The sequence below is a fragment of the Schistocerca cancellata genome, chromosome 10 (genome assembly GCF_023864275.1).
Source record: "Schistocerca cancellata isolate TAMUIC-IGC-003103 chromosome 10, iqSchCanc2.1, whole genome shotgun sequence".
Classification (NCBI taxonomy): domain Eukaryota; kingdom Metazoa; phylum Arthropoda; class Insecta; order Orthoptera; family Acrididae; genus Schistocerca; species Schistocerca cancellata.
This window is the reverse complement of record NC_064635.1, coordinates 111,540,502-111,612,590: the sequence shown is the minus strand read 5'-3', so window position 1 is coordinate 111,612,590 and position 72,089 is coordinate 111,540,502.

Sequence of the window (72,089 nt, the reverse complement as noted above, 5' to 3'; positions counted from 1 at the left end):
AGAGTTATGGTAATATGTGTGCATCTGCACAGAAGAAGAAGGTCATGACCGGTATTGCCAGAACTATATACTTATATGGATATGGTGTCTGTTCTTTCGGACATGTGTCACATATCGAGCAGTCTACAATGATTCAACACAACTGACTATTACTAATACGTGATAATTATAATAAGTCTGTCACAACCACATATCAGGCAGCCTACAATGATACAGTACAGTCCCTAATTATTACTAACAAGTGATAACTAAACAGGCCTGCCACGATAACATATTGGTCAATCTACAATGATTCAATAGAATGATTCTCTTTCCAGGTAGTAATTCCGACGGTACGGGGTCTGCTGTTATGGTTAAACGGACGTGGCGTGTTAATTTTAAGGGGTGGCTGGATGCCCTTCCTGTCGCCATCCTGTACCTGTGGGACGGAATAAGTGTACCCTAGCTGTCTGCATCTAGTGTAAGCCATGAAATAGTGTGGGCATCTGTAAATATCTGCAAGTCGTTTAACTGAGGCAGAGCGTGGGAAGTAGCCGGGTATTCACCTAGTGGGATGTGGAAAACCGCCTAAAAACCACATCCAGGCTGGCTGGCACACCGGCCCTCGTTGTTAGTCCGCCATGTGGATTCGATCTGGGGACGGCGCGCCTACCAGAGTCCAGACAGCAGCGTGATAGTGCTCTTGGCTACCCTGGCGGGTATACAATACAATGACTAACTGTTACTAACAAGGGAAAAGGGCAATCCGACATGTCGATACCTGCCCTGAAATTTTCTATGGAAGAAGAATATACAGAAAAAAATCACAATGTCAGAATTGTACCGGCTATTTTCTTTTTTATTCTGTCTTTGCAACATTCATCGTCCATTTGCACATCTGTTCTCCAAACAGTAGGTAGGTGCGCAGGCAATAGACACGGTGCAAGTATTCAGAGCCGCACTTCTGTTGTACGTCTGCACGATATGTGAGCTATGGTCGCAGTATACTGCCTGTTACGAAACGTCGTAGTTCGCTACACGGCCACCGTGGCGCGTCGGCTACTACCATGTTCGACGCTTCAGAGGAAAGCAAATCTGCGAATGAGTTTTCTACTTAGAGGTTATGAGATACTGGACCTCACAAACTGTGATATGGCCGCGAATTAAAAAGTAAACAGAATATAGAATAAATTTCCTTTACTTCATGTCAATCGTTACAGTTTTGTCTTAATAATTTGGCTACCTGTTTCGGTCTATAATGACCATCTTCAGCTCTGTTTTATAAAAAAAAGCATGTCGTAATACACTGGATCCATAGCATCGTCAAATGCTAAACGCAAAATCAGCGCTAGCATCTTCAAATATATATATATATAACAGTATTTACAAGAGTCGTCTTGTCAGTAGCAGCAGATTCAGGAATCATACAGAGACGGAACTCACAAAATTACGAAGCTTACTTTAACTAAACATCTAAAAGAAACGTCACTAACAGGTAGTACTACAGAGAAAAATTGTTATAGCTCATGCAAAGACGAAGTTTCTTGCAATCCCTTAAAACGCATAGTTTAAAGCCATTCAGTTACGTTTTGTGCCAGAACTGTGCCACACCACACTTTATCATTTCGAGCAAAAAGAAAGCACAATCGTTTTTGCAGTTGATGGATCCCATTAAACTTTTATATACAACAAGTAACAGAGAACTACTGTTTCTGCTGCTGTATGTGTGTCTTCAGGAAAATGAAGGCAGTTTAGGAGCAAAAATTAAAAAGTGATTCTATCCTTGCAAAAATCTTGTAATCGACGTAGCCGAATCTGGAAAAATTGAAGAGAATAATTTTCAGTCTTACATCCAATGGTCTTCTTACCATATGTAGAAAATAATTTCTTTCTTTCGTTGGATTTTTGGCCTGGGCCTAACATCTCCTCTGTCTTTAGGACGATGAAAATAATGTTAATATAATACACGTTTCACCCAAGACTGATAGTGTAATTCAGCAGTGTAAAGAATTTTCGGAAAAGATTTTGGATGTAATTTCTGGTAGCTCTTTGGCATTTCAGGTTTATCACTGAAAGAGAATTATTAAACTTCACCCATTTTTGCAAAAAAAATTTTCAGAAAATAGTTGGAATGTAATTTCTGGTAGTTCTTTGGCATTCCAGGTTATCAGTGAAAGAGAATTCTTAAACTTCAGTCATTTCTGCATTGTCAATTTGCATCACCACATTTTACGTATTTGATCAAGTATGCCTGGTATGCAGTGCGATATGCAGAACAACAGGCACGACCATTCGTTACTCAATTCCAGTTCTCTTTAAATAAAACTACTAACTAATGTGCAGTTTCTGAATGCATAAATTTCTGTTTTCTCAGGTGTGCCTGGTATAAGGAAATTTTTTTTTTGTCATCCAATTGACAATTGGCATTTTTGTCATGGTTACAGGAAATAAACAAGAAACTGTTTTATTGTTGGCAAAATATATATTATTATAAAAAATTGTCATAAGAACTGCGTTACAGTAATTATTATTTAGTATTTAATATCTGTAAATGAAAGCCCCGATTAATGTAAGTCAATTGTAATGTACACAATGTGATCAAAAGTATCCGGACACCCCAGCAAAAATATAAGTTTTTCATATTTGTTGCATTGTGCTGCCACCTACTACCAGGTACTCCATATCAGCGACCTCAGTAGCCATTAGACATCGTGAGAGAGCAGTATGGGGTGCTACGCGGAACGCACGGACTTCGAACGTGGTGAGGAGATTGGGTATCACTTGTCTCATACGCCTGTACGCGAGATTTCCGCACTCCTAAAGGTAGCTAGGTCCACTGTTTCCGATGTGATAGCAGTGAAGTGGAAACGTGAGGGGACACGTACAGCATGAAAGCGTACAGGTGACCTCGTATGTTGACTGACAGAGACCACCGACAGTTGAAGTGGGTCGCAATGTGTAATACGCAGACATCTATCCAGACCGTCACAGAAGAATTTCTGAGAATTTGCATACAGAGCACAGTTAAATGGAAGCGAATCACGCACTGTGGGAAAGCTGATCACTAAGATATTCACTTCCAGACATGTCCCTATTCCCATGGCTTAATACGCAGAGGACAGAATCAATGCGTCCGCTGCGTGATAGCAATTGGAATACAATCTATGACAGTGTTGCCATGCAGAGTTACTAAACACAGCATTCCGAAAGTCCTTCACCAAAGTAGAAGTAAATATTCCAGCCGTCGAATCAAGAACAGCTGTCAACATCAGATATCCTCAAAGTACTCAGAGAAATAAACAACTTAATAAAAGCATGTCTTGTGGTCTAGACTGAACACCAGATACACTCCTGGAAATTGAAATAAGAACACCGTGAATTCATTGTCCCAGGAAGGGGAAACTTTATTGACACATTCCTGGGGTCAGCTACATCACATGATCACACTGACAGAACCACAGGCACATAGACACAGGCAACAGAGCATGCACAATGTCGGCACTAGTACAGTGTATATCCACCTTTCGCAGCAATGCAGGCTGCTATTCTCCCATGGAGACGATCGTAGAGATGCTGGATGTAGTCCTGTGGAACGGCTTGCCATGCCATTTCCACCTGGCGCCTCAGTTGGACCAGCGTTCGTACTGGACGTGCAGACCGCGTGAGACGACGCTTCATCCAGTCCCAAACATGCTCAATGGGGGACAGATCCGGAGATCTTGCTGGCCAGGGTAGTTGACTTACACCTTCTAGAGCACGTTGGGTGGCACGGGATACATGCGGACGTGCATTGTCCTGTTGGAACAGCAAGTTCCCTTGCCGGCCTAGGAATGGTAGAACGATGGGTTCGATGACGGTTTGGATGTACCGTGCACTATTCAGTGTCCCTCGACGATCACCAGTGGTGTACTGCCAGTGTAGGAGATCGCTCCCCACACCATGATGCCGGGTGTTGGCCCTGTGTGCCTCGGTCGTATGCAGTCCTGATGGTGGCGCTCACCTGCACGGCGCCAAACACGCTTACGACCATCATTGGCACCAAGGCAGAAGCGACTCTCATCGCTGAAGACGACACGTCTCCATTCGTCCCTCCATTCACGCCTGTCGCGACACCACTGGAGGCGGGCTGCACGATGTTGGGGCGTGAGCGGAAGACGGCCTAACGGTGTGCGGGACCGTAGCCCAGCTTCATGGAGACGCTTGCGAATGGTCCTCGCCGATACCCCAGGAGCAACAGTGTCCCTAATTTGCTGGGAAGTGGCGGTGCGGTCCCCTACGGCACTGCGTAGGATCCTACGGTCTTGGCGTGCATCCGTGCGTCGCTGCGGTCCGGTCCCAGGTCGACGGGCACGTGCACCTTCCGCCGACCACTGGCGACAACATCGATGTACTGTGGAGACCTCACGCCCCACGTGTTGAGCAATTCGGCGGTACGTCCACCCGGCCTCCCGCATGCCCACTATACGCCCTCGCTCAAAGTCCGTCAACTGCACATATGGTTCACGTCCACGCTGTCGCGGCATGCTACCAGTGTTAAAGACTGCGATGGAGCTCCGTATGCCACGGAAAACTGGCTGACACTGACGGCGGCGGTGCACAAATGCTGCGCAGCTAGCGCCATTCGATGGCCAACACCGCGGTTCCTGGTGTGTCCGCTGTGCCGTGCGTGTGATCATTGCTTGTACAGCCCTCTCGCAGTGTCCGGAGCAAGTATGGTGGGTCTGACACACCGGTGTCAATGTGTTCTTTTTTCCATTTCCAGGAGTGTAGATTACCGAGCGAGGTGGCGCAGTGGTTAGCCCACTGGACTCTCATCGTTTCAGGCAAATGCCGGGATGGTTCCTTTTTAAAGGGCACGGCTAATTTCCTTCCTCACCTTCCCTAATCCGAGCTTGTGCTCCGTCTCTAATGACCTCGATGACGACGGGACGCTAAACACTAATTTTGTCCTCCTCCTGAATACCAGGTAGGTTCTTTTCAGAATACGCTGATGCAATAGCTCCATATTTACCAATGATATGCAAGCGCTAGCTCGACAAAAGATCCTTACTTGAAGAGAGGGAAGCAGCACAGGTCACACCAATATGTAAGAAAGGTAACAGGAATAAGCATCTAAATTTCAGGCCCATATCATTAACGTCGATAGGAGGCAGGATTTTGGAACATATATTGTGTTCGATCAATGTGAATTACCTCTAAAAGAAAGGACTACTGACACATGGTCAAAACGGATTTATAAAAAATCATTCTTGTAAAATACAACTAGCTCTATACTCACATGGTTATGTGTTATGGACAAGGGATCTCAAATTGATTCCGAATTCCCAGAGGCTTTTGACACTATATCACACAAGCGGCTTGTAGTGCAACTGCGTGCTTATAGAATGCCGTCTCAATTATGCGACTGGATTTGTCATTTCCTGTGAGAGAGTTCACACGTCGTAGTAACTGATGGAAAGCGATTGAGTAAAACGGATGTGATTTCTGGCCTTCCTCAAGGTAATGTTATAGGCTCTCTGTTGTTCCTTATCTGTATAAACCATTTAGGAGACAACCTGAGGAATCGTCTTAAATTTATAGTGCATTCAAGTAATTAGAAAATCAAAACCAACTAAGAAACGATTTAGATTTGATATCTGCACGGTGCAGAAATTCAGATGGCCTTAAATAATGAAAACTATGAGTGCTAAAAGGAATCCTTTAAATTAAGGCCGCTAATTCAACTAAATACCAAGAAACTACAAATACAAACAACTTAAATTGAAAAGAAGACCAGAAAAAATTGTTGCGAAGTTAAACCAAAGACTGCGTTTCATTGACAGAAAACTTACAAGATGCAACAGATCTTCTAAGAAAACTGCCTACACTACACTTGTCCCTCCTGTTTTGGAGTACGTCTGCGCCATGTGAGATTTTTACCGGGAAGGATTAACGAAGTATATCGAGAAAGTTCAAAGAATGGCAGCACGTTTTGCATTATCGAGATATTTGGTAGAGAGTGTAACGGATACGATACAGGATTTGGGTTTTACACGATTAAACAAAGAACGTAAGTGTGATTTGCAGGGTAGCTATTTAGGTGTAGATGATACATATGTCTGAATAAAATATCAGGCCAAAACAGACTACTTTTGCGTGTAAATGGTACACGTTATTTTTTCTACTCAGCACGATTGGTCTTCACCTAGATCCAATTGGAACGAGGCACAGACAAAGAGCGAGAGCAAGGCAATGAGTTCACAGTTTCAGTAGTTCGGTTTCCAAAAACCATATGGCCAGCCAAGATCACGTAACCAACTTATAAGTGCAAATGGTGTCAGCACCGCCGGACGGGATTAGCCGAGCGGTCTAGGGCGCTGCAGTCATGGACTGTGCGGCTGGTCCCGGCGGAGGTTCGAGTCCTCCATCGGGCATGGGTGTGTGTGTTTGTCCTTAGGATAACTTAGGTTAAGTAGTGTGTAACCTTAGGGATTGATGACCTTAGTAGTTAAGTCCCATAATATCTCACTCACATTTGAGCACTCTAACAGAATTAGAGTGCCATCCTAGGTGTCTTTAATTTTCCTGTAGGCAGTATCTATCTTACCTCTAGTGAGATAAGCCTCTACATCCTTACATTTGTCCTCTAACCATGCCTGCTTAGCCATTTTGCACTTCCTGTCGATCTCATTTTTGAAACATTTGTATTCCTTTTTGCCTGCTTCATGTACTGCATTTTTATATTTTCTCCTTTCGTCAATTAAATTCAATATTTCTTCTATTACCCAAGGATTTCTACTAGCCCTCGTCTTTTTACTTACTTGATCCTCTGCTGCCTTCACTACTTCAACCCCCAAAGCTGCCCATTCTTCTTCTACTGTATTTCTTTCCTCCATTCCTGTCAATTGTTCCCTTATGCTATCCCTGAAACTCTGTACAACCTCTGGTTCTTTCAGTTTATCCAGGTCCCATCACCTTAAATGCCCACCTTTTTGCAGTTTCCTCAGTTTTAATCTACAGTTCATAACCAATAGATAGTGGTCAGAGTCCACATCTGCCCCTCGAAATGTCTTACAATATAAAACCTGGTTCCTAAATCTCTGTCTTACCATTACATAATCTATCTGATACCTTTTAGTATCTCCAGGGTTCTTCCATGTATACAACTTTCGTTTATGATTCTTGAACCAAGTGTTAGCTATGATTAAGTTGTGCTCTGTGCAAAATTCCACCAGGCGACTTCCTCTTTCTTCTTGCCCCCAATCCATATTCTCCTACTACGTTTTCTTCTCTCCCTTTTCCTACTACCGAATTCCAGTCACCCATGACTATTAAATTTTCGTCTCCCTTCACTATCTGAATAATTTCTTTTATTTAATCATACATTTCTTCAATTTCTTCGTCATCTGCAGAGCTACTTGGCATATAGACTTGTACTACTGTCGTAGGCGTGGGCTTCGGGTCTATCTTGGACACAACAATGCGTTCGCTGTGCTGTTTATAGTAGCTTACCCGCATTCCTATTGTTTTATTCATTATTAAACCTACTCCTGCACTACCCCTATTTGATTTTGTATTTATAACCCTGTATTCACCTGACCAAAAGTCTTATTCCTCCTGCCACCGAACTTCACTAATTCCCACTATATCCAACTTCAACCTATCCATTTCCCTTTTTAAATTTTCTAACCTACCTGCCCGATTAAGGGATCTCACATTCCACGCTCCGATCCGTAGAACGCCAGTTTCCTTTCTCCTGATAACGACGTCCTCCTGAGTAGTCCCCGCCAGGAGATCCGAATGGGGGACTATATTACCTCCGGAATATTTTACGCATGAGGACGCCATCATCAATTATTATCCATACAGTAAAGCTGCATGCCCTCAAGAAAAATTACGGCCGTAGTTTCCCCTTGCTTTCAGCCGTTCGCAGAACCAGCACAGCAAGGCCGTTTAGGTCAGTGTTACAATGCCAGATCAGTCAATCATCTAGACTGTTGCCCTTGCAACTACTGAAAAGGCTGCTGCCCCTCTTCAGGAACCATACGTTTGTCTGGCCTCTCAACAGATACCCCTCCGTTGTGGTTGCACCTACGGTACGGCTATCTGTATCGCTGAAGCACGCAAGCCTCCCCACCCACGGCAAGGTCTATGGTTCATATTTTGAATTTAAATTATCAGTTTAACGACTAATGCAGTCCAACCTAAGGTTTTATTACAACGACTCGCATACCTGAAGATTTTGTCCTTCCTCAACCCAGCAAGATTAAATATCTAAAATTAGGTCGTTATTGTCACCTAATCGAAAGTAGATTAAAAAAAATCAAAATTTAAATTAGATTACTACAATCACTTATTTTCTATTAATTTAACGACACTGTTAATAATAGGAAAGTACTCAATACATTTGTGTACTTTGTCGTAAAGTTGTCACTTAATCTGTCTAGTGATGCGGTTCGCATGTCTGGCTAGTAAATCAATTCAAATCACAGACGGTGCTGCATAGAAACTGCAAACAATAGTAACACTACCAATGACTGCATTTCTGATTAACTATACGTCCTCTCCTTTTGGTACAGTGAAGGAGCCTTGTAATTACGGCAGCATTGGGTGTTTTACCCGGCTGGCAAAAGGAAAGCGTCGCTGTGCGAACTGCATGAGTTGAAAGGATGTTTCTGCTGAAAGGCAGCTCTGGTTCAGATTAAACACAGGGGAAAGCAGTATGGAGGCCCAGCATGGCGAGAGTGGTTAGAGAGGGCGTGGGGCTCCTCATAAGGCTTCATTGTGAGTGAAGTGAAAAGAATATCTGCAAGGAGCACGTTGTTCACGTTGACGCTGCCGGATGTCTATTAGCCTGACCCCTCTGGGATTCTTATTGTCACGGAAGGTACGGAATACAGTTAATTTTGGCTCGCTACATACGATTCTGTTCATTGGTGGATGGCAGGTTATGTTCAGCACCCGAAGATGGCACAAAGTGGTGTCAAAACTAGCAGCTTGATGTAAAAAGTACAGGGTTATTACAAATGACTGAAGCGATTTCACAGCTCTATAATAACTTTATTATTTGAGATATTTTCACAATGCTTTGCACACACATACAAAAACTCAAAAAGTTTTTCTAGGCATTCACAAATGTTCGATATGTGCCCCTTTAGCGATTCGGCAGACATCAAGCCGATAATCAAGTTCCTCCCACACTCGGCGCAGCATGTCCCCATCAATGTGTTCGAAAGCATCGTTGATGCGAGCTCGCAGTTCTGGCACGTTTCTTGGTACAGGAGGTTTAAACACTGAATCTTTCACATAACCCCACAGAAAGAAATCGCATGGGGTTAAGTCGGGAGAGCGTGGAGGCCATGACATGAATTGCTGATCATGATCTCCACCACGACCGATCCATCGGTTTTCCAATCTCCTGTTTAAGAAATGCCAAACATCATGATGGAAGTGCGGTGGAGCACCATCCTGTTGAAAGATGAAGTCGGCGCTGTCGGTCTCCAGTTGTGGCATGAGCCAATTTTCCGCGGGCTACGCGTGAACCTTGCCCGCACGCGTTCAACCGTTTCTTCGCTCACTGCAGGCCGACCCGTTCATTTCCCCTTACAGAGGCATCCAGAAGCTTTAAACTGCGCATAGCATCGCCGAATGGAGTTAGCAGTTGGTGGATCTTCGTTGAACTTCGTCCTGAAGTGTCGTTGCACTGTTATGACTGACTGATATGGGTGCATTTCAATCACGACATACGCTTTCTCGGCTCCTGTCACCATTTTGCCTCACTGCGCTCTCGAGCGCTCTGACGGCAGAAACCTGAAGTGCGGCTTCATCCGAACAAAACTTTATGACTTTTTCTACGTATCTGTAGTGTGTCGTGACCATATGTCAATGAATGGAGCTACAGTGAATTTATGAAATCGCTTCAATCATTTGTAATAGCCCTGTATAAACGACGTTACATTCACATACGGCCGCTGGTTTTGTTATAGTTATTCAAGTGGTAGTAGAAAGTTACGGTACGAATTAGGATCCTTTCCAACATAGGCAACTCTCTCTTAATACCTTCCACTCTCTTCCTGATACATTGATAAGGTAATGTACTAATCACGAATTTTGGGCATTTCCGCAAACCATCTACAACCCGTTCACCAAATCTGTCATACATCAACAGATATCAGCACTGTATAAGTTAAGAGAATGGCTGAGGCTGACGTACCTTCAAGACGAAGTCCTATAATCGAATTCCCTACTGCAGAAGATGAAACGCCGAGTCACTTTCATCAAAAGCTGAAGAAGATGTGAAACATCATCACCGTTATACGGTGAGTTCGACGCTGTAGAGAAGTTGATGGACTAAACACAGCTGAGTGAGGCAACGTAGGCCCAGCTATCAGCCAGCGACTTTAGTGACATCACACAACTTGCAGCTGGGACCAACGAGGTGTACAGGCCCTGCAGCGAACTTCTCACATTAGTGGGCGTGACCGCCACGTGTCGGGAATGCTCGGTTCCGTCTAGGGCGCATGGGAAATCAATATTTAACTGAAAAGGTACCCACTAAAGGTCGTAGTTTTGTCGTGTGCTATCGAGAGCCTGCGTGCATTTAAATGCGCAGTTAAGAATTACTAAACGCGTCTGAAATAATTACTTAGCTGCTGGCCCTCTTAAGACCTACAGTGTCACTTGCTCTGACGTACGCACCACTGCACATCTTTCTAGTGGGCCTTGACTTACAACGTGTATGCCATATCATCCGTGACGACCGCCTGGTAGAAACACGTCAATTGCCTCACGACTTACCGCACAGTAAAGGCAATGTGATGATCATTATTACAGTACTGAGCAACTTCAAGGTTTGTGCACGCTAGATACCATAAATGTTGACCGATCAGGATAAAGAGGAAAGGAAAACATTTACATGCAAACTGTTGCACCATCAGACATCCATTTGTACGACTCATTCAAAGAACTCCATCACTTTGGAGATTCGAAGCCACAGCAATATTCTCAATTCCAGTGGCTGACCAAGCTAGACCACGATTTCACCTGTATGGACGAAGATGGTGATTAGGGTACAGAGTGACAAATGTAATGAGAATCTTGTAGCTGTTACCCTATGTGTAGGGTAATTACTGTCATCGTAAAAAAATTGTAAAACAAAAATAAAACGAAATAGGCATCATTAGATTGTGACTGATCCTTGTGTTATTTCACAGTACCTCTGACACAGTACAGTATCCGCTCCAGGAATGCAAACTAAATTTGTGGGTGATTTCGGGGTTTGCTGGGTGCGAATCTACGAACCACATTTAATATATAGTGAAACAAAATAAATTTTTTTCTCACACGATTCCAGTCGCTAAAATGCTGAATTTGCTGTGGGATATCGTGGAATATTCCCGCTTCAGGCCCTATAGATTCCCAAGTTCTTACAGGTAGTTACGATATACACTCCTGGAAATTGAAATAAGAACACCGTGAATTCATTGTCCCAGGAAGGGGAAACTTTATTGACACATTCCTGGGGTCAGATACATCACATGATCACACTGACAGAACCACAGGCACATAGACACAGGCAACAGAGCATGCACAATGTCGGCACTAGTACAGTGTATATCCACCTTTCGCAGCAATGCAGGCTGCTATTCTCCCATGGAGACGATCGTAGAGATGCTGGATGTAGTCCTGTGGAACGGCTTGCCATGCCATTTCCACCTGGCGCCTCAGTTGGACCAGCGTTCGTGCTGGACGTGCAGACCGCGTGAGACGACGCTTCATCCAGTCCCAAACATGCTCAATGGGGGACAGATCCGGAAATCTTGCTGGCCAGGGTAGTTGACTTACACCTTCTAGAGCACGTTGGGTGGCACGGGATACGTGCGGACGTGCATTGTCCTGTTGGAACAGCAAGTTCCCTTGCCTGTCTAGGAATGGTAGAACGATGGGTTCGATGACGGTTTGGATGTACCGTGCACTATTCAGTGTCCCCTCGACGATCACCAGTGGTGTACGGCCAGTGTAGGAGATCGCTCCCCACACCATGATGCCGGGTGTTGGCCCTGTGTGCCTCGGTCGTATGCAGTCCTGATTGTGGCGCTCACCTGCACGGCGCCAAACACGCATACGACCATCATTGGCACAAAGGCAGAAGCGACTCTCATCGCTGAAGACGACACGTCTCCATTCGTCCCTCCATTCACGCCTGTCGCGACACCACTGGAGGCGGGCTGCACGATGTTGGGGCGTGAGCGGAAGACGGCCTAACGGTGTGCGGGACCGTAGCCCAGCTTCATGGAGACGGTTGCGAATGGTCCTCGCCGATACCCCAGGAGCAACAGTGTCCCTAATTTGCTGGGAAGTGGCGGTGCGGTCCCCTACGGCACTGCGTAGGATCCTACGGTCTTGGCGTGCATCCGTGCGTCGCTACGGTCCGGTCCCAGGTCGACGGGCACGTGCACCTTCCGCCGACCACTGGCGACAACATCGATGTACTGTGGAGACCTCACGCCCCACGTGTTGAGCAATTCGGCGGTACGTCCACCCGGCCTCCCGCATGCCCACTATACGCCCTCGCTCAAAGTCCGTCAACTGCACATACGGTTCACGTCCACGCTGTCGCGGCATGCTACCAGTGTTAAAGACTGCGATGGAGCTCCGTATGCCACGGCAAACTGGCTGACACTGACGGCGGCGGTGCACAAATGCTGCGCAGCTAGCGCCATTCGACGGCCAACACCGCGGTTCCTGGTGTGTCCGCTGTGCCGTGCGTGTGATCATTGCTTGTACAGCCCTCTCGCAGTGTCCGGAGCAAGTATGGTGGGTCTGACACACCGGTGTCAATGTGTTCTTTTTTCCATTTCCAGGAGTGTTCGTAGCCTTCAAGATGGCTTCTGTAACGGACGTCAGTTCCAAGCAGACAGCTGCCGTTGAGTTCCTTTGCCGGAAAAACAGAGTATTGTAGAAATTCGGTAAGTGCTTGCATTATTAGTGGAACGTAATATTTATGTGTGATCAAGTGAATTTTCTAATGTATTTCCTTATTCTAAGTTATCAATTAAATACTTATTTTTTCTTACACTTCTTCAAGGTGTTATGAAAAGTTGAGCAGGGGTGTATTGCCTGTATTTGTGACAGTGTATGAATGTGACCATCATGGATCAGATGAATGTGTACTCGTATGAAATGTGCCTAAACAAACAATTCAAGAGCAGGAGAATAAAAACAAAAATGTGCAGGGAGAAATAAAAATTATTAACCGAAATAAAGTGGTTTCCAACGAAGTTATAAATCAATTGAAATAGGATATTCTCACATTTGAAGAGATGATGTCGGTTTTAAGAGCTTTGGACGTAAGGAAACTTAAGTATGACGTAGAACGAAAGACTTTCCTTCTTAATTTCAATGCAGATGAAGTCATGACGGCCAAAATGTGGACTGAAGGTGTCCATCTAAGCAATATCACCGAATCCGAAGGCAATGATGAAAGCTCAAAAAAATAAAAATCTTCAAGACCTGACCAAGGATCCTCTGACCTGATCAGCAGTCCATGGAAAGATGCTAACCAATGCAAAGAGGAGAAATCGAGACCTGCGTCTACACCTGCAAAAATGGCCAGTATGACCTTGCAGGGAAGCCACCTCAGGTACTTATTCATAGAACAGAGGAACGGTATAGCTAGTTGTATGAGGAACATCGAACGGAAGCTGTGCTGTTGTAAGCTGATGCCAGTACGCCAGTCGGCAAAGATGTAGTGAGAAGATCGATAGTAGGTGCTGGATCAAGATCGCCTATCATGACAGGGACCAGAGATTGTAGTGTAACGACACAAGTTTTGTATATATGATTTTCTTTTGACATATGACCATGTGCAGACTTCGTCACCTACGTCAGTTAGAACACACTTCAAAATTATTTAAATTCTCTGAATGGTTCTTGAACGAAACTGTAAAACATCATCATTTGAGTCGTATGCGCAGAATTTCGTCACTCAGTCCAATTTGTTTGTGCAAACTTTTTCAATTTAGATGTCGTTTTGTTTCTTCTCAGAAATTATATTAATGCAAGTTATTTGATTCAACAAATATTAGAACCACATTGAATAAACTTTCCAGATTCAAACTCGCGATGAACGTTGTCAAAATTAATAATCAATTCATTCACATAATTCTTCATAAATAAATTCTTGGAACACGTATTTGAACTTTAGCAGTATCCACTAGTATATTATCTTCCTACATATAGACGTGAACCTGAGCCTTGACAAGATAGGACTGAACATTTACAACATGATTAAACTTTCTGTGACGTCATTGTTGTAGAAACATTACAAATTCTTATTTTTTCAGTTTTTAGAAGCACGACGCAACAACTCGGTTTCAGGATCTTCCGTTGCTCTTTGGCTGTCGACCCGCGACGTATAGTGGCCAGCAATTTACTCTCTGGTCCCGGCAGCGAAGATGCTGTCTCCGTTCGTTGCGCCGCCCTCTCCGTACATGAAACATAAAAAATAAATACAGAACTTTAGATAATTCACAACAATTACAAAGATTACAAAAATACATAAACAAAACACTAAATTAAATTTATATTCACCTGCAAACTGGGCTGACAATGGTGGATGGGTGTCGCTTCAATTTCGCGTCCCACTACAAGACACACCGACAAGCAACAACTCGCCAACGCCCTCTCAACAGCAAGTATTTACGCCGCCGCCAGTGACCAGAGGGCCTCACTGACTCACTCAGACTACGGTAGTGCATAGTGACCAAATCGAGACTAGCAGCAAGATTTAAGTTTGGATAGCAAGATTACCGATGTCTGCCACAGTGTACTGCAACATATGGACTCTATTCCAGTTCAGTTCATGTAAATAACCAACCGTATTAATCCACGTGTGCACTTGCGTTGTAGAAAGAGGATACCGGCCACCCATAGCAAACATCCTCTCCCTTGTTTCCTTCAGTACAAGACGCTACAGAAGGAATGGCCACATATAAAATGTGGATTCATGTCAAGCGGTCAGGGGAAGATAATAAAGTGAAGCAGTTATATTGCAACGTCTGCAAATAGTGATGGAAATATAAACTATGAGACATTTTTGTAAACTTAGACTGCTCATATACACTAACAGAAAAAAATGAAAACACCATGAAGGAGTAGTGGGACGTAAACGACAGATAGTAGGCGTGTTTTTTCATCTTAAGAATGATGTCTATCCCACTTTCGTGGCACTCGCGTAAGAGTGGCGTTAGTAGCGCCATTATGAGAATGTAAATCAGGTTTTCATTAAATATGTTGTGTTGACAGAAGAGTCAAAACCGTGTTACGAGAGGAGGCCGAAATGCAAGCATTTTAGCTCACGCAGGCTGGCGTGAAGAGGGAAGAACTATACTGACGTGAGGTCTGGAACATGACAAGGAATGAGAATTCAGAAAGCGGACATAATTAGTTTGATACATAACTTTAATCCATTAATGATGAACGTCGCTCTTGACGGTACATCACTCACAATATCAATATCAATAGTAACTGAATATGGCGCCTTGTTAGGTCGTAGCAAATGACGTAGCTGAAGGCTATGCTAAACTGTCGTCTCTGCAAATGAGAGCGTATGTAGTTAGTGAACCATCGCTAGCAAAGTCGGATGTACAACTAGGGCGAGTGCTAGGGAGTCTCTCTAGACTAAACCTGCCGTGTGGCGGCGCTCGGTCTGCAATCACTGATAGTGGCGACACGCGGGTCTGACGTATACTAACGGACCGCGGCCGATTTAAAGGCTACCACCGAGCAAGTGTGGTGTCTGGCGGTGACACCACAAAATATATGCTGTAACGGCCATGTATGTTAGTTACCCTTGAGACTGGAAGTGGTGGCTTTATGGTAGTCAGGTATGCCTCAAGGGTGACACACTATTATTAACGCCTCACTGAGCTTAAATGAGGTCATGTAGTAGGACTACGAGACCCTGGATGGCCGGCCGCGGTGGTCTAGCGGTTCTGGCGCTGCAGTCCGGAACCGCGGGACTACTACGGTCGCAGGTTCGAATCCTGCCTCGGGCATGGGTGTGTGTAATGTCCTGAGGTTAGTTAGGTTTAAGTAGTTCTAAGTTCTAGGGGACTTATGACCTCAGATGTTGAGTCCCATAGTGCTCAGAGCCATTTGAACCATTTTGAAGACCCTGGATGTTGCTTCTGCAACATTTCAGGAAGACTTGGCTAGAAAGTAGCCACTGTCATGATTGCTGGAGGCAGTGGACACGAGAATTGACGGTCGCAAGAGACACGTGTCACTTCCTAGAGGATCACCATCGTGTTCGGCTTATGGCTCTGCCGCATCGTATCTCATCTGCAGCAGCGATTTGAGCAGCAGTTGGCACCGCAGTGTCACAACAAACTGTTACAAATCGGACACTTCAAGGACAGCTACAAGATGGTTGCCCTATAGCGCGCATTCCACTGACAGAAAAACACCACAGTTAGAGACTTCACTGTGTCAAGTGAGAGCTCATTGGAGATCAGGGTGGTGGTCCGACGTGTTTTCTAATGAAAACTGGTTCTGTCCCGTTTTCGTGATGGCCGTGTGTTAGTTAGAAGGAGACCATTTGAAAGTCTACAACCAACCTGACTCGCGTACTACACACATTGGACCTACATCTGGAACTATGGTCTGGGGAGCGATTTCCCACGCACTCTGATCGGTAACTATTCGTCAGTCTGATCATTCGACCTATTTTTATGCCATTCATTAACAGCAACACACACGTGTTGTTGTTGTGGTCTTCAGTCTGGAGACTGGTTTGATGCAGCTCTCCATGCTACTCTATCCTGTGCAAGCCTCTTCATCTCCCAGTACCTACTGCAACCTACATCCTTCTGAATCTGCTTAGTGCATTCATCTCTGGTCTCCTTCTACGACTTTTACCCTACATGCTTCGCATGATACTAAATTGGTAACCCCCTGATGCCTCAGAACGTGTCCTACCAACCAATCCCTTTTTTTAGTCAGGTTGAGCCACAAACTCCTCACCAATTCTATTCAGCACCTCCTCATTACTCGTATGATCTACCAATCTAACCATGAGCATTCTTCTCTAGCACCACATTTCGAAACCTTCTGTTCTCTTCTTGTCTAAAGTATTTATCGTCCATGGTTCACTTCCATACGTGGCTACACTGTAAACCTACAATCGATGTTTCTTCTTCAGAAACCCTTACCTTGCCACGGCCACTCTGCATTTCCAATCGTCCCTACTTCGACATTCATCAGTTATTTTGCTCCCCAAATAGCAAAACTCATCTACTACTTTAAGTGTCTCATTTCCTAGCCTAATTCCACTGTCCTCGTTCTGTTTTGTTGGTGTTCATCTTATATTCTCCTTTCAAGATGCTGTCCGATCCATTCAGCTGCTCTTCCAAATCCGTTGCTGTCTCTAACAGAATTACAATTTCATCAGAAAAGCTTCATGTATTTTAATTCCTACTCCAAATTTCTTTTTCTTTCCTTTACTGCTTGCTCAATATACAGATTGAATAACACTTGGGATAGGCTACAACCCTGTCTTACTCCCTACTCGACCACTGCTTACTTTTCATGCCCCTCCACTCTTATAACTGCCATCTGGTTTCTGGATAAACTGTAAACAACCTTTCGCTCCCTGTATTTTACTCCTGCCATCTTCAGAATTTGAAAAGGAGTATTGCAGTCAACATTGTCAAAAGCTTCCTCTAAATCTTCAAAGAAACGGAGGCTTGCCTTTCCTTAATCTATCTTCCAAGATAGGTCGTATTGCCTCGTGTGTTCCAACATTTCTACGGAATCCAAACCGAGCTTCCCCTTGGTCGACTTCCACCAGTTTTTCCATTCATCTCTAAGGAATTCGTGTTAGTACTTTGCAGCCATGACTCATTAAACTGATAGTCCAGTAACTTTCACACCTGCTGACAATGGCTTCTTTAGGATTGGAATTACTGTATTTTTCTTGAAGTGTGAGGGTATTTCACATGTGTCATACATCTTGCTCACCAGCAGGTAGAATTTTGTCAGGGCTGGCTCCCCCAAGGCTATCAGTAGTTCTAATGGAATGCTTTCTTCTCTAGGGTCCTTGTTTCGACTTAGGTCTTTCAGTACTCTGTCAAACTAGTCACGCAGTATCATATCCCCCATTTCATCTTTATCTCTTCCTTCAATGATATTGTTCTCAGGTACATCGCCTTTGTGTAGACCCTCTATATACTCCTTCCACCATTCTGCTTTCCCTTCTTAGCTTAGAACTGGTTTTCCATCTGAGCTCTTGACATTCATACATGTGGTTTACTTTTCTCCAAAGGTGTCGTTAACTTACCTGTAGGCAGTATCTATTTTACCCCTATGATAAATGCCTCTACATCCTCACATTTGTCCTCCAGGCAACCTTGCTTAGCTATTTTGCACTTCCTGTCGATCTCATTTTTGCGATCTCTGTATTTCTTTTTTCGCCTGTTTCATTTACTGCATTTTATATTTTCTCCTTTCATGAATTAAATTCAATATCTCTTTTGTTACCCAAGGCTTTCTACTAGCTCTCGTCCTTTTACCTCCTTAATCCTCTGCTGCCTTCACTATTTGAACTCTCAAAGCTACCAGTTCTTCTGCTACTGTATTTCTTTTCCCTGTATTTGTCAATCATTCCCTAATACTCTCTTTGTAACTCTCTACAACCTCTGGTTCTTTCAGTTGATACAGATCCCATGTCCCACCTTTTTGCAGTTTCTTCAGTTTCAGTCTACAGTTCTTAACCAATAACTTGTGGTCACAGTGCACATCGGCCCATGGATGTGTCTTACAATTTAAGACCTGGTTCCTAAATCTCTGTCTATAATCTATCCGAAATCTTCCAGTGTGTCCAGGCCTCTTCCACATATACAACTTTTTTTTGTGATTCTTAAATCAAGTGTTAGTGATCATTAAATTATGCTCTGTGCAAAACTCTACCAGACGCTCCTTTCCCCCAGGTCATATTCACCTACTATTTTTCCTCCTCTTTCGTTTTCCTACTGTCAAATTGCAGTCCTCCATCAAAATTAAATTTTCGTGTCCCTTAACTACATTTCTGCAATCTCTTCATCATCTGCGGAGCTATTTGCCACATAAACTTGTACTACTGCGGCAGGCGGTGGCTTTATGTCTATCTTGGCTACAATAATGCGTTCACTATGCTCTTCTTAGAATCTTAAACGCGCTCCTATTATTTTATCCATTATTAAACCTACTCCTGCATTATCCCTATTTCATTTTATATTTGTAACGCAGTATTCACCTGGCCAGAAGTCTTGTTCCTCCTGCAACCGAACTTCACTAATTCCCACTATATCTAACATTAAACTATCCATTTCCATTTTTGAAGTTTCTAATCCTACCTGCCCGATTATGTGATCTGACATTGCACGCTCCGATCCATAGAGCGCTATTTTTCTTTCTTCTGATAACGACGTCCTCCTGAGTAGTCCGCACCCGGAGATCCGAATGGGGGACTATTTTACCTCCGGAATATTTTACCCAAGAGGACGCCATAATCATTTAACCATACAGTAAATGTGCATGCCCTCGGGAAAAATTACGGTCGTAGTTACCCCTTGATTTCAGCCATTCGCAGTACCAGCACAACAAGGCTGGTTTGGTTGATGTTACAAGGCTAGATCAGTCAATCATCCAGACTGTTGCCCCTGCAACTACTGAAAAGACTGCTGCCCCTCTTTAGGAACCACACGTTTGTCTGGCGTCTCAACAGATACCCCTCCGTTGTGGTTGCACCAACGGCACGGCTATCTCTATCGGTGAGGCGCACAAGCCTCCCCACCAACGGCAAGGTACATGGTTGATTGGGGCGTGTGAAGGTGGGAGGGGCACTCGCCATACCTCCGTTATAATGCAACACGCTCTACATAGTGTCGAAGTATTACTTTGGGCGGTACGATAACCAGATCGTTCTTCAATCGAGCACGCGTCTTACATCATCGGATGGCATCTCCAGCGTCATCCACGAGCAGAATTAAGCTTCCCTGTATTGAACGAACAAGTGCAACAGGCATGGAGCTCCAACACAATGCAAGCAGGTTTGCATGCTTGTATTTAAAATTCTGGCGGTTTCACTGGTTGCTGATGTACAGGATTTCACATTTGCAGTGGCATATCTGGCGCTTTAATTTTGCAGTCTTAATAGTCTAATAACGCTACATAACCAAATGTATTACAGAAATTTCGTCACACTACATTAATTATGTTTTGATGCTCTGATTTTTTCCCGTCAGCGTAATTAAGGCCAGTGACATTGTAAACGTAGTACTGTTGTTGCCAGGAAACTAGATTCCTAATTTGCACCAAATTTCTAGACTTAGAGAAAGCTTTTGACAATGTTGACTGGAATACTTTCTTTCAAATTCTGAAGGTGGCAGGGGTAAAATACAGAGAGCGAAATGCTATTTACACTTTGTACAAAAACCAGATGGCAGTTATAAGAATCGAGGGGCATGAAAGGGAAGCAGTGGTTGGGAAGGGAGGGAGACAGGGTTGTAGCCCATCCCCGATGTTATTCAATCTGTATATTTAGCAAGCAATAAAGGAAACAAAAGAAAAGTTCAGAGTAGGTATTAAAATCCATGGAGAAGAAGTAAAAACTTTGAGGATTGCCGATGACATTGTAATTCTGTCAGAGACAGCAAAGGACTAGGAAGAGCAGTTGAACGGAATGGACAGTGCCTTGAAAGGAGGGTATAAGATGAACATCAACAAAAGCAAAACGAGGATAATGGAATGTAGTCGAATTAAGTCGGGTGATGCTGAGGGAATTAGATTAGGAAATGAGACACTTAAAGTAGTAAAGGAGTTTTTCTATTTGGGGAGCAAAATAACTGATGATGGTCGAAGTAGAGAGGATATAAAATGTAAACTGGCTGTAGGAGTTAAAGCGTTTCTGAAGAAGAGAAATTTGTTAACATCGAGCATTGATTCAAGTGTCAGGAAGTCGCTCATTTATTAGTATGGAGTGTAGCCGTGTATGGAAGTGAAACGTGGACGATAAATAGCTTAGACAAGAAGAGAATAGAAGCTTTCGAAATGTGGTGCTACAGAAGAATGTTGAAGATTAGATGGGTTGATCACATAACTAATGAGGAGGTATTTAATAGAATTGGGGAGAAGAGGACCTTGTGGCACAACTTCACTAGAAAAAGGGATCGGTTGGTAGGACATGTTCTGAGACATCGAGGGATCACCAATTTAGTACTGGAGGGCAGCGTGGAGGGTAAAAATAGTAGAGGGAGACCAAGAGATGAATACACTAAACAGATTCAGAAGGATGTAGGTTGCAGTAGGTACTGGGAGATGAAGAACCTTGCACAGGATAGAGTAGCATGGAGAGCTGCATCAACCCAGTCTCAGGACTGATGACCACAACAAGAACAACAACAACCAAATGCAGACGCGTAAAATAAAAATGCAGTTTTGCTGTGAATTATCATTCTTTGAATTGGATACCAAGAATAGCATGCTGTGTTTGAGGCTAGTGTACAGGCTAGGATACAGTAAATAAAATCGAAAGAGTGGTATAATTTAGGGATCTCTTCCGCAGTTTTTGTCTTCCCTTGGAAGTACCCGAAGCAGGGAAACAGTTGGGCGAGCATCCGGCGAAACATGACGACATTCGAGCGCTGCTACCAGACACTGTGGCTGCGAGTTATTGAGCCCGGCCAACAGACCAACAGCTGCTACGCAGCGCGTGACGCAGCGCTGAGGACGTGCCGTCTCCACCGGCCAGATGCCGCGCGCTGCAGATGAACTTTTACACCGCAGGTCACGGCTGCTGGAAATATCGCCCCGCCGCGCTTCTTAATGAAAGTTCTGCACCGCCGTAGTTCGTTCAAACTGATTCTCTCCGTGCCGGCCCGATGATATTGCGCCGGCTAGAGGAAAAATATGGGAGCTCCGAAAACGACGGTTGGCGGATTCGTCCCTGCGAAGCTTGCTGTACGTCAGTGCAATGTGAATGGTAACTGTCGTCCAGAGATACAGAATTGTGATATGGGCTCCTCTCTTATATGACACTGCGACAAGGGTATTCGCTCCACCAATTTTCTGCCATTCTCTCTGTCTCTGAATTCAACATCGTTCACATTCATTTGTTCCCTCTGTCTCTGATACTTTACCTCTTCGTCAAATCCCAACAGCTCTTAACACGGAATACCAATGTCTATTGGACACTATGTGCCACCTCTATTTGAACTAACCCATTGTTCATCCTTTAAGTTACGCCCTGTTATGTAGCTATGTCTATACCGACACGGCACTGCTACACGCTCCAATTGCTCTCTCAACGAATCGAACTGACTCCGATTTCAAGAGGTCGCATTGGTGAAGGAGTTACAACTGAAGGTTACTGAGGAAGTGACAGAGAACTGGTGTAAAATTTAGGATGGACTACCGAGTAGCAAGTGCTCTTGCATTGATTGGTGCCTGTGTTCGTCGTGACATACATTCCACATGTTTATCAAGGCACTATTGGCCCAGATTGTCCTACTCCTCAACGGCGATTCGGTGTAGATCGCTCAGAGAGGTTGGTGGGGAACGTCCTCCATAAACAGCCTATTTCAATTTATCCCAGGCATATTCAATAGGGTTCACGTCTGGAGAACATGCTGGCCACTCTAGTCGAGTAATGTCGTTATCCTGAAGGAAGTCAATCGCAAGACGTGCACAATGTGGCGCAAATTATCGTCCATGAAGACGAATGCCACACCACTATGCTGCCGATATGGTTGCACTATTGGTCGGAGGATGGCATGCACGTATCGTACAGCCGTTACGGCGCCGTCCGTGACCACCAGCGGCGTACGTCGGCCCCACATAACGCCACCCCAAAACGGCAGTGAACCTCCACCTTCCTGCACTCGCTGGACAGTGTGTCCAAAGCGTTCATCCAGACCGGCTTGCCTCCAGAAACGTCTCAGATGATTGTCTGGTTGAAGGCATATGCGACACTCATAGGTGAACGTGATGCCAATCCTGAGCGGTCCATTCGGCATGGTATTGCGCCCATCTGTACCGCGCTGCAAGGACCTCGTTATGGACGTCAGGAGTGAAGTTGCGCATCGTGCAGCTTATTTCTCACAGATTGAGTCGTAACACAACGTCCTGTGGCTGCACGAGAAGCATTCAACATGTTAGCGTTGCTGTCAGGGTTCCTCCGAGCCATAATCCGTAATTAGCTGTCATCCACTGCAGTAGTAGCCCTTGGGGCCCTGAGCGAGGCATGTCATCGACAGTTTCTGTCTCTCTGTATCTCCTCCAAGTATGAACAACATCGCTTTTGGTTCACTTCGAGACGCCTGGACACTTGCCTTGTTGAGACCCCTTCCTGGCACAGAGTAACAATGCGGACGCGATCGAACAGCGCTATTGACTGTCTAGGCACGGTTGGACTAGAGACAACACGAGCCGTGTACCTCCACCCTGGAGGAAGTTTAACGATAGACGAGCAACTGTCACGAAGCAAACCAACACAAAGCTTCACGCAATTAACGGCCAATAAACCCGACAAATTTTGTCTCATATTGTGGATTGCTCGGATTTTTTCATAAAATGGAGATATCTGAATAGCTCCTGAAATCAGTACTTTGTCAGAACGTCCTTAGTGGAAGTAGTTCCCCTAAGAATGCGACTAAATTCATGCGCCGATACATCATTTGTGCAAATGAGGTCCTGAGCATATATGACGACTACCAGTTTTTCTACTTTTTCAAATGATACGGTCCAGCAACTGTTTTTAGCACATTTCCAGCATTTGATTTTCTATATCTGTTCATGAGACCTAAGTTTGCTTCTTCAGAAATAAGACGGAAAGTACTGATGGCAGGTTTTCTGCTCGTTGGCGAGCGTTACTAGTGTGTCCTCTGCCTCTTCCAGACTACGACAAATTGACAATTCTCGCTCTATTCCATCCCAAGGGACCACTGATGGATAAGGCGAGAATTAATACAGGTCACAGTTTGGATCCTACATCTACATCTACATGATTACTCTGCAATTCACATTTAAGTGCTTGGCAGAGGGTTCATCGAACCACAATCATACTATCTCTCTACCATTACACTACAGAACAGCGCGCGGAAAAAACGAACACCTAAATCTTTCTGTTCGAGCTCTGATTTCTCTTATTTTATTTTGATGATAACTCTTTCCAGTGTAGGTTGGGCTCAATAAAATATTTCCGCATTCGGAAGAGAAAGTTGGTGACTGAAATTTCGTAAATAGATCTCGCCGCGACGAAAAAGTCTTTGCTTTAATGATTTCCATCCCAACTTGCGTATCATATCTGCCACACTCACTCCCGTATTACGTGATAATACAAAACGAGCTGCCCTTTTTTGCACCCTTTCGATGTCCTCCGTCAATCCCACCTGGTAAGGATCCCACACCGCGCAGCAATAATCTAACAGCGGACGAACGAGTGTAGTGTAAGCTGTCTCTTTAGTGGACTTGTTGCATCTTCTAAGTGTCTTGCCAATGAAACGCAACCTTTGGCTCGCCTTCCCCACAATATTATCTATGTGGTCTTTCCAACTGAAGTTGTTCGTAATTTTAACACCCAGGTACTTAGTTGAATTGACAGCCTTGAGAATTGTACTATCTATCGAGTAATCGAATTTCAACATATTTCTTTTGGAACTCAATTGGATCACCTCACACTTTTCGTTATTTAGCGTCAACCGCCACCTGCCACACCATACATCAATCTTCTCTAAATCGATTTGCAACTGATACTGGTCTTTGGATGACCATACTAGACGGTAAATTACAGCATCATCTGCGAACAACCTAAGAGAACTGCTCAGATTGTCACCCAGGTCATTGATATAGATCAGGAACAGCAGAGGTCCCAGGACGCTTCCCTGGGGAACACCTGATATCACTTCAGTTTTACTCGATGATTTCCCGTCTATTACTACGAACTGCGACCTTCCTGACAGGATATCACGAATCCAGTCGCACAACTGAGACGATACCCCCTAGGCTCGCAGCTTGATTAGAAGTCGCTTGTGAGGAACGGTGTCAAAAGCTTTCCGAAAATCTAGAAATACGGAATCAACTTGAGATCCCCTGTCGATAGCGGCCATTACTTCGTGCGAATAAATAGCTGCGTTGCACAAGAACGGTGTTTTCTGAAACCATGCCGATTACGTATCAATAGATCGTTCCCTTCGAGGTGATTCATAATGTTTGAATACAGTATATGCTCCAAAACCCTACTGCAAACCGACGATATAGGTCTGCAGTTTGATGGATTATTCCTACTACCCTTATTAAACACTGGTGTGACCTGCGCAATTTTCCAATCTGTAGGTACAGATCTATCGGTGAGCGAGCGGTTGTATATGATTGCTAAGTGGGGAGCTATTGTATCAGCGTAATCTGAAAGGAACCTACTCCTCTACTAATCCTCGTTACAATGTCTTCTTCTTCACTTGGCTCTGCTGAAATGTCCTCGTACTCATACATGCAGTCAGTAGTGCAACGAGTAGACGTGACCTCAACTAAATTAGACGTTTGAAATACCTTGCAGAAATGTTGAACCCTGCTGCCCCTGTTGCCGTCCATAATTGTGAAGGTGTTGGCCGTGAAGGAACTGTCGATTATCTCACATAAACGTAATTTTCGTGTCAGGCTATCTGGGTGGCAAAAGCCATTCACTCAGAGTGTCCAGGAAGTTCTTCAAACGAAAAGCGAACAATTGTGGCCCAGTGACATGATACCTTGTCATCCATATTAATGCAATCGTTGTTTGGGAACGAGTAGCCGATCATAACAATTTCCAGTCAATGATTGGTCCAGTTTGGACCAGACGAACCAGTGCATACCACATAAACACGCACAGCGACGTTGACAATTTGGTTCCATGACTTTGTTGGGTCTGCGTGACACTCGAAACTTACTGTCAGCTCTTACCAATTAAAATCGGGAGTCATCTGACCAGACCACAATTTCCAGTCAGCTAGACTCCAGGCGATATGATCTCGAGCCCCGGAGAGGCGCTGCAGGCAAGAACGTGCTGTTACTAAAGGCACTCCTGTCGCTCATTGACTGCCGCAGACCACTAACGCCAAATTTCGCCGCACTGTCCTAACGGATACTTTAGCGTATTTCCCACACTGATTTCCACAATTATTTCAGCGTAGTGTTGCTTCTCTGAAAATCCAAGCAAAGACCGCTGTTTTCGGTCATTAAGTGAAGGCTGTAGGCCACTGCGTTGTTCGTTGTGAAAGGTATCATCATCATCATCATCATCATCATTTAAGACTGATTATGCCTTTCAGCGTTCAGTCTGGAGCATAGCCCCCCTTATACAGTTCCTCCATGATCCCCTATTCAGTGCTAACATTGGTGCCTCTTCTGATGTTAAACCTATTACTTCAAAATCATTCTTAACCGAATCCAGGTACCTTCTCCTCGGTCTGCCCCGACTCCTCCTACCCTCTACAGCTGAATCCATGAGTCTCTTGGGTAACCTTGCTTCTCCCATGCGTGTAACATGACCCCACCATCTAAGCCTGTTCGCCCTGACTGCTACGTCTATAGGGTTCATTCCCAGTTTTTCTTTGATTTCCTCATTGTGCACAACCTCCTGCCATTGTTCCCATCTACTAGTACCTGCAATCATCCTAGCTACTTTCATATCCGTAACCTCAACCTTGTTGATAAGGTAACCTGAATCCACCCAGCTTTCGCTCCCATACAACAAAGTTGGTCGAAAGATTGAACGGTGCACAGATAACTTAGTTTTGGTACTGACTTCCTTCTTGCAGAAGAGAGTAGATCGTAGCTGAGCGCTCACTGCATTAGCTTCGCTACACCTCGCTTCCAGTTCTTTCACTATGTTGCCATCCTGTGAGAATATGCATCCTAAGTACTTGAAACCGTCCACCTGTTCTAACTTTGTTTATCCTATTTGGCACTCAATCCGTTTATATTTCTTTCCTGACATTACTTTCGTTTTGGAGATGCTAATCTTCATACCATAGTCTTTACATTTCTGATCTAGCTCTGAAATGATGGTAATGTCTGAAATTTCTCCGCACAGTCTTGACAATGTGGATCTCGGAATAATGAATTCCCTAACGATTCCTGTAATGGAATGTCCCTTGCATCTAACTATAAGTACCATTACACATTCAATTCCCGTGGTGCGGCCATAATCACTTCGGAAACCTTTCCACATGAATCACCTCAGTACAAATGACAGCTCCCCCAACACGTTGTCCATTAATGACTTGTGTACTTGATATTACCGCCACTAGTATATGTACACGTAAGTAACCCATGACTTTTGCCACCTCAGTGTAAGTTGTGGCAGATTGAACTACGCATGAGCCACGATGCAACAATCATGAGCAACAAGTTTGCATGATCCCTTATTGTTTCCGCTTTTATTCTACATTTGTTCTAAATATCGTAACCTTTGTTTCTGATGTAACGCGAGCGTTCCATAAAATACCATTTATTCTATGTTTACTTGCTCATCTTCGTCAGTCCAATAATTATATTTTTCCCGGATCCATCCTTGTTAAAATGGCTTCCATATGTTTATAAGTCTCTACAGACCTGACCAACCCGAAATATAACTTCAGATCTTGATCCATACCTCCAACAACCAAATACTCCTCATTTCGCTAATGTGATTGTTAAACTCCCTCTGCGATATTCTCTGTGCAAATATCTAATCATTAGTTCATGTCATTCTGATCTTCCGCAAAAACCACTTGGTCATCAGCAAAATGCAAAGTCAGGAGCTTGTCAACCTCTATAAACGAGTCCATAGTACGGCAGGGAAGTTTCTGTTTCGTTAAGACACAATTCTGGTATATTTTAAATAGCTTAGGTGCCAACGCAAATTGTTGTCCTTAGTCATTGCCCACTGTGATCTCTCCAGATATTTTTGTATCTACTTCAATTGCAGAAGTTGTGCCTCTATATAAACAATCTCCTGAGCAGTCGTTTTTACTAGAGCTGTTTTAGGCAAAACGTATTGTCTGTGCTTGCTCTTCCGGCAGAGAACCAGCTCTTCTTCGTTCACAATCCGTGATTTGACTCAGTCTTTTATAATTCTCCCAAGAGACTGAATTTGTTAAAATTACTCCTGTATAGTTTAAGCACTTCTTCCTGTCACCATTTCTATCTACGTCGCATTTGTATTATGTTTTCCAATATTTGTTTCCCTTTTGGAAACTAAAAGTGTATTTACCATACTTTTGAACAATCCTATAGGCAGTACATTTGGACCAGAATCTCGTTCAGTTTTCATAGTCGTAAGCACTTTTTTGACGTCTAGGAGCAGTAATATTTATCGCTCTTCGTAATATGCATACGAGACTACTCAACGTAATTTCTTTGCAAAAAATACTGGGCTGTTTTCGAGACACAGTTACCACTATACGTACATCGCTGAGATTTCCGAGTTTTCCATGCTTCATTAGTTCGCCCATCTCCAATGTCTTAATCATCCAAATTAGTGTTTTTTCCTGTGTTATCCCAACTGCAATCTTTGGATTCCGGACTGATTTCAGTTCCCTCTTCTCGTGGATATTGACGGCTATGTTCGTCTGATGGGATGTTTTCGACGACATAGTAAATATGGAAGAATGAAATATAAAGGCATTCTGTCTGTTACCAGATGTTTCGTGCACACACTACGAATTTCTGTAAAAATTATTATGCACTTACTGTCAAAAGTATTTTATCTTTTAAAGCTCTCTCGTTCTCCCTCCCTCCCACCCTCTCTCTCTCTCTCTCTCTCTCTCTCTTTCTCTTTCTCTTTTTCTCTCTCCCTCTCTTTCTCACTCACACTCTATCTACCTCAATCCGTCTCACCATTTCGTAAGCGCCTCTCTCTCGTCATCTGCCCTACAGGGAAAAAACAAAAATTATAAAAAAGTATTCAATGTTTCATTTGTCCCCGATTCCCATCGGCCTAATTCGACTTCCTTGCTACCTAAATTCGCTCGTCACTGAACGACAGTTCTCCGAAGTTGAAATTCCGATGCAAATTAAACAGTGCGCAGCGGCACATTTCCATTTCGGCTATTTTGCTGCCAGTAGCGTTGAATATTCTGTCACGATGGAATTATTTTGCGTTATCGTGTCTTTCCCGTTCAGACACCTCCAGCAAACGGGTATAACGGTTATAAGTGCGGAAATTTTTATACATAGTACCTGAATATGCACATACATCTGTGTGATGGTCATTTCTGTCTCTGTATCGAACAGTTTTCCCACAAACACGTCACAGTCATTACGACCCGATGTTTTTTGTACGGTCGTTTTGACCCTGCTGTCCAGGGGGCAACAAGCATTAATGTCTTTCTCTTACAGCATATCCTTGGAGGTACTACCGAATCAAAAAACAAACGATTTGTATAGCTTTAATTATTAGCCTCGAAATGGCCTAAAAATGGATGTAATGTTATTCAGCACAGCGTCCTCCGCCGCCAATAGAAATGTCTGCACTTATTTCGTATGCTCTTTTATTCATTTCTGTAGACGGCTAGAAACCCGAAAAAATGAAACTTCCCTTCGCTTAATTGTTACCTCCAACGAAAATGATTTTGTGATCCCACATCTCATACATCTGTACTGCGAAAGCCATCTAATTGTGTGTGGCAGTGGATATTCTGTGTTCCATTGCCACTTCCATGAACCAGACAGAACATTATGACTACCGACCTACTACGAACATAAAGCCGTCGAGGCAATAGCAGAGGAGAAATGACTGCTAGTCAGGCACCCGCACCGTGCATGTGGTATCACTGAGCGTGCTGTCTGTGTGTAGAATGGGGAAGGCACGCTTTCCGTCGGACCGAAAGCAGATCGTGATGGCCCGGGGGATCGGCACAAGCATTTCGGAAAATGCACCGACTTGTCGGATGTTCGAGGAGTGCTGTGGTGAGTGTCTTAAACAAGTGGTGTAACCAAGGTGAAACCACTTCCAGACGGTTTGGGCGGTCAACCTCATTACAGATGTCAGATGTAGTAGGCTGGGCAGACTGGTAAAATAGGGCACGCGCGAACTGCGGCGGAACTAACATCAGACTTGCTGGGCAGTGTACAAGTGTGTCTGAACACATAGTCTACCGTACACTCCTAACGATGGGGCTTCCTGAACGACGATTCAAGCAAGTGTCAATGTTAACACAACGACATCGGCACAACTACCTCTGAAATTGGCACGTGACCATCGGCTCTGGACGTCTGAGCAGTGGCAGAGCATTTCATTGTCTGATGAGAGTCCCGATACCTTTTTCAGCATGTCGGTGGGACAGTGCGAATCAGACGTCTTCGACAGGAACAGCTCCTTGACACCTATACTACGGAATGGAGACAAGCGGCGTCGGATTCGTTATGCTCTGGAGAACATTCACTTGGGCATCCATGGGCCCAGGAAAGCTCGTGCAGAGCACTGTGGAGGTCAAGAAGTATCACACACCGTTCATAACGAACATGTTTCCGGACGACAGTGACGTTTTCCAACAAGATAATGCGCCATGTAGCAAGACCAGGTGTGTGATGGAGTAGTTTGAGGAATACTGTGGCGAGCTGAAATTTATATGCTGGCCCCTCAATTCATCAGATCTGAACCCCATCTAGCACATCTGGTATGTGATTCAAAGTGGCGTCAGAGCACATCGCCCACATCCCCGTAATTTACGGGAACCAGGTGCCTTGTGAGTGCAGAGGTGGTGCCAACTCTCTCCAGCGACCAACCGAGGCCTCATTGCTTCCATACCACGACGCGTCGACGCTGTTACCCGTGCCGAAGGGGAGCGTACCGGTTGTTAAGTCGGTGGTCGTAATGTTCCGGCTGATCAGTGTACATTCCTTCCTGTTCCAGTGGAGAAAGCTGCACAGCAGTAGCGAGTGTTGGTTAGCCTGCGTGTGAACTCGAATCTCTCCAGCAGTCCTTCATGGTCTCTATGCGAGATAAAAGTACGTGAAGTAGTTTCTATCAACGTGTACTTCCCGAATTTTAAACATGAAGCACAGTATGGAGACAACCCCGTGGTATCGAATGCTTCCGACGCTGTGTACCACAAGTGTCACAAGGTGGTGGTGGATTGATGTTCTGGGGTGGGGACGACGTACGCATGATTCCTTGCCTCACTTGTTCCACTGGCGTTCGCTGAGAATTTCAGTGACGCTTTAGCGCATACTAAATGAAGCTGTAGCGAATCTCGCAACTCTTCTTTCGATGTTCTCTATTTCTTCTGTCAGTTCCATCTGGTACGAATATGATACTACGCAGGAAAACTCAAGTACCTGTTAGACCATGATACTGTATGCCTCCTAAATCGACGACGTACGCATGATTCCTTGCCTCACTTATTCCACTGGCGTTCGCTGAGAATTTCAGTGATGGTTTAGCGCATACTAAATGAAGCTGTAGCGAATCTCGCAACTCTTCTTTGGATGTTCTGTATTTCTTCTGTCAGTTCCATCTGGTGCGAATCTGATACTACGCAGGAAAACTCAAGTATCTGTTAGACCATGATACTGTATGCCTCCTAAATCATCAGCAGACTTCACTTCATGTAGATTCTTCCGATAAACTTCAGTCTGGATTCTACCTTTTCTTCGACTGATTTTGTGAGGATTGTTCAGTAAGCACTGTGTGTGGCACTTGGAGTATTCCGTATGGACCTCACAATAAGGTACAGAGCGGCGACGTACTGGCTAAAGATGGGGAGTTGATTGGCGACTCCATGTTGTCTTGTGCACTACGACCAGATAACAGGTATACTTGAAAAAAAGAGACAGCATTGGTCGTATATTTTTTTTAAATAAAAAATATACGACCAATGCTGTCTCTTTTTTCAAGTATAAAGATGGGGTGACAAGACCAGGTTCGGAAGATGACTGGTGTACCAATACGAACAATACGACAACTAAAGAGGCCTGGATACCTGCCAGGGTGAGTGGGACAGTAGCGATAACGGCCTGAGACAATACAACTTCTTCCCCAACACAAGGGACAGACTAAAACTTGGACATATCGACCCAGCCGCGGTTTGGTACACTTCCTAATGGGACATGACCCTTATCCCACGCACTTCAACAGCGTGAACCTGTGGCAGACACCTAGGTGTACATGGGGGAAGAAGGTTCTCCTGAACATTTCGTCTTTTTCTGCGGACAATACATAAACATAAGACACACAATACACAAAGATACATCAAACATTGAACAAACAATCAAAGTCATGATTTTCAGCGATGAACAATGGACAACCATTAATAAACTAACTGACGATATCTCCAAAACCATACACACAGAATACTTGATGACAAGACAACACAGGAGGCAAGCCTGTATGCAAAGACGACAGGAAGTTCACAGGGTGGACGGTGGCGAGGCTGCATCTGAAGAAATCTCATCGGACAGTATCGTAAACACTACAAGGAACGATACAATATATAACACATCTGGCTGTCTTCCAGGAAACCAACTGGTCCAGTCCCACAAGGTCGCGGGAAGCGGCTTAATGTCAGGTAGCTCTTATTGAGGCCTGTGTCTGATGGTGAGCAGCGACGTGCAGCCTGACCAGAAGGATCTTAATAATTGTGGTTCCTGTGTACGGAGCCCAAACAGACAGATTCAGGAGTAAATCGGGGAAAATCACTGGACAGGCTGAGTCGTTTGCGCAGCTAGAAGAAGCTAACGACCAGATTGTTGGCCGGAGTGACTGTTTCAAGTTGTAGTCTCGTAAATAGATTAGAATGTACGTTAGAGTAGTAGTTACGTATAGTTTTACTAAAGAGGTAGCAAATTTTAAAGATAGGAATAGAAATTGGGAGCGGCCGTCACGGACTTAAGTCCTTCCAAGACTCTCACAGCCGTTCCAAACCGGTGATGGGACACACTTTCTCCTCTCCTTTATTTCCTCTTCCTCTACTCATCTTTGCTTCTCGTAGTTGATAGAATTTCTTCTTCATTGTTTAATGGTTTTGGATTTGTATTTGTTTTTCTTATAATTGTCGTTATTTTTTTATGGTAATGGATTTGTATTTTGTATCTATAATTGTCATTATTTGAAAAGTTTTCAATCAGCTGCAGAAAAACAAGCACGCGTCCACGTGGCGGGACACGGACCTCAAACTCAGTCACGGCGGCCAAGAGGCATTCACAGACCGACCATGAGCAGTGGGCCATTAAACTAAAGCAGAAAGTAAAAAAAACCATATTACTTCCCCTAATTGGCTACAAGCCCTATGTTCCAACATAATCTCCATTTAATGTGATAGTGTTACGCCACGATAGAGGGCGGCCCGTGTGCCCGCATGATACCACTCCAGTGGTCGTCGTCGGAACCATCGTCTTGCTGCATGAATACCGTCACCATCATCCACACACTACTTCCCGCGTGGATCATCCTTCACTGGGCGAAACAGATGGAAGTTGCAAGATGCGAGATCCAAGCTGTAGGGTGGACGAAGAAGAACAGCACTATGAAGTTTTGTGAGCACTTATCAGGAGTATGGCCTTGCGCTGTCACGGAAAAGTTCGTTTGCAGTTATGTGGCGACGAACAGGCTAAAGTCATTTCTTCAATTTCCTGAGGGTAGCAGAGTACACTTCAGAGTTGACCATTGCACCAGGAGGGAGGATACCAATGGAAATAACCTCTTCAAATTCCAAGAAGACCCTTGAAAGGGTCCTGTAGCCGCCTTTCATTAGTCCGGTAGCCCAATTTCACAAGTATTTCTCTTTCTTTTCCTTGTTTCTCTTTTCTCTTTACTCTCATAGTGGCGTGATTGAATGAATGTGGTTGTGTGTCACGTTGCTAGACGGTTGCGTAGTCTTCTGCAGAAAGTCTGCGATAGTCGTACAGATTCAGCAGCACTGGTACAGAATAGCCAACTCTCGTAGTGGTCAAGTAGGCAAAGAGGTTTGCGCTACTTGTGAGAAATCCACCTGCGTTAGGTTGGTGGCGGAAATGGCATCTTTGGGCTTTCCGGTCCACGCGGAGCGTGGAGGAGTCTGGAGAGGAAAAAGGGGGCAGTCTGCCGCCGGCACGGGAAGCGTCCACAGCTGTGCTCCAGTCGAAGAAGGGTGAGTTAGACTGACTGCGTGGCGCGTTGTTACTTGGCGAGGGGAGAGCTGTTAGCTTTTGGTCTCACTTTTCAAATCTGGAAGATTACTTTGCCTTGTCGCAGCAAGGAATGCTAAACTTTGGCAGATTTTTCTTTTAGCAAATTTCTGTAGCAGACTTGGATCCGCCGGAAGAGCGCCACACAAAGGTGTCGATAAGAAGTGAGCACTCGCTTCTGTATGAATGTCTGTTTGCCTTCAGCTGTGCCTGCATAAGCTTTCACCTTTCTAAATATTTATAGCCTTGCCTTCTCGTAAATTCTCCTTGCTTTATGTGTCTTTATGTGTCTTTCGTCCGTGGGGAGCCAACCACGTGGCAGAACATTATAGTTGTTGGGCTACCGGCATCACTAACTGTCCGATCGCGTGTTTGTCTTAGATAATGTTAACATGATTGTGTGATGTGATAGTGTGGGAATTTGGCACTATACCTAGAAATTGTGTCTCCACAAACCACGTGTTATCAGGAATCGTATACATGCCTCACACCCTTATCTTAGGAATAAATGATTTTATCTACAATTTTCTCTTGTGTTCCGAAATTACGTTTTTGCACCTAAGCCACTCACCTCGTAGCTTTCCCGTTAGCACATCCAATGCGTTTCCTTATGCACAGGTCCAGTGATTAGTCTCCCCTTGTATTTCATAACAAATTCTTTAGGTTAAGTCTTATTTTCAGGTGTGTTGCTGGGAGCTGATCTTATGCAGTGTTCATGCATTTTCTCTTTTATTTTAAATGTTTGATTGTCGTGAACAGTGCACGGAGAATACTATTAATTACATCGTATCCGCTATGAGCGACCTCACAACGTGTGCATTTTTGTTTTTGGTCTGTGATCAAATTAATTTATTTCCCGACTCGACCAAACCTTCGATTAGTTGTATGGTTAGAGTCGGTGGCGACCCTAATCTTCTCAAGTTAACTTCACAAGCGATAAGCATTTACATTCCCAATAATAACGTAATAACCCGTAGTAACCGGTTAGTTACACCATCAACATGACTCTACCAGCCGATTGGACGGCTTTGAACTTCTTCTTTCGAGGAGATGTGTTGTAGCGCCACTCCGTGGGTTCCCGTTTTGTTTTTCGTTCATAGTCATGAACCAATGCTTCATCACCTGTGACGATATTCGACGTAAAATCAGCCTCATAAAGCGCAAGTTACTCCCCACGGATGATCCTTCGTTGCTCATTATGATCTGCTATTAGCCGGCGAGGGACCCTGCGGACACACAATTGGTGGACAAATGTGTCAGCACTACCAACAGAGACGTCCAGTCGATCACCCCAAATGAGACTGTCCGCACGTTTCAGTATTGAAGTCATGAGAGCTGAGTACGGCCGCCAGCCACGTGGAGATCGGGCAGTTTCGCGCGATCTTATTGCGATGAAGACAGCAACGTCTCCCGACAAATTGTTCACTGCCAGCTCTCTGTAGACAATCTGCAAGCACCATGATTACATGAAATGCTATAGTTCTTCGCCAAAAGAAACTCAATGAGAATTATCTGCTTGAAATGCACCTCCATTACAAACGCCATTGTGAAGGCTACGAATAGCACTGATACCTATCGGGACTTCACAAAACTACACCAATTGAAGCGAAAGTGTTCCACAATGCCCCACAACAAGTGCCGCAATTTCCAACCGATATTGTCTGGGAAAAAAACTGTATAGCATTACTTATTGAAGGAGCCTAGTACTTGGTTGTACAACATTAAATCGCGCACCGTATGCATATCTAATGGACGTGACTGCTTCTAGAGATTTTTGGCCACTCGTGTAATCATACAGAGGTTTGCTGAAAAGTAATTTCTCCAAACTTTTTGTGTAAAAACTCATAATGCTTTTTATATAAACTGTTAGTAACATTCTACTACTTTATTCTTGGCGTCTACATATTGGCAGCCCTCCGCCGGTAGAGTGCTCCGAATTCTAGCTTGTAACGTGGCGGTGTGCAAAGCCCCTTTTATACGGGACGTGCGACGCGAACAAGAATGGCGTCGCCTATTGGTCGCTCCACGGGACGGACAATCCAACTACACTATTAAAAAAAAAGTTTTGCATCACCCCGGTTCCCAGAACTCCTGAAGAGAGACGTTGACTTTGGATATTGTATCACAGACACAGTCCCTTTGACTGTTCTGAGATGTCACTAAACCCGCGCAAAGACGTAGGCAACCACGCATGAACAGCATCCATTAGACGAAGGCGGTCCGCCAGTCGACCAGTTCCAGTCATTCCATCAGGAAGCAGGTACACGGCTCGTGTTGTCTCTAGTCCAACCGTGCCTAGACGGTCAATAGCGCTGTTAGCTCGCGTCCGCATTGTTACTTTGTTCCAGGAAGGGCTCTCAACAAGGGAAGTGTCCAGGCGTCTCGGAGTGAACCAAAGCGATGTTGTTCGGATTTGGAGGAGATACAGAGAGACAGGAACTGTCGATGACATGCCTCGCTCAGGCCGCCCAAGGGGTACTACTGCAGTGGATGACCGCTACCTACGGATTATGGCTCGGAGGAACCCTGATAGCAACGCCATCATGTTGAGTAGTGCTTTTCGTGCAGCCACAGGACGTCGTGTTATGACTCAAACTGTGCGCAATAGGCTGCATGATGCGCAACTTTACTCCTGACGTCCATGGCGAGGTCCATCTTTGCAACCACGACACCAAGCAGCACGGTATAGATGGGCCTAACAATATGTCGAATGGACCGCTCAGGACTTGCATCACGTTGTCTTCACCGATGAGTCTCGCATATGCCTTCAACCAGACAATCGTTGGAGACGTGTTGGAGGCAACCCAGTCAGGCTGAACGCCTTAGACACATTGTCCAGCGAGTGCAGCAAGGTGGAGGTTGGCTGCTAGTTTTGGGGTGGCATTATAAGGGGCCGACGTACGCCGCTGGTGGTCATGGAAGGCGCCGTAACGGCTGTACGATACGTGAATGTCATCCTCCGACCGATAGTGCGGCTATATCGGCAGCATATTGGCGAGGCATTCGTCTTCATTGAGGGAAATTTGTGCCCGCCATCACGCACATCAGGATAATGACATCGCTCGACTAGAGTGGCCTGACTAGAGTGGCCTGCATGTTCTCCAGACATGAACCCTATCGAACATGATTATGATACACTCCTGGAAATGGAAAAAAGAACACATTGACACCGGTGTGTCAGACCCACCATACTTGCTCCGGACACTGCGAGAGGGCTGTACAAGCAATGATCACACGCACGGCACAGCGGACACACCAGGAACCGCGGTGTTGGCCGTCGAATGGCGCTAGCTGCGCAGCATTTGTGCACCGCCGCCGTCAGTGTCAGCCAGTTTGCCGAGGCATACGGAGCTCCATCGCAGTCTTTAACACTGGTAGCATGCCGCGACAGCGTCGACGTGAACCGTATGTGCAGTTGACGGACTTTGAGCGAGGACGTATAGTGGGCATGCGGGAGGCCGGGTGGACGTACCGCCGAATTGCTCAACACGTGGGGCGTGAGGTCTCCACAGTACATCGATGTTGTCGCCAGTGGTCGGCGGAAGGTGCACGTGCCCGTCGACCTGGGACCGGACCGCAGTGACGCATGGATGCACGCCAAGACCGTAGGATCCTACGTGTCGTCTTCAGCGATGAGAGTCGCTTCTGCCTTGGTGCCAATGATGGTCGTATGCGTGTTTGGCGCCGTGCAGGTGAGCGCCACAATCAGGACTGCATACGACCGAGGCACACAGGGCCAACACCCGGCATCATGGTGTGGGGAGCGATCTCCTACACTGGCCGTACACCACTGGTGATCGTCGAGGGGACACTGAATAGTGCACGGTACATCCAAACCGTCATCGAACCCATCGTTCTACCATTCCTAGACCGGCAAGGGAACTTGCTGTTCCAACAGGACAATGCACGTCCGCATGTATCCCGTGCCACCCAACGTGCTCTAGAAGGTGTAAGTCAACTACCCTGGCCAGCAAGATCTCCGGATCTGTCCCCCATTGAGCATGTTTGGGACTGGATGAAGCGTCGTCTCACGCGGTCTGCACGTCCAGCACGAACGCTGGTCCAACTGAGGCGGCAGGTGGAAATGGCATGGCAAGCCGTTCCACAGGACTACATCCAGCATCTCTACGATCGTCTCCATGGGAGAATAACAGCCTGCATTGCTGCGAAAGGTGGATATACACTGTACTAGTGCCGACATTGTGCATGCTCTGTTGCCTGTGTCTATGTGCCTGTGGTTCTGTCAGTGTGATCATGTGATGTATCTGACCCCAGGAATGTGTCAATAAAGTTTCCCCTTCCTGGGACAATGAATTCACGGTGTTCTTATTTCAATTTCCAGGAGTGTAGATTGAAAAAGGCTGTTTATGGACAACGTGACTCACCAATCACTCTAAGACATCTACGCCGAATTGCCGTGGAGGAGTGGGACAATCTGGGCCAACAGTGCAGTGATGAACTTGTGGATAGTACGCCACGACGAATACAGGCATGCATCAATGCAAGAGGACGTGCTACTGGGTATTAGAGGTACCGTGTACAGCAATAGGGACCACCACTTCTGAAGGTCTCGCTGTGTTGTGGTACAATATGCAATGTGTGGTTTTCATGGCAGTAAAAAGGGCGTAAATGATATTTATTACCTCTGCTCCAGTTTTCTGTACAGGTTCCGGAACACTCGGAACTGAAGTGATGGAAAACTTTCTTTGGTGTGTGTGCATGGATACTCTGCAAATCGCTTTTAAGGGTCTGGCAGATGGTTCATCGGATCACCTTCACAATAACCCTCTACTCTCTAACGGCGAGAGGAGAAAACTAACATCTATGTCTTTCCGTGAGAGCTCTGATTTCCCTTATTTTATTATGGTGATCGTTTCTCCCCGTGTAGGTCGGCGTGAACAAAACACCAGATGTCGTCTACGAGTCAGTAATGCTACTATATACCATTACTTCATTTTTCACGGGATGTGGGAAAAGAGGGAAAGAAATGAATTGAAATGCTTCAGATGTGTTGTTACACACGGCTATTGACAATCAGGTCGACTGAGTAGATAAGAAATGAGGGGGTTCTTAACAGAAACGACGAGGAGAAGAAGATATGGAAGAAATGAGAAGGAGACGGGACAGTAAAATGCGACATTGTTGCTAGGACACCAGAGAAGAAATTTCATATTACTAGAGAGAGCTGCAAAGGGAAAAAGCTGTAAAGGAAGGCAAAGGTTGGAATGTACACAACAAATAATTGAGGACGTAGGGTGCAAGTGCTCTATTTTCAACTTTCAGATGCTGGGATTCAGTAGTCGCAAACAGACACTGCAAGTCACTGAATCTTTTATTAAAATTACGCCTTTATATTGTAACAAAAATCAGGCCTTTGTATAACACAGGATTAAATGACAGGTACATTGTTATGAACAACATATACAAGGACAAACTTGTACGAAGTGGTAAATATTTAAGAGTAGTGTAGTTAATATATTCTATATAAAATTGGCTTCAACACTAGAAGAACAGTTCAGGAAATCTTTCGAATTTTCGTGGAGCAGCCCTCAGTTTTTGAACTTAAGGACATACTGTCAGTACACATTGGTTGTAAACTTTTCGGTTAACGCTTATCGGGAGTTCACTTACGAGCCCTGAATTAATTTTTACATATCGCATTACCTATCTTATTATTTGCGTGTATCAACAATAAAACATTGTTGGCACTCGCAAATGCGATAGGAATAAGCCTTCTGAAGAAGGGAATTAAACGCTTGAAATGGGGAAAGAAATTAAATTTCTTTTTGAAACTTGTTGCTTATTATTTCATTTTACAAGACTACAGTTGCTGAAGATGAATAAAATACTGAAATAAACTTCAATTCCCTTTGTCCATTAGTTTATTTCCTTAAAATTCATCCCCAAATTTTTTTATTTGTCTTAAGTCACCTGTTGCAATAATCCCACCTGGTATGTTGACTGCGCATTATTTTGATTTTACTGTAATTTATATACGAGCATGCTGTCATACTTTGTTTGTTTAGTAGATTCGCCGTTTATATAAGCCAACTGAAGTACAATATTTACGAATCAGACGTAGTTTGGATTGAATTCTTTTACGCATACTGGCCCTGCATTACTAGATGATGATGATGATGACGATGATGATTATGATGATAGTAATAACAATAATAATAGTCTTAATAATACATATTGCATGTCTACAGATAATCACTATCGTGTACTATAACCAGGTGGCAGACACTAAAACAAATGAAGGAACTTTAGGAAACCTGTTCGGCAAGGCAGTTGTTCTTTCTTGCTGAGCATTTGTACTGAGGAAATTTTCAAGGAAGCGATGACAGAAGATTGTGGAAGGGTTACAATAAACTGGAAAGTTAATAAAAATATTAGGTATACTACACGAGCGTGTCTATAGTTAGTCGATAAACGAAATGAAACAGTAATGAGAGGATCTCTACTGCGTTTCTGAGGAGGTCTCAATTACTATCTAGCCGTCCGCTGTGACAGAGCGGTTCTAGGCACTTCAGTCCGGAACCACGCGACTGCTAAGGTCGCAGGTTCGAATCGTGCATCGGGCATGCATGTGTGTCATGTCTTTAGGTTAGTTAGGCTTAAGTAGTTCTAAGAGACTGTTAAGTCCGATAGTGCTTAGAGCCATTTGAACCATTTGAACTTGCTATCTAGAAAAATTTCTCTGTCAGGAAGACATTCCTAGCCCTCTTACGGTAGAGGGTGGGAGTGAAAAGGAACCATACAAAACCTTAACTCAGTGCCACCTGGAGAAAATTCAATCTAGTGCCATTTATTCAGGGTCCAGTCACATTAATTTGACCACTCCCTGTGTTCGACGTCGACGTGCGATAACCATCCTTAGACGGCTGGTGGAAGCATTAGCAGAGGAGGGTATAAAAGGCTTGTCGGGGGCACACAGGGAAACAATGCAGTCTTTGTCGTAATGCGGAAACGGAGTGGTTCATCTAACATCCGAAAGGGCATGATTATTGGCTTTCTGGGCAAAGGAGGAAGCAATTAAGAAAGTCTGTACACTGTTCGCGTGCCTCCGTGGTCAAAGCATACCACGTATGGCAACATGCAGCTATCCGAAACCGGCACCGAAGCAACCGTGGTGCTCCACGCACGGCCACAAACGACATTTGTGAGCGAAGGCTGCGGAGATGTGTATGGACGAATAGACGTGCAATTGCTGAGGAACTGATCACCTACATGAACCAAGAGGCTACAACAGTGTCTTCTCAACGGCCGTCCAGCGAAAACTGCTGCGTTTGGGCCTCCACCCATGGCCTGCACCCATTCTGACTGTCATTCATCGGCGAAGAAGGCTGTAATTTGAATCGTAATACCGCAAATGCACGTCCACTGAGCGACAACAGGTGGTTGAAAAACGTTTTATGCTCTGAAACAAGAGACACTGCTACAATCGTCGGGAGAGTCCAATCCGGATGTGGGAGCGTTGTGATGTTTAGCATTGCCTAGGTGATCTCGTCATTCTCAAAGTCACAATGGACCAATACAAATATTCATCTATCCATCATGTCCACCCCTACGTGCAGTCTGTTTTGTCTCGGCACGAGGGCATTTACCAGTAGGAAAACGCAATGTGTCACACAGCTCACAGTGTACGTGCGTGATTCCAGCAGCTCCAGGACGATTTTTCTGTACTCCTATGCAGACCAAATTCCACATATGTAAATATAATCGAGGATCTGTGGAGCCGTCTCGTGTCATGGGTCCTCAACAGAGAAACCTAGTCCAGCTGGCCACGGCTTGGGCTCGGCACAGCTCAAAATACGTGTCGGTAATTTCCAGGACTTCACTGACTCTCTTTCTGAATTTTGTAAGGTGCCAGGACATGGGCACTTACACGTTAGCTTACCAACATTAGTATTAATAATAAACGGACTGGTAAGGGCATCAGATCATGACTTTATTGTATTATGATAATTATGAGGCACTCTCGAGCAGTATTCCTGAAACACGTATGTAACATAGCAGCGATGGTGAGGCACGTTAAAATCTTTGACCAGAGAGCCTATTTTCGCGGTTAGTCTGCGCTTGACCGCGCGAGTGTTGCGAGCAGTTCGGTTGTAGTTGTCATGTAGTTCAGTTCAGTAGTGGTCTGGTCCTGTCACGGTCGCGAGCGGGACGCAGTCGGGGAGCGCCGACATGGCATTCTGGTCAAGATGCTGAATGAGGTATATTGTTAATTAAGGTAATCATCAGATAATGTAAAGTTTATTTATTGTAATTAATTTCCAACAAGTGCCCCAATAATAATTATGATTTCAAAAGCAATTTTATTGAACTAAATTTCGTTCCACTTCCCTTAAACAAATTTCAGTTAAATTACAAAAAAAAAGGAATATTATTATTTGCAATGCAGTTCCTCCAAGCTGTGCGCAAGAATAAGAGCAGAAATTTGACTAGCAGTTACAATGAGGTAAGAATTTAATTCTGATTTTTGCACAGGGCCAAAGACCGATATTTCGGTTTAATTGAATTATCATTATCACTGAGATTTCATTAGCACTGAATTGTTTTTCATTATTTTTGTGGGAGCTTACACCAGAGTCAGATTGCGAATTTCACATTTTTGTTGTCATTATATTTAATTGTGGGGAGGTTACACTTGGCGACACCCAGTCCAGGATCGTATTTCGTTGAGAGTCTTTTGAACAACAGTCAGAAATCTGCTCTTATTTGCTTAGATATAATTAGGATTTGGCGCAACGCTTTTACTAATCTTGTGACTTTCTTTCTACAGGTCAACGGCAATTCGTTGCTCTGTTGTATTTGTGTGTTGTTTTTGCATTTGTGCTTATTTGTTTTGTGAATATTAGTGACTATTGTAAAAATGCCGCGAAAGACTGTGAATAGTGTATCGCGAAGTATTTTGAACGAAATTACTGACTTAAACAACGTGACCGATAGGACATGTGACACGCAGTGTAATGATGTCAATCCTGCGTTCACTGACAATCAATGCGTTCCAACCATTAATAATGATGTAGACCTTAATGATGAACGAACGAACTCGATTGTGTCTTGTGTTGATTTGACGACAATTGATGACGCGGAACGCACTATTGTAATGAGCGCTGCCCAGCTTAATACAACCGGTTTACTAAATTCACGTGACGAGCAGACAAATTTGTCTAATGAAAATGAACAGGATACACAAAGTACGCCGGAGTTATTTAATTCCGAAATAGTGAATGAGAGTGTACATTTGACAGGGACAACTTTTTGTGAACCAAAGAATGACCAAATGGTCACACAAAACGTGGCAATTGCATGTACTCCATCACAGAGCAACAGCTACTTTAGGTTTGGATCGATTTATGACAATAATGCTACAGTTTAAGAACGAACTTAGTGTGGATATCAGACAACAGAGTGAAAATTCCAGACAACTTAGTGAATAGGTCAGACAACAGAGTGAGGATTTCAGACAACTTAGAGAACAGAACAAACAAGATAACGAAAAACTCAAACAATACTTGAATGAAAAATTAGACGACAATTCCAGACAGCTTAGTGAACAAATTAGAGCCGTTGCCGCGCAGTGCCATGACACTAAGGAACAGTTGCGCGTGGAAATTGAGGCTTGTTCAAAAAAAAGTAGTGAAGAAATTAAGTCTGTTGCTCAGGAATTAAGGGAATTGCAAACAGCTGCAACAGAAACACTCAGAGACGAAATTAGCGGAGTCGCTAAACAATGCTCTGAAAAAGCTACACAATTACGCGACGAGTTTAAAGCAATGACAGCAGAACTTTCGCGCACAATGGATGAAAAGATCGACGCGAAATTCGAACAACAAAATACTCAGATTGACGAACGCTTTAATCACCACATAGAAAACAGTAATACACGTTTCCGCAAATTTATTCAAGATCAAAATAAAGTCAAACGTCAAGTCTTGGAAACAATCACTGCACAGAGACAGGAAGACAAACGTAAAATGTTCGCGAAAGCGAAGACGTATGTAGACAATAATATTACTACAGTGTCCGACAAAATTAATACCATAGAACAGTTGAACGCGGAATTACGGGATGAAATTTCTGATCTTAAATCAAAAACAGATACACACACAGTAAATATTCAAACAGTGACAGACAGATTCGAACAATTAGAACTAACACAGGATTGCGATGTCATCAAAGCTGATGTTAAAAAACTGAGCGAAACTACGCGTAAGTTGCAAAAACAGATTAATGCGTCCGATTCTAAAACCGATGATCAGGCAAAAATACTGACTGAAAAATATGAAGAATTGGCCAGTCGTATTGATGCTATTGAAAGTAGTAATGATAATAAATCAGACGATACTGCACCGATTTCATTTAACCAAACACCTGAATTTCAAAATTTGCAGCAGACAATTAATGAGATCGACTCGTCTAACAACACGTTGCGTAGAAAACTGTCGAGTTTACAGCAAGAAGTAACAGAGATTAAAAATATTTCAGTTAATAACACATCACAGCAGGCGCCACTTTTCGAACATTTGCCAGACTCACGCAACGCGTATAATGTGAGCAATTTACAGAGACTACGTGAATTAAAATCCGAAAAGCTACGCGACTTAAAATCTGAAATGACACAGACAAACAGATTCACATACAAACCCGAACGTGTTTTCAAATTCAATGACGAGAGCGTAGATTACGAGCAATTTTTATCCGCTAGAAAATGTAAAGAATTTAATAATGACGGCGTACAGGTGCACGTTTTGAACTGTATGCGACAATTTATTTTTGTACCTTCACCATTACCTGTAATGGAGAAGCTAGCTTTGAACCTGATGCGACAATTTGCTATTGTATTTTCATCAGCATTACGTATTATGCAGAAACTGGAATTAGCAAGAATACAGCGATTTGCTTTTGGAATTTTACCGCTATTGCCTCTAACGCAAAAGCTAAAATTTATTTGTAAAGCGTAATTAACCTCAGGGGATTCATTACACTTTAATGAAGATGTGCCGTAGCGAGCATAGGGCCCCGAGCTGTAGTAGTGCTGTTTCATCTTTAGTTTTCTGCACTGCTGCCTTCTCTTCTACTATCCTTTATATCTATCAAAACCGCTCTTTAACTATTGCTCTATTTAGAATTAAGAATATGTAGAGAAAACCGGATTTGACAAGTTATACCGAAAGTGACAATTTTTATTAGACACTCCACAACTACCAGCGTAATTTTAATAACTGACAAAATTTTAATCATCAGTACGTGTAAAATTATCAGCAACAGTAAACACATTTTTGTAACAATAGACGTTTTCCACCGTAACAGCATGAAAGTCAGCCGCTTAGCATACGTAACCAACAATGCAGTCTACAAGGTCAACCAAACTCTAATGTTTCGCCGCGTGCACGTATAGTCCCTGGTACAACAAATAGTAACGCATAGCCACGAGGAAATAACTACGTACAGAAAAGACAATATTTCAATCCGTATAGCAATGCGACGTATACAAATGAGTATCATGACAGACGTAAAAAATGATGAGTGCAATTTTCAGCATACGTTTAATAACAGTCGGTCCTACAAGCAACAAAATGATCTGCAACGACATATTTTGATGAATGAACCAGACAGTAGGTGTCGTACATAGCGTAATACGTCAGGAAGAAATAACAGAATAGTTCAAATAGTCAAAATTCCACAGTGTCCCCCTGAAAATAGTAACACGTCAGATAGAATTTGATTAAAATACAGTACCGATTGCATATTTCAGTAACGCAAGCAATACCTTAGACACGCAGAATCTTGTCCACGAAAATGTTATTTGAAACACACCTTGTTGAATGCACCACTTTTATCGCACCCAGATCTTACCAGAAATTTTTACATTGCCACTGACAGTTCCAACACAGCTTTAGGCTTACATATTTTTCAGGAAATTGAAGAAGATGGCTCTACAGTAATAAAAAACATCGCATTTGCAAGCCGCATTTTGTCACCTGCTGAACGAAATTATTCCGTTACTGAACTTGAAACATTATGTGTTGTATGGGCTTTCACGAGATTTAGGCACTTTCTTTATGGCAGACATACCACCGTGTACACAGACCACAGAGCGATACAATTTTTACTTTCAGCTAAATTCACTCACGACAGGTTAAGCAGATGGAAACTTTACTTGCAGGAATTTAATTTCACAATTGTTCACATTCCCGGCACACAAAATGTTGTAGCAGACGCATTATCCCGTTCTCTTTGCAACAATCAGCAAGACATCGCAACCAACTTCTGTAAAGCAAATTTCAGCGTAATGTACATCCAACAAGTTACATTTGAAAATTTTATTTCGTCGTCATTACAGGACATAGCAAAAGAGCAAAGTAAAGACAACGTGTGGAAAGAAATTAAACGCCTTTGGCAAGATAAGAATAATGTTACGATTAGAAACCATTACACTGTACGCAATGACATTTTGTTTCGCCGCTCTCACCCTGACACCAACAATTGGTTATTATGTATTCCTGACGAACTGGTTAACAAATTAATCTGGTACACTCATTTAAGTTACGCACATTACAGAGCACGAAAATGTTTTCTTATACTGAGACAGAACTGTTATTTTAACAACATGGAGAAACGTATACGACGAGTTTTAGCGTCTTGTAAAATTTGCCAGAAAGCTAAATCTGACACCACTTCACATATTCCTCCTTTATATCCCATTGTACCTGTTAAATTAAGACATATGGCCGCAGTAGATATTTTTGGTCCGATTCCGAGAACTAACAGAGGTTTTTGCTACATCTTTGTCGCTGTTGAGCTCACTTCAAAATTTGTCACTTTCACTCCGTTACGCAAAGCTACTGCTAAAACTGTTTCGAAAGCATTTGTAAAACATTTTCTATTTCATGTAGGGCATGTGATGAAAGTAATTTCTGACAATGGATCTCAATTTCGTAGTAGCATATGGACACGCATGTTACAAGCCAGAAACATTTCTCCGATCTATATATCCAAGTACCACGCTTCTTCGAACCCCTGTGAAGGGTTAATGAAAGAAATTGGTAAGCTGTGCCGAATATACTGCCACAAAAGACATATTGATTGGGATACACACATACTCTCATTCCAAGATGTAATCAATTCGATTCCAAATGAATCCACTATGCTATCTCCGTCTGTTATACTGAAAAACGTTGAACCACCAAACAAAATTAAAGAATTAGTCAACTTCCCTACCTGTCGTCGACTAAGACACCGTGAAATAATTGACATTGCACTGAACAACATCAAACGTGCCGCATAGCGCCGGAGAAGACAGCAAAAACAGGTTTGTACACGCCGAGACTTTCACGTTGGACAGAAAATATTAGTACGTACACACTATTTATCCAGCAAATTAAAAGGTAAGTGCAGTAAATTTGAACTTCTATACGCAGGTCCATATCGGATTCGCAGCATCCCTCACCCCAATGTTGTACACGTCGAAACTTTGAGAACCAGAAAATCGAAAGGCAATCACCATGTCTCAAACATTAAACCGTTTATTGAATGAAATCACTTTATGATGTAACATGCTATGATGCCATTTACTAATGCAATTATATTCACCTGACTAATTACTGATGATTATCGTATTTTTTCTTGGCAAATGCCCGGCAAGGTAAGGTTAGCAGGTCGCTTTTCTTGTCGTTACACACCAGACCGTGCACATTTTCCATTTTTTTTATGTACGATTGTATTCCAGTTTTGTCTATATGCACTGTGAAATAGTTAAGATAAAACACACCAGTCGACTTTGACATTTTTTTTTGGCCTTATGACATCTCAACATCGTGACTTTTACATTTTTTTGCTGCTGCATTGTGATATTCCGTGTACATTTTTGCCTTTGAACACTGTCTGTGCTTTCGACATATTACGTTTTCTGTCATGTTATGCTGTATGCTTAATTATATTACCGTTAATCAGTAATTACTTAGTGGGTATATGATTTAAATGCAAGACGTTATTCTCTATTCATCAATTTCAGAAAGAAATGATGCGTGTAAGAAATAAATTCAACAGAAATGGGAATTTCACCTACGGAATAAACGATAGAAGATGCAATAACTTTATGAGGAAGAGTAAATGGATCAGGATTAACAAGCATTAACAAGAATATACTATACTCATCGTAGAATAGCAGTCTTAACTAATTTTTTCTTTCAGAATACAAGGTGATTGATGCAGGCTGTCAGACAGAACTACACATCTTAGTTTTAGTGATGAAATATGTTAGAGATAAGGAATAGTTGTGTAATGAGTAATGTAGTGATTTTTTTGCAGATGATAATGAGTGATGATGAATAATGATGAAGGATATGCTGTTATGAATAATGAAGTTTTTCTTTACAGGTGATGATAATAATGAAGTTATGATAATATGGATAATGCTGTTATGAATAATGAAGTTTTTTCTTTACAGATGAGGATAATGTTGAAGTTATGTATTTATGCTACGTAGTTATTTAAGTATTTGTTGCAGTTTGTTTTGACAGCAGGTGTTATATTGCATAGTAGGATGACGGAAAGTTTTGGAAAGGACAGCTATGGAAAACATGTTTATACACATTTCACTACTTGTTAATTCGAAGTTCACTACTTTTCAGCATAGTGTGCGTTTCTTCTTTCAGGTCAATAATCCATTTTGTAGTTTTTCCAGGAGAAGTTTTTCATGATACATACTAAACCTGTTACTTATTATACCTGTTCTAGTACTTGCATTTTTTTTTTTACCCATTTGTGTCTATCATTTATACATGTGATCACATTACTGCCTTGTTTCACAATCTTGCTAAAGCTGACTTATGACGAATGACGTTACACATTTTTCATTTACAGGAACAACCCACTACCAATTATTTTTTTTCTCTCTTTTTCTCTTCTGGCTTTCTCTTATAATTACCAAACGCAATGCATTGCTAACAAAAAAATGTATTACCAGTCCCAAATAGTGATACCAGTTTGAGAAAGTTCTGAATAATACTGATCAACTCTGAATAGTATGTCACTTCAGTAATGACTTCGTAATGATACAAAAAATATATATATATAAAATAATGCTTTGTAACTGGCTAATAACTGCCACTGTTTATTGTAATGAGACTACTTATAATGCCCATGATTATTAATGCTATGACTGTAATTAGCTGATTTTTAATAATGACTTCGTAATGATCTGAATAATTCTGAATGATGAACAATGTTTTATTCTATTCAATACTTGATGGCCACTGAGTGCCAATAATTAATGTCAATCAATGAATTATGTTATTAATTATGCCATTAATTAGCTCTTGCTTTCAATGTTGATACTTTGTAACTGGAAAGGAATGTGATTGTTTAATAATGGTTTGTAATTAGAAGAAGGCTAATGATTCTTACTATATTGGAATGACAAATGATTAATTAACTGTAATCAGAAGAAGGCTAATGATTCTTAATAATGCTTTGTAACTGGAAAAGAATCCGATTGCTTCATAATGCTTTGTAATTAGGAGAAGGCTGATGATTCTTACTATATTGGAATGACAAATAATTAATTAACTAATTGACTATGCCATACCCTGTAACTGGAAAAGGAATATGATGTTTCATAATGCTTTGTAATTAGGAAAAGGCTAATAATTAATACTATTGAAATGACAAATGATTAACTATGCTTTATAATTGGGAAAGAATGTGATTGTTTAATAATGCTTTGTAATTAGGAGAAGGCTAATGATAATTACTATTGGAATGACCAATGATTCATTAACTATGCCATACTTTGTAACTGGAAAAGAATGCGATTATTTAATAATGCTTTGTAACTAGGAAAAGAAGGTTACTGATTCTATGTAAAACAATTAATGAACATTTTTCTGTAATACTACATACTTGGTACAGAAATGTTCAATCACTAGGCTATGAATGCCGCAAATGAAAACTGTAATTGTCAATATTATGTGACTTAATGTCCTTCACCTCATGAGCTAACTACCCTGAATTACTGCAATGTCCATTTGTCCTGTCTATCCTAGTGATCATGGAGCACTACCTTTGGGTTTGCACTACTTCTACGTTGGTGTGCCTTGTAAAAGCGTGGTGTTGACACGACATGCTGTCCACCACCATGAGCGATGAAGACGTTATTATGGTCCCACTGTTTGGTGTACCTAATGTACTGCCAAAATGAGAACATGAAATATTACTACGAGAGTTCAGTGTCTTGGCTACACTGATGGATTCTGATGGGAAAAGAACTGCAAATTGTGTCACTTGGTGTTGTACTTCTGTGGAAAGATATGGACTTTCAGAACAGCTGTGTGCAATCTAAAGTGCTACAACCATGATGCAATCCTTCCCTTTCCTATCCTAATTCTTGTCACATAGCGAAAATCATTTTTTTTTTGCTAACATTATTTATGTTCATGGGTTATACATTTTTTTTTTTGATTCGCTGAACTCCAGTGCGAGTACAGTTATGTCACTTGTCGATATGATTTTTGCCATTATGTTTATTTATTGCAAAAATGCCTAAGACATTTTTTCGATTTGTTCTCAAGTACAGTATGTGCACTCTTGTCTTTTATATTGTATATACATTTTTTATTTATTATTTTATTTTAATGATATGTTCTGAACTACAGTGCATGTGCACTTATGTTGTGTGTTAATATGTTTTCTACTGAACTTCAGTGCCTGTGCACTTTTCTCATTTTTCAATATGATTTGTACTCATACTGTATATTCAATACTTCAGTATGTATGCACTTATGTCATTTGTTACTAATTGTATATACATTTCGTAAATTGCTAATATGTTCTCAACTCCAGTGCGAGTACACTCATGTCACTTATCAACACGATTTTCTGCCATTCTGTTTATTTGTTCTGAAAATGCTAAAGAATTTTTTCAGTGCCTGTGCACTTTGCTATCTGTCAAATAATTTGTATATACAGTTTTCTGATTTACTACTATGTTTTGTACTCACATCCTGTCTTTGTCTGAAATGTTTTGTACTCGGTGCATGTGCACAACATTTAATTTATGTACTAAATTTGAATATTCTGTAAATTGTAAAAATTTCTTGCGATGGCAAGTCCAAATGACTCACCATCGCTGCCAAATTTTTGCCCCCCCAGTGGAGGGTTATGAAACACGTATGTAACATAGCAGCGATGGTGAGGCACGTTAAAATCTTTGACCAGAGAGCCTATTTTCGCGGTTAGTCTGCGCTTGACCGCGCGAGTGTTGCGAGCAGTTCGGTTGTAGTTGTCATGTAGTTCAGTTCAGTAGTGGTCTGGTCCTGTCACGGTCGCGAGCGGGACGCAGTCGGGGAGCGCCGACATGGCATTCTGGTCAAGATGCTGAATGAGGAATATTGTTAATTAAGGTAATCATCAGATAATGTAAAGTTTATTTATTGTAATTAATTTCCAACAAGTGCCCCAATAATAATTATGATTTCAAAAGCAATTTTATTGAACTAAATTTCGTTCCACTTCCCTTAAACAAATTTCAGTTAAATTACAAAAAAAAAAAGGAATATTATTATTTGCAATGCAGTTCCTCCAAGCTGTGCGCAAGAATAAGAGCAGAAATTTGACTAGCAGTTACAATGAGGTAAGAATTTAATTCTGATTTTTGCACAGGGCCAAAGACCGATATTTCGGTTTAATTGAATTATCATTATCACTGAGATTTCATTAGCACTGAATTGTTTTTCATTATTTTTGTGGGAGCTTACACCAGAGTCAGATTGCGAATTTCACATTTTTGTTGTCATTATATTTAATTGTGGGGAGGTTACATTCCCTGCATGTGTGCATGAGTAAGTCACTAACTTAAAGCGTTGGTGAAAAGTGTCGGAAATTGAGAATTGTGGAACATAGAGTCTGCAACTGGCCGTAGCTCGCCGGGCCAGGTTGCGGTCACCGGAAACGCGGGACAATACGCCGCTTTTGTGGATAGCCCGGCACCCGGAGCCACCTGTGCTGGGGCAACACGTGGCGAAGACGGGAATTTCGTTTGCCTAGGGGCGATATGACCTACTCGATCATTGGGTAGATCTCAGAAATGCCGTTGGAGGGATTTCGGCGATGATAGAGCGTTCGACATTGGCCGAAACTGAGTATTCTTCCTTGACGTTTTCGTACGCGTGGGAGACGGGAGAACTGTGGAGAGAGGAGGACTTCGCCTTCAGCCATCGGGCAGTACGGACTTGGAGACGGCTTCTTGGCCATCGCCGCGAAGGGAGATATACGGTCTGTATCGCAGCACTGCAGCAACGCGTGTTCCGTGCAGAGTTCTACAGTTGGAGCTCTTTGTGTGCTCATAAGCGAGATTTTCATCAACAGTTAACCACTTCCAACAACTTACCTAATATTCTTGATCTGGTAGTTATCCTTGCGAGTTTCCGAGAATCTATCAGCGTCGCTGCTGGTAATAGGGGCGCGTAATTGCAAAGTGTTAATGTGCCATTCTCAGGAGTGTGTGCGTAGACAAAGAAATCCACCTTTTTTTTTTTTTTTGTAAATTTTGTCAGTTGTGGGGAATACCCAATTAAAATGCCAGAATTATCGACTTTATTGTAGCTAGCATTTACCCTGTCCCAGTAGTCTCTACATGTACTCTAGTCACTGCACAGCTTGCCCAGACTGGAAGGAAAGAAGGTTTGCGCTCTTCTATGTCAGCGACGGACAAATAAGCTTACAATTTCTCGTAACGGTCCACGCTGCAGAAAGATGGTTATGTTATATATACATACGCAGGAGAAGCTGTACGCGAAGAGCTTGTGTTCTATAGTAAAAAAACTGAAAATATTGCAATTCATCGGGGCTAAATTACTTGGGATACATTCTGATATTTTTGAGATGAGCAACGTTGTTTACTGCAGGGAAACGTTTTCTTGTGGTTTGTCAGTACATCCTACTTAACACTAATATTATTGACGTAGATTAGCTTTCATGTTGCGTTCCTCCAGTTACAATAAATCTTAAGGACTTACATTTGATTTACAGCACACTGCTGTTTATTGTTGTTGTTGTTGCGGTCTTCAGCCCAGAGACTAGTTTGATGGAGCTCTCCATGCTACTCTGTCCTGTGCAAGCTTCTTCATCTCCCAGTATGTACTGCAACCTACATCCTTCTGAATCTGTTTAGTGTATTCATCTCTTGGTCTACGATATTTATCCTCCAACTTGCCCTCCAATACTAAATTGGTGATCCCTTGATACCTCAGATTATGTCCTACCAACCGATCCCTTCTTCTAGTCAAGTTGTGCCACAAATTTCTCTTATCTCCCATTCTGATCAATACCTCCTCTTTAGTTATGTGATCTACCCATCTAATCTTCAACATTCTTCTATAGCACCACATTTCGAAAGCTTCTATTGTCATCTTGTCTAAACTATTTATCGTCCACGTTTCACTTCCATACATGGCTACACTCCATACAAATACTTTCAGAAACGACTTCCTGACACTTAAATCTATACTCGAGGTTAACAAATTCCTCTTCTACAGAAATGCTTTCCTTGCCATTGCCAGCCTACATTTTATATCCTCTCTACATCGACCATCATCAGTTATTTTGCTCCCCAAATAGCAAAACTCCTTTACTACTTTAAGTGTCTCATTTCCTAATCTAATTCCCTCAGCATCACCCGGTTTAGTTCGACTACATTCCTGTTTGTTTTATGTATTGGAAATAAGAAGACGGAAATGAGAGATCGGAGAGCCTTCACTTGTGAACTTACACATAGTCGTAATTAAATTTTTGCCAACAGGACAACTAGTGCTAGAATCCCGTAGAAAATCCACTTAAGCCTCTACCTTTCTTCCTAGCGCTTATGGTGCCAGCTGTTTTTAATGAAACCATAAACTTTTAACTTTGTAGTTGTGGTGTCACCGCCAGACACCACACTTGCTAGGTGGTAGCTTTAAATCGGCCGCGGTCCATTAGTACATGTCGGACCCGCGTGTCGCCACTGTCAGTAATTGCAGACCGAGCGCCACCACACGGCAGGTCTAGAGAGACGTACTAGCACTCGCCCCAGTTGTACGACGACTTTGCTAGCGACTACACTGACGAAGCCTTTCTCTCATTAGCCGAGAGACAGTTAGAATAGCCTTCTGCTAAGTCCATGGCTACGACCTAGCAAGGCGCCATTAACCATTTGTAGAGAGAGTCTCACTTGTATCATCAAGAATGCTGTATACAAATGATGGATTAAAGTTAAGTATTCCAGCAGCTACGTACTTTTCTTTATAGCATTCATTACGTATCCTGTTCCAGACTTCACGCCAGTCTGCGTTAGATTATAGCGTGCATTTCGGCTTCCTCTAACTACAAGGTGTTGGCACATCTGCCAACACATCAGTAGTCCTGTTCTCTTTCTATGGCCGTAGCCATAAATGAACCTAAAGGAAGAGGAAGACAGTTGCCCATGTGCCTGTGAACCGTTTAGGGTTGATTATTTGTGTCTTACTGTATTTTAACTGTTTCTTTATGGCGTGCAGCGATTTAAAAAATATTGCTCGCTCTGTTCCACTTGAAAATTGCTAAACCTCTACATTTCCTATACTGTATATTATAAACCCATAATTTTAACTGCAGAAGTGGAGACATGTCTTTCAAAGAGCAAATGGAAGTTTTCATTTCGGTGCGAACTCTTCATAGAGTCATATTATTAAGATACAGAGTGTGTGTAAGAGTGGCCGACAAAATCCGCAGACAGATCCATTAGCGTCCTTATCAACGTTCGGCCATTTCTCTAGATTTCGTGACGGATACTCTACAAGTTAAGGAGGGATCAGTTACACAATGACGTTTTGCTATTCATCAGGGACAAATCTGTTATAACCCACTATAACGCAGTTGTCTGGGATTTAAGGATGGGTGACACCTGGGATGATAAATCGGTCATTATCATGCGCGAAAGGCTTAAACATGCATTTAACGTGTCGATGCAATCACATGGGCTTACGACGAGCGCAGCTTTAAAGAAAATAAATTGCAATGTAGATTTATGCACGAGTCGTCTATTGCAGACCAGAGTTAGGGTTTCAGGGAACGTGTTACTACCTGAGGTACATCTATGATACTACCAAAAAAATAAAATAACAACGAACCAGCTTGGCCTCTCCATTGAACTGTTTCTGAATCGTAGTGATCTTTTCACCTTTGGATTCTTATTACGCTTAGAAGCCTTGCATGTAAGTTTACGCTTTTGCAATATTTCTCTCCAATATAATATCTATATCCGCTGCTAAATTACTGCCATATGTCACAGCAAAGTGTGTATCGTACATGTTGTTCCTACTTTCCAAGACTAAAACTAGACTTTACGAAATATAGAAAATTGTGCTGAATTGAAATTTACGCATAAGACTACAAAGGTTTTTGTCTGAAATACATTCCTACCATTTTGCGAGGGCGTATCATTTATATACAAGTAGTACTTACAAGCAGTGGACAGGGATATTGAAACGCCAACAACAACACAACACATCAGCATGAATAATACAGCTTAGGAAAACTGTTGGCATTCAAACAGGTTTCCAGCACAAAAGCACTCCGTCTTCAGGCCACGAGTGGCCTACCGGGACCATCCGACCGCCGTGTCATCCACCGAGGAGGATGCGGATAGGAGGGGCGTGGGGTCAGCACACCGCTCCCCCGGTCGTTATGATGGTATTCTTGACCGAAGCCGCTACTATTCGGTCGAGTAGCTCCTCAATTGGCATCACGAGGCTGAGTGAACCCCAAAAAATGGCAACAGCGCATGGCAGCTGGATGGTCACCCATCCAAGTGCCGGCCACGTCCATCAGCGCTTAACTTCGGTGATCTCACGGGAACCGGCGTTTCCACTGCAAACAGGTTTCCAGGTGCCTCAGATTTGATAAATACACGTCCTGTGCGGCTTGTCCTCTTGAAACAGAGCATCACCACTTGGGAACAAACGTTATGTCATGGGATGGATCTGATCACCCAGAATAGTCACATTAGCTTTCACAAGAATGAAGTCCGGAGCAACCTTAAGGGGAGTGAGTCACGTGGGTTAGTCGCACGGTTTTAGGCGTCTTGTCACGGTTCGCGCGGCTCCCACCACCGATCGTTCGTCCTCCCTCGGATATGGCTCTGTGTGTTGTCCTTAGCGTAAGTCAGTTTAAGTTAGATTAAGTACTGTGCAAGCCTAGAGGCCGATGACCTCAGCAGTTTTGTCCCATAGGAACTTACCACAAATTCCAAAATTTTAAGTGAAATGAAAAGGTAAAACAAGTAGTAGGAAAAGAAGATGGAAGACTGAGATGCACAGGAAGAATCCTTAGCAAATTTAACTCGTCTGATAAGGAAGTGGCTAATGAGGCGTTTGTTCGACCAATTATTGAGTGTTGTTCATCAGTATCGGATCCTGCCTAGCTAGGATTGATGGAAGAGATAGAGAAGATCAAGCAAAGAGCAGCGGGCTTAGTCACAGGATCGTTTACATGACACGAAGGAGCTACCGACATACTCTAGAAAGCCGGCCGGTGTGGCCGTGCGGTTCTAGGCGCTTCAGTGTGGAACCGCGTGACCGCTACGGTCGCAGGTTCGAATCCTGCCTCGGGCATGGATATGTGTGATGTCCTTTGGTTAGTTAGGTTTAAGTAGTTCTAAGTTGTAGGGGACTGATGAGCACAGATGTTAAGTCCCATAGTAATCAGAGCCATTTGAACCATACTCTAGAAACTCAGTTGGCAGATGTTACAAGAGAGGCGTTTTGCATCACGGAGAGGTTTGCTATCGAAATTTCGAAAGAGCACTTTGCGGGAAGAGTGGGATAACATTTGACTTACTCACACACACACACACACACACACACACACACACCTCGCATAATGACCACGATGAAGAAAGGAATTAGAGCCAAATGGAGATGCTTACCGACAATCATTCTTCCAATGCGCCTTCGCAAGAGGGACAGGGTAGGCTGGACCAAGTAGTCGTACCAGAAGTATACTCCGCCACACACCATTAAGTGGCTTGCGGAGTATCATTTAGGTGCAGATGTAAATCGTATAGAGTAAACATGTGGCCTATAGAATATCACGATATTCTAACCAACTCACAACACGTATCACTGTTAGGACGTTAACTCGTCCAAAAGTTCGATAAAGTACTCAACAAGATTCATCTGTACCAGCCAATTGCATCATTAGAATTATATATTAATACCTTCAGGTGGTGACGGGCATTGATAAATATCAACGGGAACAGGTGAAAATGTGTTCCCCGACAGGGGCTCAAACCCGGGATCCCCTGCTTACATGGAAGGTGCTCTATCCATCTGAGCCACCGAGGGCACAGAGGATAGTGTGACTGCAGGGACTATCTCGCGCACGCCTCCAGCGAGACCCACATTCTCACCTTATGTGTCCACACACTACATTCGTAGTGTCCCTACCCAACACACTCATTACACCTGGAAGACATTCTTACAAAGTCCAGTAAGAGTACGGGTATTTGGGTGCATCCGCACAGAAGAGGAAGGTCATGGCCGGTATTGCCAGAACTATACAGGGTGGCCCACTGATCGTGACCAGGACAAATATCTCACGAAATAAGCGTCAAACGAAAAAACTACAAAGAACGAAACTGGTCTAGCTTGAAGGGGCAAACCAGATGGCACCATGGTTGGTCCGCTAGATGGCGCTGCCGTTGGTCGAACCGATATCAACTGCTTTTTTAAATATAGGAACCCATTCTTTTATTACATAATCGTGTAGTACGTAAAGAAATATGAATACTTTAGCTGGACCACTTTTTTTGCTTTGTGATAGATGGCGCTGTAATAGTCACAAACATATGGCTCACAATTTTAGACGAACAGTTGGTAACAGGTTGTTGTTGTTGTTCTTGTTGTGGTCTAAAGTCCTGAGAGTGGTTTGATGCAGCTCTCCATGCTACTCTATCCTGTGCAAGCTTCTTCATCTCCCAGTACCTACTGCAACCTACATCCTTCTGAATCTGCTTAGTGTATTCATCTCTTGGTCTCCCCCTACGATTTTTACCCTCCACGCTGCCCTCCAATACTAAATTGGTGATCCCTTGATGCCTCAGAACATGTCCTATCAACCGATCCCTTCTTCTGGTCAAGTTGTGCCACAAACTCCTCTTCTCCCCAATCCTATTCAATACTTCCTCATTAGTTATGTGATCTACCCATCTAATCTTCAGCATTCTTCTGTAGCACCACATTTCGAAAGCTTCTATTCTCTTCTTGTCCGAACTATTTACCGTCCATGTTTCACTTCCATACATGGCTAAACTCCATATAAATACTTTCAGAAATGACTTCCTGACACTTAAATCTATACTCGATGTTAAGAAATTTCTCTTCTTCAGAAACGCTTTCCTTGCCATTGCCAGTCTACATTTTATATCCTCTCTACTTCGACCATCATCAGTTATTTTGCTCCCCAAATAGCAAAACTCCTTTACTACTTTAAGTGTCTCATTTCCTAATCTAATACCCTCAACATCACCCGACTTAATTCGACTACATTCCATTATTCTCGTTTTGTTTTTGTTGATGTTCACCTTATATCCTCCCTTCAAGACACCATCCATTCCGTTCAACTGCTCTTCCAAGTCCTTTGCTGTCTCTGAAAGGATTACAATGTCATCGGCGAACCTCAAAGCTTTTATTTCTTCTCCATGGATTTTAATACCTACCCCGAATTTTTCTTTTGTTTCCTTTACTGCTTGCTCAATATACAGATTGAATAACATCGGGGAGAGGCTACAACCCTGTCTCACTCCCTTCCCAACCACTGCTTCCCTTTCATGTCCCTCGACTCTTATAACTGCCATCTGGTTTCTGTACAAATTGTAAATAGCCTTTCGCTCCCTGTATTTTACCCCTGCCACCTTTAGAATTTGAAAGAGAGTATTCCAGTCAACATTGTCAAAAGCTTTCTCTAAGTCTACAAATGCAAGAAACGTAGGTTTGCCTTTCCTTAATCTTTCTTCTAAGATAAGTCGTAAGGTCAGTATTGCCTCATGTGTTCCAGTATTTCTACGGAATCCAAACTGATCTTCCCCGAGGTTGGCTTCTACTAGTTTTTCCATTCGTCTGTAAAGAATTCGTGTTAGTATTTTGCAGCTGTGGCTTATTAAACTGATTGTTCGGTAATTTTCACATCTGTCATCACCTGCTTTCTTTGGGATTGTAATTATTATAGTCTTCTTGAAGTCTGAGGGTATTTCGCCAGTTTCATACATCTTGCTCACCAGATGGTAGAGTTTTGTCAGGACTGGCTCTCCCAAGGCCGTCAGTAGTTCCAATGGAATGTTGTTTACTCCGGGGACCTTGTTTCGACTCAGGGCTTTCAATGCTCTGTCAAACTCTTCACGCAGTATCGTATCTCCCATTTCATCTTCATCTACATCCTCGTCCATTTCCATAATATTGTCCTCAAGTGCATCGCCCTTGTATAGACCCTCTATATACTCCTTCCACCTTTCTGCTTTCCCTTCTTTGCGTAGATCTGGGTTTCCATCTGAGCTCTTGATGTTGATACAAGTGGTTCTCTTATCTCCAAAAGTCTCTTTAATTTTCCTGTAGGCAGTATCTATCTTACCCCTAGTGAGATAAGCCTCTACATCCTTACATTTGTCCTCTAGCCATCCCTGCTTAGCCATTTTGCACTTCCTGTCGATCTCATTTTTGAGACGTTTGTATTCCTTTTTGCCTGCTTCATTTACTGCATTTTTATATTTTCTCCTTTCATCAATTAAATTCAATATTTCTTCTGTTACCCAAGGATTTCTACTAGCCCTCGTCTTTTTACCTACTTGATCCTCTGCTGCCTTCACTAATTCATCCCTCAAAGCTACCCATTCTTCTTCTACTGTATTTCTTTCCCCCATTCCTGTCAATTGTTTCCTTATGCTCTCCCTGAAACTCTGTACAACCTCTGGTTCTTTCAATTTATCCAGGTCCCATCTCCTTAAGTTCCCACCTTTTTGCAGTTTCTTCAGTTTTAATCTACAGGTCATAACCAATAGATTGTGGTCAGAGTCCACATGTGCCCCTGGAAATGTCTTACAATTTAAAACCTGGTTCCTAAATCTCTGTCTTACCATTATATAATCTATCTGATACCTTTTAGTGTCTCCAGGGTTCTTCCATGTATACAACCTTCTATCATGATTCTTAAACCAAGTGTTAGCTATGATTAAGTTGTGCTCTGTGCAAAATTCTACCAGGCGGCTTCCTCTTTCATTTCTTAGCCCCAATCCATATTCACCTACTACGTTTCCTTCTCTCCCTTTTCCTACACTCGAATTCCAGTCACCAATGACTATTAAATTTTCGTCTCCCTTCACTGTCTGAATAATTTCTTTTATTTCATCATACATTTCTTCAATTTCTTCGTCATCTGCAGAGCTAGTTGGCATATAAACTTGTACTACTGTAGTAGGTGTGGGCTTCGTATCTATCTTGGCCACAACAATGCGTTCACTATGGTGTTTGTAGTAGCTTACCCGCATTCCTATTTTCCTGTTCATTATTAAACCTACTCCTGCATTACCCTTATTTGACTTTGTGTTTATAACCCTGTAGTCACCTGACCAGAAGCCTTGTTCCTCCTGCCACCGAACTTCACTAATTCCCACTATATCTAACTTTAACCTATCCATTTCCCTTTTTAAATTTTCTAATCTACCTGCCCGATTAAGGGATCTGACATTCCACGCTCCGATCCGTAGAACGCCAGTTTTCTTTCTGCTGATAACGACATCCTCTTGAGTAGTCCCCGCCCGGAGATCCGAATGGGGGACTATTTTACCTCCGGAATATATTACCCAAGAGAACGCCATCATCATTTAATCATACAGTAAAGCTGCATGCCCTCGGAAAAAATTACGGCCGTAGTTTCCCCTTGCTTTCAGCCGTTCGCAGTACCAGCACAGCAAGGCCGTTTTGGTTATTGTTACAAGGCCGGATCAGTCAATCATCCAGACTGTTGCCCTTGCAACTACTGAAAAGGCTGCTGCCCCTCTTCAGGAACCACACGTTTGTCTGGCCTCTCAACAGATACCCCTCCGGTGTGGTTGTACCTACGGTACGGCTATCTGTATCGCTGAGGCACGCATGTCTCCCCACCAACGGCAAGGTCCATGGTTCATGGGGGAGGGGGGGGGGTGGTAACAGGTACGTTTTTTAAATTAAAATGCAGAACGTATGTACGTTTGGACATTTTATTTCGGTTGTTACAATGTGATACATGTACCTTTGTGAACATATCATTTCTGAGAACGCATGCTCTTACAACGTGATTACCTGTAGATACCACATTAATGCAATAAATGCTCAAAATGATGTCCGTCAACCTCAATGCATTTCGCAATACGTGTAACGACAATCCTTTCAGCAGCGAGTAGTTCGCCTTCAGTAATGTTCGCACATGAATTGACAATGCGCTGGCGCATGTTGTCAGGCGTTGTCGGTGGATCACGATAGCAAATGTCCGTCAACTTTCCCCACAGAAAGAAATTCGGGGACGTCAGAACCGGTGAACATGCGGGCCATGGTATGGTGCTTCGACGATCAATCCACCTGTCATGAAATATGTTATTCAATACCGCTTTAACCGCACGCGAGGTATGTGCCGGACATCCATCATGTTGGAAGTACATCGCCATTCTGTCATGCAGTGAAACATCTTATGGTAACATCGGTAGAACCTGACGTAGTAAATCAGCATACATTGCACCATTTAGATTGCCATCGATAAAATGGGGTCCAATTATCCTTCCTCCCACAATTCCGCCACATACATTAACCTTCCAGGGTTGCTGATCTTCCACTTGTCGCAGCCATCGTGGATTTTCCGTTGCCCAATAGTGCATATTATGCCGGTTTACGTTACTGCTGTTTGAGAATGACGCATCGTCGCTAAATAGAACCCGTGCAAAACATCTGTCATCGTCCCGTAATTTCTCTTGTGCCCAGTGGCAGAATTGTACACGACGTTCAAAGTCGTCGCCATGCAATTCCTGGTGCTTAGAAATATGGTGCGGGTGCAATCGATGTTGATGTGATATTCTCAACACGGACGTTTTTGAGTTTCCCGATTCTCGCGCAAATTGTCTGCTACTGATGTGTGGATTAGCCGCGACAGCAGCTAAAACACCTACTTGGGCATCATCATATGTCGCAGGACGTGGCTGACGTTTCACATGTGGCTGAACGCTTCCTGTTCCTTTAAATAACGTAACTGTCCGGCGAACGGCCCGGACACTTGGATGATGTCGTCCAGGATACCGAGCAGCATACATAGTGTGGTGTCACCGCCAGACACCACACCTGCTAGGTGGTAGCCTTTAAATCGGCCGCGGTCCGCTAGTATACCTCGGACCCGCGTGTCGCCACTGTCAGTGATTGCAGACCGAGCGCCGCCACACGGCAGGTCTAGTGAGACGTCCTAGCACTCGCCCCAGTTGTACAGCCGACTTTGCTAGAGATGCTACACTGACAAATACGCTCTCATTTGCCGAGACGATAGTTAGCATAGCCTTCAGCTTCGTCAATTGCTACGACCTAGCAAGGCGCCATTACCAGTTTATATTGAGATTATAAAGCCTGTACCATCAGACCGATGTTCTCCAATTGTGGATTAAAGTTAAGTATTCCAAGAGCTTCGTACTTTATTTATTAGACTCCACTCCTTTAATTGTTCCAGATCTCACGCCAGCCTGCGTGAGCTTAAAAGCGTGCATTTAGGCCTCCTCTAGCAACACGGTGTTGGCTCTTCTGCCAACACACAACACATAGCACACGCCCGTTGGGCATTTTGATAACAATAGCCATACATCAACACGATATCGACCTTTTCCGTAATTGGTAAACGGTACATTTTAACACGGATAATGTATCACGAAGAAAATACCGTTATCACTGACGGAATATTACGTGATACCACGTACTTATACGTTTGTGACTATCACAGCGCCATCTATCACAAGGCGAAAATGTGGTCTAACGAAAACATTGATATTTCTTTAGGTACTACACGAAATTTTAATGAGAAATGGGGGTTGCTATTTAAAAAAAAACGCAGTTGATATCTTTTTGACCTATTGCAGCGCCATCTAGCGGGCCAACCATAGCGCCATCTGGTTTCCCCCTTCAAGCTAGATGAGTTTTGTTCTTTGTAGTTTTTTCGTTTGATGCTTATTTCGTGAGATATTTGGCCCAGTCACTATCAGTGGACCATCCTGTATACTTATATGGATATGGTGTCTGTTCTTTCGGACATGTCGGTAAGAACAGACGCCACATCCATATATTAGCGTCATTGGCGACTGGTTTCTGAAGGCCAGCTTATAGCCCTACCTCTACCACTGTAATTTAGTATTCTTTTACGTAAATAACAGAAAAACCTATCTCTGCGTTGCCACGTATACTACATATCAACAGAACAAACAGTTCTGTTACGGGAGAAGCCACATATAATCTTCTTACTAAAATTTAGTTTATTTTCCTAATAAAGGACACATTGGGAGGACAGTTCTGTTAATAGGAAAAGTTAATCAATAGAGTTACCCTTTTACAGGATTTGACCGTTTGTTGTGTCTAATGGATAAGTAGATCAGACAATTCAATTCTTTTCCTAAGATTTTACCCAGCGGTTAAATAGAAACGCAGTGTGAATAATATTAGACTGAAGCTAGGATAACTTAGTTCCAAGTCCATTTAGGGGTTCAAAACATGTACCCATAGTCGCCAGCCTACCTAGGCAATGAAACGGAGAAGTATTGGAAACGCAGAATATGAATTTTGCCTACTTATATACTACTGCTTAATTTGGTTCTTCAAATCAATATTACTCCAAGTAAACAATGTTGGTGCAGAAATTGGAATTTCTTTTTGACTACCGCACCCTTATACATTGCGTTTTCAAAAAGCGAAAAAGCCCAGTAGATAACTTCATGGAAGCTAAAAAAAATTTGACCAGGGGGGATATATAGAAAATCATTTTCTGTAATAAACGAACTTAAATAATAAAATACTTAGCTACTAAAGCACACGCTTTATATACTTTTCGTTTCACTTTAAGGAAACCTCTTTCTTACTGGAATTTGATTTCAAAAGCTTTTATTACTTGAATTAACTCTGTATAGTCATTTACTAGATTCTAGTAATTTGGTTACACACTGATGGAATATTACGTATTTACTACAACACTTTGCAATTGTTAAGAAAATCCAAAAAAACAATTTAAATGTTGCCTCTTTATATTAACTTGGCACTTCATAAGTCTGTAAAATAGAATACTCAGATTCGTCAAACACCAGGAAGGAACCCTATATAGGTGTATGATTAGGATGAAATAAGAGGGTGAACTATTTTCTTTGATGTTCAAGAATGATTACTAAGGCACAGTTTAAATTAATAGTTCACGCTGTACAAAAGTAAATTTGCTGTAAAAGTGTCTTATCTGTAGGCTGTAGGCTTGGGTGTGGCGAACAGTTATGGGGGCTACACTATCCACTGTAAGGCGTGTAACTATCTTGCTGAATGGGCTCAATTTCGCTTCTTGGCGTCGTTCAGTTCTACGTACAGTAGCCCAACAACTAATAGCTATGCCTTAAGCCGTTTGCAGTCCCCATTCCAGGCATTTTGTGCGAATTTGCAGGCAAAGCTTCCCCTGCTCCGCGAAGTTGTTGCCTCAATCACTGCTGCCTACAGACTGTGTGAATTACTTCCTGCGCTTGCTCTAGGTAGCGCGCCAATTCGTCCTCGCCACCTTTTCCACTCCCCAGAGCCACTTTCGTTTTAAACAAAAGCACACTGGCTTTTACATAACACATATTTCTGATATAGTTGCTAAGCGTGAACATTTTTTTGAATTGTCAAATTTACATCAACATGAAAAATTTATACACAGAAATATTTTTAAATAGAAAGGTCATCAGAAAATTATTTAACATAATAAACAATTTACATAGCATTTTACCTACATTATCCACATACAATACAAAGAATTTTAGTCTGCAATTTAGTAGCTATCTGCGAAAAATTTTTAAGCAAAAAATTTTTAAAAATTTGAATGAACCATACACAAATATTGTTATAAGATCACACTAAAATTCCCTGCTTATAAAGTTCCATGCTGACAGAGTTAACGAGTTGGACCTCCTGTTCTGCAGTCACATACTTGCTGTCGGCCTCTTGTGTATCATCACAATCCCGTTCGACGATCGTCTGTCACTCAACACACAGTTTCGTCCACGTTGCGACTCCATGGATTATGTTTCTTCGCTTTTCCTGTGCGCAGCATACATCTTCGACAGGATTCCCCTTGAAATACCAAGTACTTCACATGCATTGGTGATGGAAGAACTCACCATATGAGCAGGAACTATCTCCCCTCATTCGAATACACTGAGGTCCAACACAGTGCACTCACACATACACAGAACACTGTTGTGACCAAAACGAACACTAGTAACATATTGAGAACACTGCGCAAGTGCCGTTCGCCGTCAAATACAACAGCGTGTGTTTCCATCATTCTTTCTACATCTACATCTACATGTACATTTACGTATATACTCCGCTAGCCACCAAGCCGTGTGTGGCGGAGGGCACAATTCGCGCCAAAGTCAAATTTCCCTCCCTCTGTTCCACTCGCGGATTACCCGAGGGACAAACGACTATCTGAACGCCTCAGTACGAGCTCTAATTTCCCGTATCTTTGAATGGTGATCACTGCGCGATTTGAAATTTTGTGGTAGTAATATATGCTTAACATCCTCGGCGAAGATCTGATTCGGAATTTAGTGAGCAGTCCCTCCCGTTTAGCGCGTTGTCTATCTGCAAGTGTGTCCCACTTCAAACTTTCTGTGAGATTTCTAACGCTCTCGCGATGGCTAAATGTACCAGTCATGAATCTTGCCACTCTGCTTTGGACCTTCTCAATCTGTTGAACCAGACCCAACTGGTAGGGGTCCCATACAGACGAGCAATAGTCTACGAATGGACGAACTAACTTATTGTAAGCAGTTTCCTTTGTTGAAGGACTGCGTCGCTTCAGGATTCTACCAATAAACCGCAATCTAGAGTTCACCTTGCCCGTTACTAGAGTAATCTGCTCGTTCCATTTGAGATCATTTCGAATAGTCACACCCAGGTACTTGATGGATGTTACCGCTTCCAAAGACTGATCATGTATTTTGTGCTCGTACTTCAATGGGGTTTTTCCCCTTGCTATACGCGGTAGGTTACACTTACTAATATTGGGAGATAACTGCCAGTCATTACACCACGCATTTATTTTCTGCAAATTCTCGTTGATTTGTTCACAACTTTCGTGTGATACTAGTTTCCTGTAGACTACAGCATCATCGGCAAAGAGCCTAATGCCGCTGTCAGTACCATCAACCAGAACGTTTATGTAAATCGTAAAAGGCAGCGGACCTATTACGCTGCCCTGGGGCACACCTGATGTTACAATTGTTTCTGTCGAAGTCTCCCCGTTCAGGACGACATACTGCTCCCTGTCTGTTGGAAAACTTCCCATCCAACCGCACATGTCAGCGGACAGACTGTAAGCGCGCATCTTTCGGAGCAAGCGAGTGCGGAACTGAGTGGAACGCCTTTCGAAAGTCGAGAAATATGGCATCGGCCTGGGAGCCGGTATCTAGAGCCTGTTTTATATCATGCAAAAAGACGGCCAGCTGTGTCTCGCATGACCGCTGTTTCCTAAAACCGTGTTGTTTAATGCAGATGAGCTTCTCAGAGTCTAGGAAGGTTATTATCTCTGAACACAAAATATGTTCCATGATTCTACAACAAATCGATGTCAGTGAAATTGGCCGGTAATTGTGTGCATATGATTTTCTATCCTTTTATAGACTGGCGTGACCTGGGCCCTCTTCCAGTCCCGTGGAACTTTCCGCTGTTCCAGTGATCTCTGATAGATGACGGAAAAGAATGGTGCTATATTTGTAGAATAGTCAACATATAATTCTGCGGGGATACCATCTGGGCCAGATGCCTTCCTGGCATCTAACTATCATAACTGTTTTAGAATCCCAGATACAGTAAACCGTATGTCAGCTGTCCTTGCGTTTGTTCGATAGTTGAAACGGGGAATGGTGCAGCAGTCCTCTACCGTAAACGAGATTTTGAAATCTAGGTTTAGAATTTCGGCCTTCTGTTTATCATCATCGGTTACATTACCCTTACTTTAGCAAGAGAAAGTATTGAATTATTTGTAGGGTCCATATATTTTACGTAAGACCAAATTTTTTTTAATTTTTTTTTTTTTTTTTTTTTTTTTAGAATCTGTACTTCTTCCAAGCCAAACGTTATGGATTCCAAAATCCAACCGTCATTTTTCTCACATGATCTCCTGAAAACAATAGAACACGGCAGTCAGGTAGATACCGTAGTTTCTGATTTCCGGAAACCATTTGCCTTCGCACCAACGGCTATTCACGACACTACGATCGTATGGTGAATCAAGTGAAATTTGTCACCGTTTGAGAACACATCAGTGATGTTACTGATGCAGTCTCTATATCTTCGCAGTACTAGGTCCTTCAGATATACGTGCACGTCTGTAGAGGCAGACATGTCACTGACGATTTCAGTTGTGGTAAACATTACGAAAATAAATTCGCATTCTTTGAATACACATTGAGGTCAGCTGTTTCCGACACATGAAAATTTTTGAAGCGGGACTCGAACCCGGATCTCTTGCTTTTCGCCATCGGTCGCCTTAACCACTTTTTTAATTTATTTGTTTAATAAGGAGTATATCACTTCGGCTCTCCGAGCACGTCTCGGTCCAGGCTTTCACATGTCGCGTAGACACAACCCATATGCTCGCACAATTCCTGATTCCCGTCGAGGGAGACAAATGTTATGTTGCCATTTTAGAACGTAGAGGCATAGACAAATGCTTGATGGTTACAACTTCTGTGTTGGTACAGTGTCTGTACATTCACAATACAATGTCCTTCAGACATGGATGCATTTCTGAAGGACATTGTATTGTGAAGATACGAACAGTTTTGTTCGAGACTCGAAGAGCCAAAATTTTGATGTGTCGCAAACAGCTGATATCAGTATCATAATGTTGATCTATTTCGTAACGGGGTTAACGATTTCTTTGCTCTCTACATATCGCTTCCGAGGGGTCCGTGGAAACAAAATTAGAACAGTTACATCAAGCACAGAAGCACTTAAGTAATCGGTTTGTCCGGCACTCCGGCGAACACTAACAGGCGATATACCGCTAGGTAATCTCTGTCATGCACTGTGGTTTTCAGAATATGTATACAGCTATGCATGTCAATGTAGACATAGCTCTTGGATGGATAGTAATCGACAAAGGTGGATATAATTCCAGACATGACTCAGGTTACTGCGTTGGGACTTTCATTATTCATGTTGTAACTTGGCTAGGCAAACAACGTTAATGGTTGCATCTCGCTTTTCACGGACGATAAAGTTATTTACAGTCAAGTGCTTCCTGAGAAAAGATGTAAAAATATCCAGTGATATGGCATTAAGATTTCCTACGAGTACGAAATCAGTGAGTCACAATTTATAACCATACAGCTCAAGCAAATACCTCGTTTGTAATAATTTGTGGGGAAATGAAATGGACTGAAGAGTTAGTTTCAGTCGCAAGTGAAGCAGAAAGCCGATTCCGATTCTTGGGTAGGATGCTGGGAAAATGTAACCAGTGTAAATAGAACTTAGATTACAAAACACTCATGGTATCCATTATAGGACAATGCCCAAGAAAGTGAGATCCATACCAAACAAGACTGATAGAGGATATTCAACAGATTCAGTGGAATGCACGACGAATAGTCAAAGGTTAGTTTGAATCACGTGAGAGTATCGTGCAGATGTTAAACAACCGAACTGTATGACGCTTGAAGATATGTGTTAAAATCTACTTCAAAAGTATCAAGCACCAGCATTAACAGGTGTTTAGGAGGATACAACACCCCTCGACTTATCGGTCTAATAGAGACCAATGACATCAGACAAATTACATTTTACATAATTTACATATGTTTTTGGGACGATCTAATCTTTTAATATTTGAAGCCAATACCTACTGATGTGAAATAGTTTATTTCATGACCAGTTTAGACAGTAATTAGCTGCCATCCTCAGATTCTTAGCTGTCCCGGAAATATAATTACACTTCTTAAACGCATATCTAATTATATTTCTGGGAGATTTGAGAGTCTGTGGATGACGGCTAGTTATTCAAATCGAGCTAGCTTGCTTTCAAATATTGTAAATTAGTTACATTTTGTAAAGAAACATTCTTCTCAAACTCTACCGTGCGAGATGGCGCAGTGCTCAGCGCACTGGACTGGCATTCGGGAGGACGACGCTTCAAATCTCTGTCCATCTATCCAAATTTAGATTTTCCGTGATTTTCCCAAATCGCCCAAGAAAAATACCGGGAAGGTTCGTTTGAAAGGCAACGGCCCACTTCCTTCCCCATCCTTTCGTATTCCGAGCTTGTGGTCCGCCTCTAATGACCTCGCCGTTGACGGGACGTTAAGCTCTAATCTTCTTTCCTTCCTTGCTTCTCGTGCACCAAACGCCGATGGGATCTGAGAACAGTGAGATACACTGATACAATGGGAAGTATACTTTGCCATGCACTTCACAGTGGTTTGGAAGGTATAGCTGCAGATATGAATTCGTCAGTGCTGGGTGAAAGCTGCCCCTCCCGCCTTTCTACCGCCCTTATGTCTCTGACAGCTGTGCTGTAATGTAGTCATTACCCAAACCATTTACACTAGCGACCTCAAAACTTCATGAATACATGGGCCCTGCATGTCAGGAGGGGACTGTTAAAGCTCGTGGGGGCTCTGTAATGGCGTGGAACGTGTGCAGTTGGAGTGGTACAGTGGTACTGGACCCATGAAACGTCAATATACGACAGTGACAGATGAAACATACGTAAGCCTCCTGTTTGATCACCTGCATCTATTCATTCCGACTTGGGCAATTCCAGCAGTTCAATGCAACACCACACACGTTCATAATTGCTACAGAGTGGTTCCAGGCACACTCTTCTGAGATTAACCACTTCTTCTGGCCACCAAACGCCTTAGACATGAACATTATTGAGCATAAAGTCGAAATCTTCTGGGTTATTAGTCCGCGTCATGTTTCTGCTAAAATCATCGACGTTTCAACCCCCCCCCCCCCCCCGCCCCCCGTGGATCTTCCTCAGGATGTTCTGGTGTACACTACTGCTAGAACTGCAGTGTTGTAGCAGTAGTGGACAGCAGGAGATCCTAAGGAAGGTCCCAGCAGAGGGGTAGAAGCGTCAATCATCATGGCCCATAATGTTCATGTCTAAGGCGTTTCAGTGACAACGGCCACGAAAGCCTTCAGAATTATTGAGCTTATCTGGGATGCCTTGCAACGTGTTATTCAGAAGAAATATCCACCCCTTCGTACTCTTACGGATTTATGGACAGCCGTGCAGGATTCATGGTGTCAGTCCTGTTGAGCACTACTTCAGACATTAGTCGAGCCCATGACACGTCGTTTTGCGTCTCTTCTGCGTGCTCGCGCAGGCCCTGCACGATATTAAGCAGGTGTACCAATTTCTTTGGCTCTTCAGCGTAAATCACTTCGTTCCCGCGTTACGAGCAAGACTGCACTGTTTCCGTGTCCCCCGACACGCTTCATATACCCTTCTCTGCTAGTGCTGAGACCTGCCGTCTGTGAGTGGTTATTGCATGTTGACATCGAACATAAGCGGTGGTCACTTTAATGTGAATGTATCGTGCATAACAGACATGATTTCAATACCAGCACAAAACTGATTTCATTAACGAGATCAGTTTTGTGTTGGTATCGTTGTTCTCGTGTGTTACATGTGTTTCTGCAAAAATAATATTTTGTCAGTTGGTCCTATGGAAAGTCGATGTTTGGTTTGTGGGGCGCTCAACTGCGTGGTTATCAGCGCTGGAAAGTCGAACTGCATATCCACAGCATGTACTGCTTTTGATATTTCTGAGATGTTGGTCGCTACTAGCGAAACCAGCAGAAAGTAAAAAAAAGTAAATTTTACAGCTGATGCCAAACTTGCATTTCTGAATATTTTATTTGGTTAGCACAGAAGTGGAGAACATAGCAGCTGTCTGCATGACTAAATGCCTGCTGGTCAACTCCGAATCTAAAAAATTCCACTGTTCGTATGACACACTGGGATATTTGTGGCTGTAACTGAAAAACCTCCCATTGCCCGCTACCGGCCGCGTCCGTCAACTGTATTTGCATATGTCTATATGTCTCTTTTCTCCTCTGTAGCTGCATATTGCAGCGACAAATATTCCTGTGATACCTCTCTTTCAATCTTTAAGCAGTTAGGCACTGCCATACACAGAACATAAACAACACGAAAATATGACTCCTTCAAAACAGTGGATTTTAATCTTTTTCCCACTGGGTCCTCCACAAAGTGAGAGGTTGTATGTAGGATACTATCTGAGTGTTCGCTAGCGAACATTTGCAAGTGTTAATTAGTTCGCAGTGTTGGTGCATTTACACGCATGAATCATACAGCAGTGGCTAATGACCTGGCAGAGACGGGGAAATTCATTAGGGCAGTTGAATAAAACATGCTCACCTGCTGCCCACAGCGGTTCGTATCATTAAATGTTGCTTCATATTCAGTTTACTCCATGCGAGCTCAGCTTCCAGCAGAGTGCCGTGAACTAAAACGTGTTCTTCCTATGTACAGCGTTGCCCTGTCACATTTTTGATAACATCGGACGTACTCACCCCGTTACCGACGTGTGAAAAGCCTCGACTATGTGTGAGATTCGCGGTGCGTTACTCATGAACAGTTTTTTCATATAGTTACCACCTGTAATAACCATACCTGTAGGC